This window comes from Malaclemys terrapin, chromosome 16 (genome assembly GCF_027887155.1).
Source record: "Malaclemys terrapin pileata isolate rMalTer1 chromosome 16, rMalTer1.hap1, whole genome shotgun sequence".
Classification (NCBI taxonomy): domain Eukaryota; kingdom Metazoa; phylum Chordata; order Testudines; family Emydidae; genus Malaclemys; species Malaclemys terrapin.
Window position 1 is genome coordinate 15,620,773 of NC_071520.1, and position 71,553 is coordinate 15,692,325.

A 71,553-nucleotide genomic window follows, 5' to 3' on the forward strand; every position below is an offset into this window, starting at 1 on the left:
TGGTTGGCTGTTACTAGCACTTCAGGCCCTTGGAGGGCCAAGTCTGTGTGGGTTCCAAAATAGCCACTTTGAAGAAGCCTCTGTAGACAAACTTGCTTCTTGGGGTGGGGTGTAGTAGGACAGCGGGGCCCCCAGCTGGGAGCTGCTAAGGCTGAATACACCCCATCACAACAGCGCACACACAGTCGCACTTGAAATCTGTCACCTGGATGCAAGGTGGTAGGTATTAAGAAGCAAAACACTAAAACTGGCTGAAATATATTGTCTTATGCATGCTCATTACAGCTCTTTTTAGAAAGCTTTTTTAATACATATATTTGTTTTGCAAACAGAGTGTACAGATACAGCATGTTTGTCACTAAATATTGTATCTGCTTCTGGCCCAACCGACTCCTTTCTCAGACTTTTTGTGCAGAGAGAGGGTGATTTTCACCATGGGAAAAAGGTAGCAGCAGGGTTCCAACACCTATGCAATTTCTTTTCTGCAGGTATGGATGAATTGATGGAAGTGTCTTTTTCACCATTAGCTGCCACAGGCAAACCTCTTTCTCGCTGTGGCAAATGCCATCGTTTTATGAAGTACATCCAGGTAAGGTAACCTAGAGATTGAGTTTGTACTTCAAAAGTTACTTGCTGAAGATCAATAGTTAAAAATATCTTTTGCCTTAATACATTTGGGTTCATCTGTATCTCGTCTCAGATGCCTCTCTGTAAAACATAATAGAGCTTCTCCAAAGGCCCAAAGGGGGTTTTCCCCATGGAGCAGACCAGGTGGCAATAATAGTTGGGTTACTGGAGGTTTTGAACCTTACAAAGTGGATCAGAGCTGTCGCTTATTTGGAGATTCTTCTTCTATTTCCAGGCCAAGCCAAGCCGTCTGCACTGTTCTCACTGTGATGAAACATACAGCCTTCCCCAGAATGGTACCATCAAACTCTACAAAGAGCTGCGTTGCCCCCTGGATGAGTTTGAGCTGGTGCTGTGGTCTTCCGGATCCAGAGGAAAGAGCTACCCACTGTGTCCATACTGTTACAACCATCCACCCTTCAGGGACATGAAGAAAGGTAGAGCTTCCATTGAGAGAGAGAATGATCAACCACATTGTAACCATTTTAAAAGCAATTGTTTGTTTGGTCTTTTGTGATGCATTTTTAGTAGATTCCCAGTCAGTGGTACAAATGTTAAAATGCTGTTCTGTTCAGTTAAATAACTTCGAAACCAAATCACAAGTGTCTATATCTGTTGCCTCCCAAAGGTTCCATATCAAATATGCCGAGTTTAGAGCTGAAAAAGTGCTTTTTCTAACCAAGTTTCTAAAAACAAGCTGGGGCCTGCTCTCTGCCCCTTGATCGTCACTAACAAAGGTTTTGCAATTGGATTTTAGTTCAGTTAATGATGCATGAGGAATAGTAGAAACCAGTTTGTTCTTTCACATCTTTATTGGCTCTTCTGTGCTAAAAGGAATTCTTTAAAATTGTTCAGTATCAGAGGGGTAGCCGTGTTAGTCTGAATCTGTAAAAAGCAACAGAGATTGCCTTGCATCTGAAGAAGTGAGGTTCTTACCCACGAAAGCTTATGCTCCCAATACTTCTGTTGTTAGTCTTAAAGGTGCCACAGGACCCTCTGTTGCTTTTTAAAATTGTTCGTCAGCCAAGTAATTGGCTATGACTTAAAGATACACAGGAACAGATCTCTTGAGTAGGAAGGTGCTATTTTTTTTCAGTCACATTTCTGGCTGTTCCTGCACTTAAGAATCTAACAGGATTTCCTTGATAGATCCCTGTCTACAGGGATTGATTTTAATGTCTGAACTAATCTTTTTGATACTTGCTGTGAATTTCCTTTAGACTGAGAAAAGATACTTGCTAGAGCTGGTAAAGCAATGAGTTAAAGGCAGGGAAAATAGGGGATTAACAAATTTTTAAATTCTTTTTGTTCGCTAACTTTTTAAAATGTGTTCATTATTAGCTCAACTCTAATTTTTAAAAAAGTTATTTGTGACCATTTTACTTCGATAAATTCCACCAAGTTTGTCTGTGTTGGCAAAATAATTGCCACAGTTCCCCAAAATGAATAATTTGCAAAATATCATGATATTTATCAGTCTCAGATTTGGCCAGTTATGTTGAAAATAGAGCCTTTTTCTAAACACCCGTAATGTGGAGTGGGATTTTTTTTAAATATGAAAACCCCTTTACTGTTGTTTGCAGTAATGTATTATTTCTCAGTTTATAAAGCGGGCACTCTGAGCACTGGATGGACAACTGCAGCTGCTTTTATAAATTAAAATAAATTAGAAAGCAGCCTCTCTGCACATGCAGGGAATCCTTCATAACACTCAATATATTCAATGCATCTTATTGAGCATTCCGATGAGAATAACTTGCAGACTAATATGCAGTAAGTTTCATAGATCTCATTGTGGCAGACATGGAGCTGCTGTGTAATAATTTTATGAATTCTGTGCGTGACCTGATCAGTGAGATAATCACTGTGTAGCTATATTGGGTTATTGGGTCGTCCCATGGGAATGTATTGGCCTAGCTTAATAGGAGGCTATTGTAAAAGCAGGCAAGAAGGAAACAGAATGGCTCTAGATAAAAGATCCTGAGAGAGAGGAAGGGAGGAGTTGTCAATGAGCTGTCCCTGGAGAACACAGGCTGACAAGTTCTGCAGGATTGTTTGAAACAACTGGGGCCTTCCCTGGCTTCAAGGGAATGGTAAATTTAAGGGAAAGACAGGAATGTGTGTAGATTTGGTCAGTGTCTTAAGATCTTTTTCTCTGCAATGCTTTGGTTCTAAATAAACAATACTTTTCTTTGAGAGGGCTCTCTGGTCACTAGATACCACTACTTGTAGCTCCTGGAGGAAAGGGAACTGCAGGTACTGAACCTAAGTCAGTCTTGCAGAGGCAATCATGGTTGGTACCAAGGGACTGCAGCCCAGGGACAGGTCTGAGAGTGCTGGAATCGTGTGATTTTTACCACAGGCAAAGTGGTGGCTCACAGCCTGATACCTGAAAGAGGAGTGCACTCAAGGAGAGACCGGGGTGTGTGTGTCAGAGGTGCGTTTAGCCTGGGAAATGTGAGACTAACTTCTAGCTAAAATGCCAGTTTTTTATCATTATGATTCTTGTTCATATTAAGGTAGCCCTTAGAGGCCTTAGTTGTGGATTCGGGCTCTATCGTGGTATGGTAACAAAATACACACACAATAAAAGGTGGTTCCCTGCTCCAAACAGCTTACAGTCTCCATATGAGACAACAAGTGGACATAATAAATCTATTTTCAGTGGGACATATAGTGTATTTTCATTATAAATTTCTCCATTACTCTTCATTGTACAGTGACATTGAGAACTCTTCAGAGCAATCACAGTGGCAGTGCAGGGCAAGAGTTTTGCATGTCCTACTTCAGCTCTACCTTAGCTATGATTCACTGATACTGTAAGCTCCACTGTTGACTTCCATGGAGTAGTTCCACAGCAAACATCAGAATAGTAATGGGTTGATCGGAATGGGGTCTTACCTACTTAAGTCTTCGACCCAATTTTATATCATTGGGTGATTTTTTTATTTTAACATTTGGGTGGGGGTGGTGTCTGTTACTCCAGAACCACTGAATTCTCCTTGTTTCCACATCTAGACTTCTGGGCTGAGAAGACTGAGTTAAGCCTGAGACTTCATCTTTAACCCACTGTATTGTGCATAGGGCTCTCAGGGTATATAGAATACATTTAGCTCTGTTTAAATCCTACATCACATTTCCTGCAAAATGCAAAAATAGAACACAAAGTTTCTGATTATGTGGTTTTACTCTTTTCCCTAGGGATGGGCTGTAACGAGTGTACCCACCCAACATGCCAGCACTCGCTTAGCATGCTTGGAATCGGGCAGTGTGTGGAATGCGAGAACGGGGTTCTGGTACTAGACCCAACGTCAGGTCCCAAGTGGAAGATGGCCTGCAACAAATGCAATGTGATTGTGCACTTCTTTGAGAATGCCCACAAAGTGCGAGTGTCGCCAGAGACCTGCGAGTCATGTGATGCGGCCCTTGTGGATGTGGATTTTAATAAAGCTAAGTCTCCCCTCCCTGGTGATGAGACACAGCATTCAGGCTGTGTCTTCTGTGACCCTGTGTTCCAGGACCTGGTGGAGCTTAAGCACGCTGCCACGAGGCACCCTATGCATCGTGGAGGACAGGGGAAAAGGCAGGGTCGAGGAAGAGGAAAGGGCAGGAGACCGAACCCAAAGAGACCCAAGGACAAAATGGCAGCTCTGGCTGCATACTTTGTATAATGCTCACACAACACCTATTAAAAATTAAACTTTGTATAAAATTTTGTTTTCTTCTCAGTGCATTTTAAAAATATCACTGATCATTTAAAATTTGTCTTTTTTAGAAAAGTAAAACAGTTTCGATCTTTGTACAAACTTAATTGTTATTCACACAAATGCAAATACTAAAAAATCCCCCTGGGTGACTAGTCCTGACCAACTACATGCTTCTGAATCCTTTTAAAATTTGAACTGGAGTTCATTTATCTGGGCACAGTGCATGGAGGGGACAGAGGAAAATTCAGGAAACTTACCTATAAGAATGACTTGTACGTGGCAGAAAAAGAGACGTAAACTCTCCCTTTGTATCATTCTCTAGTAGCTTTTGTCAGAGCTATAAGAGCTGATTAAGATCATTGTCCCATTGTTGTAACCTTAAAATGAGGCTTTGAAAATGAGGCTCATTTGTGTCTTTTTAGGATGGGTCTTCGAAAATGAGGAATGATGATGGGCTGTTAAATTGTCAACTCAGGACCTGCAATAGGAAGAAAGCAGCACTGGTCACTTCAAAGCTGTAATTACTTACTGTATGAGGAAAATGTTGCCCACGGATTTGTAAGGAGTATGAAGATGACATTATGACAGTGAATATTATAGAATCATAGAAACGTAGGGTTGAAAGAGACTTGGAGTCATTTCATCCATCTCCCCCATGCTGAGGCAGGTTTAAATACACACCGTCCCTGACAGGTGTTTGTCTAACCTGTTCTTAAAAACCTTGAAAGATGGATATTCCACAGCCTCCCTAGGTAACCTGTTCCAGTACTTAAAGTGTGGTGCCCAAAACTGGACACAGTATGCCTGCTGAGGCCTCACCATGTAAAGTGAAACAGTTACCTCCATGTCTTACATATGACACTCCTGTTAATACCTCTCGGGGCCAAATTCTGACCCCCTGTTCTGGTCCTTTTTATGCTGCTCTTGTAGCATAAAAGGGAGAAGCAGGCCCCAAGGAGCATTCCCGTAGGGAAGAAGTGTGTAGGGTGGGCATATGCAGCCCTGTGCTGTCCTCTCTCATGATCCCTGGTATAGGGGCAAGCCAGAAGAAGACGTGTGTATGCGGGGAGGAATGGTAAGAGTATTCTGGGCTCCAGCAATTCTGGACTGCAGAGCAACTCAGGCAGCCAGATAAAGCTGCTGTAAATTAGAGCAGTCCCTAGGAGCTGCACTTCCTTCCTGAGAGGCATAGTACAGAACCTGACCCTCGTCATACATAATGTGCCATCACCGTTTCCTGGATTTTTGTTTACTGTTGAGCTGATGATGAATAGGGTTTGTGCCATCTGTACCCCAAAGGCTTGTTTTACCACTGGCAAAAGCAGGGTGCCATCAAAATTTTATATGGAGCACAGATGCAGAAGCGACGGGTGTCAGATAAATCTCTGTATGAATAAATGTTGGGTTTTTACCATAGCTCAAAATAGGCATTTGCTCTTGTGTGTTCTAAAACTGAGAACTGCATTCCAGCATGAAATATACACCCAGCAACTGGTCGCATGATTCGCTGGCAATAGAAAAATGACAAGCCGCGGCCAATGGCACTGGAGAGCCCTGCTGTTTTTATTGGTCTGTTTTATGCATTTTCTGAACCACTGAACCCAAATAAGGGCAAGTCTCTACTAGAATCGCTACAGCGGCGCAGTTGTACCAATGTAGCTGCACCACTGTAGCGCTGCTAGTGCAAATGCTATGCCACCGGGAGAGAGCTCTTCCATCGGCATAATTACTCCACCTCCCCAAGCAGCAGTAGCTATGTCAGCGGGAGAGCTTGTCCCACCAACGTAGCATTATCCACACCGGTGCTTAGGTTGCTGTAACCTACGTCGCTCAGGAGGTCTGGGGGGGAGGAGGGGTTCACACGCCTGAGCAACTTACGTTATATTGAAGTTAAGCGCTAGTGTGTACGAGGCCTAAGGCATGACGTCTAAAACCTGCTTCTTGCATAAAGTGTTCTTTTTCTTCTATAAACACTGAATCTTAGTGGAATAAGAGTTTTAGAGCATTAACATGAGATGGCTTCTTTTCAGGCCTTAAAGTTCAGTTTGCAACAGTTTTTTTCCCCAGCCCCATAACAATTAAACATTTATGTTCGTGTCCATGGGGGAGCTCTTGTTGACTCCATTCTATTCTAATCCTCTCTGCTCTTCTGTGCTTCCTCCTTGAGCAGCATTCTAATGGGGCAGAATGAAAATGCCTATCTGCTTTAATAGATTCCACTGTCCATGTGCTAGACTGGCAATTGGTGGTGACTTTCCTGTGATATATGCTGTGATCGCCCCCAAAGTGTGGAATTCATATCCTCTTGGCAATCTGCCATTCCTTCTTGCTTTTGAACAATACCTGAGAACATTTTTCCCTTCCGAAATTGCTTTTATTATAACTTCTGGCCACAGATAGACAACCTTTCCCCTTCTATCTATGCAGGGCCTCTATTTCTCCTGGGGCCTGATCTTGCAAGGTGCTGTGCACGTTCCAGTAGCAGAGTACCATCACTGCCACTGACATCACAGGAGTGGGCCTCTAGTTTGTAATTTTGAGGATGGCTTTATTCAATTTTGCTTTTAAAATATATTAATAGATTGTTCAGACTCCCAAGTGCCTGTGTCTTTACAAATGCCCTTTCTTTTGAACGTATTGACAGGGGTTGGTCCCTGATTGCTGCAGGATGGAAATGGCCCAGCAGAGGGCAGCAAAGAATAAGTAAAATGGCATGTTTGCTGTGTTGTTGTAGCCCTGTTGTTCCCGGGATATGAGAGAGACAAGGTGGGTGAAGTAATACCTTTTATTGGACCAACTTCTGCTGGTGGAAGGTACAAACTTTCAAACTACACAGAGCTCTTCTTCAGGTCTGGGGAAGGAAACCGAGTGTCTGGTGGCATGGTTATCTTCGCTGTCCTCTTCTGAGTGTGGTGAAGATTTGCACATCAAGCTGTCACTGGCAATTGTTTCCCACAGAAGAGAAGGCGAGAAGAGTGAGGTGACTGGGAATTTTGAGTTTCTATTTAAAACAGACTGGATGAAAGGCACATTCTGGGTTTTATTTTAAAAAGCACAAAAGGGGGAGAGAATTTTCAAATGGACGAGGCCCCTGGAGATGCATCTCTAACATTCAGGTGAGCTTTGTATATCTCATGCTTATGGATCTTATTGTGAAAAGTCAGATCTGTCAAGTTACAAAGGAGCTATAGCAGTAGCTCACAAACTTTTTTACTGGTGACCCCTTTCACGTAGCAAATCTCTGATTGTGACACCCCCCCCATGAATTAAAAACACTTTTTTATATATTTAACACTATTATAAATGTTGGAGGCAAAGCGGGGTTTGGGGTGGAGGTTGACCGCTTGCAACCCCCCATGTAATAACCTTGCGATCCCCTGATGGTGGTCCCGACCCCCAGTTTGAGAACCCGTGAGCTATAGCTTATAAAATTGATCTCTTCTACCTTTGCATTACTTCCCTAGGGTAAACTCATTGTGAGGATAACTTGCATATATTATTTAAAACCTTTCCTTTAAAATGTGTGTGTTGTGACTTTTCAATCTGTTTTGGAAAAGGAGAGGGTGGGGTGGAAAAAGTGGCTGTGTGCAGGCTTCAGTTGGCTCCTGTACGACATGTAAGACAACAAAAATAAATGATGTGACTTATAGTTTTCAGCTGCAATTTTTGTCCCTGCCCGAGGAGGCACTAATGTACCCTACGGTCACAGCTGGAGTAACAATTAGGCTTCTTGGGAGCATAGGTGCTATATAAGGTGGACAGGCAGTGAAAGAAAGAGGCTTAAGAGTAGTGAGTGTATCAGAATCTGGACTTCAAGGAAACTGGGGATAGATGATTTTATCTGAAGGGAGAAGGGGTGTGATCTCTGGATGGGAAGACCGATACAATGAAGAGGACAAAGATGGAACGGGTGGTAGACAGGGTAATGTTAAGGCAAGCAGCAAGAGAACTAATTTATTACAAGTTTGGGCTCACTCGTGTAAATTGTTTATATCTGGGTAATTTTTGCTCTCAAAAGAAAGTACTGTATAATGTTACTGGTGGAGGGTACTTCTAGTGTGCCCCATCCCCTACAAAGATTTAATTTGTTTGAAGTTGCCCACCTGATAGCTTCTCAGGTTTAGAATTTACTTCCTAGATTGCTATCTTTCCAAAATGCTTTCAGGGTTTCAGGACTCATAAATGAAATGAAAAGTGAATAAACTATACCATGATTGAAACACATACTATATGTAGGAACAGAACTTGTTCTCACAACCTTTCGCCCTCATATCTTTTCCAGAATAACTAGAGATGGAGCTAAACTAGGACCTATAATCTAAAATCTGTGCCTTCCCCTGCATTTTGGGAGGATTGAGAATGAAATCACCAGATTCAAACCTTAAAATTTTGGGATTAGATCCAGACCTATGGAGAAGCCTGTTTTCAAATCCAGTTCAGCTGAAGCTCAAGATGACAGAACCCACTTTCACTTTCTTGGGCCCAAAGTGTGAGAAGAACATGACTCTACAAGTACAAGGCTCTGCCCATGTGGAGCAGTTTGCAGGATTGGGGTCTTAGTTACTAATGGCCTTTTCTCTTTTCAGTATGTATTTAAAAGCTGAGGGGGCAAGATTAGAATGAACTTGGCCCTGCTGGCTAAAAAACATAACTTGGGAGCAGAGAAGCCTTTAACACATGGCTAACTCAGGGCTTGATGCTGCATTGTGTTGAGAAGAGTCCTGAACTCCCATTACCAGGAGCTTGGAGAGCTCAGCCCTTTGAAGAACTGAGCCCTGAACCATGTAATTTAAAGCCTGTGGTAAAGGTTATAATGATACGTGGTTCTTATGTAGCCCTTTATATTTTCAAAGAACTTTACAAACTCCCTTATGAACTACCCACATGTAACAATGCACAGGGTTTTAACACAAAGACCCCTCCCCATTTTGTTTCCAGAGATAGCTCTTGTGTTCCAAAATATGTGAATGTGTATTATCAGCTTTTTTTGATGGGATGGGGAAGAAACAGGAACTTAAACGGTCTTGAATAGACATGTTTGGGAAGAATGGGGGTGGGGGGACTAGACTCAGGGATTCAATACATTGCAGCTACACGCAGCAATACTGAAGTCATTGAGTTCTAGTTACTGCTGAACTTGCTTAAACTATAGTCAGCTAGAAATGCTACCCTAGCAGAGTTCCGTAATGGAGTCAACAGCCAGCACAATGAGCAGATAAACTGGTAACAATGGCCAACTCTTTTTCTAAAGCTGGTCTAATTGGACACAATCCTCAATTTTTATTTTACACCAGCTGGGGATTTGGCCCCATCTGCAGTTTAGCAGCTGCCATGTTTCAACCTAGAAGTGGCTGCATTTTAGTGGTGGATGAAGTGATTGCTATGTATATAATTATAAAGTTCCTTCTGGATGAGGGTTGATATATCAACAGAACAGTGAATTTGGTGGTCACTTTAGTAGGGTTTCTCAGAAGGGATTCTACGACTAACTGGCTTTGAAACAATTGTTGTTAATGAGGCTGTGGGGAGACTTTCCCCATTGCAGAAAAATCATAACGGGGATGAGAGGACAAATTGTGAATTCTGGTAGGTTAACATAGCCATGGGGAGCCAATATATTTCCCTTACTTGTTCTCTCACTTTTCCAGTTGGGACTTTGCAAAAGCCAATTAGTATAAACCAATGGAGCACAGACTATATTTCCCATAGGATAGGATAGCCTTGCTTTGCTTTAGCTTCCTATGGTTCTGCTTTGGCTGAATTTTAAATGAAAATTATCTTTCTCCTGTTTTGTTGGAGGCTCCCCAAGATGGCCAGCTTCACACTTTGAGAATTGCTGGTGTAAGGAAACTCACCTTTCAATGGCTAGGAATTCCTGGTTCTTGGGTACTGCACTCTATCCTGGCTTTCCAGCAGCCGGCTTCTTGTTCCTTCATCCTCCAAAATAGTAATTCTGTGTATAAATGGGTTACGTCACTCCATCATTTTGGACTACATCTTGAAGCTACTATAGTATTTGATTTATATAGTGGATTAATTGATGATTGCACAGTTAGGAAGTGATAAGCATAGAATCTTTTTTTTTAATCCCTCTAGTGCAAAGATAGTATTTCCAACAGTTCTTGGACTGAAATAATTGAATGAATTTGTCCTTCATGTCTATCGGAGCAAAATACTGGCCCTGTTGGATTTTAGTGATGTTTATTTTGGATTGGGAGGGGCTTGTGCTCTGGATACTGCACAATTTTCAAGGTGACTATGGCTAAGAGGTAGACAAGTATGGTGTTCTGACATTTGAGCTAATCTAGCAAAAAGTGAAGCAGAAATGTCTGTGTTTAACCCACAGCTCTACAAGATGGAGGCCAAGAATCCCTCTGTTAAATAGCACCCTAGTACAGAGCAGTTTATATGAAAGGCACTAAGCCATGGCGAGTGGCATCTAAAAGTGGAGTAGTTAAATGACAATCCAGGTTTCTCCTGCTGTAAATCAATAATTAGAATGCTCTGGACGGTTGGAACATTTGGCTTATTACAGCTTGTGATTCAGTGACTCAATATTCATGGCTCCCTGTTCGGTCAAACACAACACAGCATCATTTGGTACATTATTTTGCTGTGTGGTGTGCTGGCTGTGCTATGCTCCTCTTAGAGCTATTCAATGCTCTTGCTCAAGTTTTGCTTCTGCTTTTGTGTGCGCCTGTTGCTTGAGGTTGTTGGGGGAGGGGGGAGATTGCGGAAGGCAGTTTCGCAAAAAGGTGCTTGGCCCAACAAGAAAGTAAAACTGTTACCAGCAGCAGCTCAAAGTGTACACTGGAAGTTGCTATTGTCGATGGAGTCTGAAGATGGCTAAGGTGTACATAGATGACATGTTGCCTTTCCTGGGGTCAAGGAGGAGAGGCTAGAATATAACTAGGATTAAGGATTTTAAATTATGAAGAGGGAGATTTAGGCAATTAGATTTCATATCAGGGTAGACTTTCTGACAGAGCTGTTAGATTGTGTAATAGTCTCCAGAGGGAAGTGCTAAAAGGCCCATCTGTTGGGGCATTGAAAATTGAGACTAACTAGAAGACCAAAGAAATAAATTCAGTCCCGCACTTGATAAAATAATAGATCTTTTCCATCTCTAGACTATATGGGTCAAATCAGAAGAATGGCATTGTAGCCTAGATGCATCTGGTACAACTCTTCTGGGTGGGTGCTTGTGATGGTTCTCAGCGTACCCAGGACCAAGTCACCTTATTACCTTTATCTCTAGTGTGAACTTATTAGCCACTCAAGGGCACTCCTCTGGGCTATGCCAGCCCTGTCTTTGCCTTGCAGGTTAACAATAGAGGCACCCAAGTCCCTTTGAAGCATTTCCCTGTGATCCAGCTCCTGGTGTTTGCTAGTCACAAAAATCCGAGGGTCCTCTGCCTCCAAAGGAGCTGTGTACCCTAGTTTACCAGTTTTCCATAAACCACCGCTCCTGTATAACACACAGCACTTGTGAGCACTTACAATAATACAAAAGTAGGTTATTTTAAAAGAATAAAGATTCAATTAGAAACAGAGTGATGAAAACAAATGGTTACAATACAAAATGAAATAATAAAATGCAAACTAGGGCCTACAGTTACAAATAGTCATCTTTCCTATTTAATAAAGTAGGTTTTCCCCCAAAGTTCAGTATGCCGCAGAGCTGTCTGGCTTCATGGGAACCAGGATCCAACCTTTCATGGAAACATCCCCACTCTAACAGATATCTCCTCAATTAATGAATCCAGAGTGCCTCTACCCATTCTGGGTTATACTAGAACAGTCTTTTGTCTTTATTCATAGACAGGGCCATTCTATGTCTGTTACAATGTTCTCTTTTTACCTCGAGCTGGTTTTGATTGTTGCTGTTGTCTTTGATAGTTTTCCATTAACTGTCTTATGATGGGGCAATGGTAGACAATTGAGCCTTGCATTGCACCGCTGGCTAACCAAGGAGGGGTGGCAACTCCCTCCTGCATGAATAGGCTATCACGGAGCAATGTTAAAATATTATATAGTACACAGGTTAAGAGAAGAGTACCCAGATGTACAGACATAGTGCTTAGATTATCCACAAATACAAAGTTTGTTTTTAAAGTCATAAGATACATATAGTGCATAATCAGTAATAACCCAAATTTAGGTGTATAAATTTAAGAATACAGTTTAGATATTAGAATACAAGTATTCAGGTACATCACTCATGAAAAGTTATACAGAGAGTTGGTTGTGGAAAGCAACTACAGCAGTGAGTGAAGATTTGTCCCTCAGTAACTGAGAATTTAGGGTAGGTTGTCCATTTAGAAAATACAATCCATGAGGAAAATATTTTAGTTACTTTCACAACTGCGCTTCTCATTGGCACTCCAGCTCATCCCTCCTGGTATTGCCGATGTCCGGTGATGTGTTCTATATAGATGTCCCTCAACCACCTGATTGCAGCCGACACCATGAGTTGCCACATCAGCCGAGTGTAGCACTGACTGATTCCACATTCTCTCAATACTTGCTCATTACTGGGGTCCCATGCGCCCAGGGCTCCGACGATCAGCGTGTGTCTGAACCTGGTAACTGTTAGCTCTCAAGGTTTCAGCCAGAGGAATGTATTTCTCCACCTTTTTAACTCTGGTGTCGTGGAAGGTCGGGGTCCTGTTCTCGAAGGGCAATGTGACGTCCACCATCATGATCTTCTTCTGGTCCTCATTGGTGATGACGATGTCTGCTCACAGTTGGCTGTCGGTTCTGAGGATGGCGGAGTTCATGGCCACCTTCTATTACTCTCTGGTGATGCCTTTTAACCTTAAAACCATAAGGGTATAAACTTCAATGTAATTACATTATTCCTTAAATACTACCTGTACGCCCATCACGCCATGATTATGAACACTGATAAGTTGCAAGCTTTCAAAAGAGACTTTATATGTTTCCCTTTATGGATCAATACTTTAAGCAATCTATCTGATGTAGTGAGTTTGTCAGGTCTGAGATGAGAGCTGTTTGCAGAGAACAGGGGCACCTTTGCAAAGGGGCCTTTGTGTCAGTGTTCTTTTGTAAGTTTTGTTTTGTTTTTTTCCAGAGGGGCGTAAAGGTATTATCAGTCTATCTTCTTTAGTCCTCTTTTAAGATCCCAACTTTGGACCTCAAAGGGATATTTCTGTCTAGTTTAGAGAGAGATTATGACATCCCATGGTACGATCCAGAGCAGTTTGGGGCTGCATCACCACCTGCCTCGCAGCCTGGGTGCCTCACAAAACTTTGCTGCTGTAACTCCCAACGTGGGCCCCTCACAAACAGCCAACCAGCATACAGGTGACACCCTGTGTCGGGTGTGAATATAGGGGTGCATTCGGTCACATAGATACTTCTCCATTTCTCTATCAGAGGTGCCAGTAGATGAGGATGAAATTCAAAGTAATGGTTGATGACAAGTCAACAGTATTAAAGTAATTAATTAATTACTAAAGCTGGTTGAGAAACAGGAGGGAAAATCAAACTGTGACACATGGCCAGAAAGGATTAAACATCCTGCAAAATAAATAACCCTCAAAAGACATGTGGAGGGATAATGTTTGTGGTTTTGTGTATTTACATATTTATGAGTAGGGTTGACAATGTAATCAACAGCCCCTGTCTATGCTGTATCCTGGTAGTTCAGAGATCAAAAGAACATCCTAGCATTTAAATTAATTGTAAACATGGGATATCTCGGTATTCACCTCTCTTTGAAATATAATGTGAATGGTGGAAGTACAAGCAAATTGCCTTATGTTAATTCTATAGCTAAGTACTGGTGATGGACCTCCTTCAAAGTCATCCTAATGACCTTTTGTTCCCAGAGAAACTCCCAACTTGTCAAAGAGGACATGAAATTGTATAAAAGATCCTTGGGTGCTGATTCTGTCATCTCAGATCTGCTTGAGGCTTCATACAGGGGAAGCTTAGGCAAAAGGACTGAGATCCCAGTCCTAGCCTGGAACACCCTGCAATGACATTGGACTATGAACTATTTCTGAAAGAACTCTTTGCAACTACAAAGCTCACCATCTCTGCTATGAATCTGAACCTCAATGAATTGAACTCGTCTGTATGTATATTGATCTTTTAACCATACTCTTTTTTGTTTTTTAATAAATTTTTAGTTTAGTTAATAAGAATTGGCTGTAGCGAGTATTTGGGTAAGATCTGAAACCTTCATTAACCTGGGAGGTAATGTGTCTGACCCTTTGGGATTGGTAGAACCTTTTATTTTATATGATAAGATTTTCAGGCATCTTCATTGTATTTGACTTAGGTACGTGGATGGAGGCCTGAGACTGGATCATTTTAAGGTAACTGTGTTGTTCGGACTTCTGAGTAACTGTTTTATGCTTTCTTGGTAAATCTAAGTATTGGAATATCCACCAGCTTTTTGGGGATTGTCTGCCCCATTCTTTGCAGTTCACCCTAACTGAGTGACCAAGCTGGCCCCCACTGGGATCCCAGTCGCACAAACCTTTTAAAAATAGTTTTGCAAAAATAATTTCAAACTTTGAAAACTTTTTGATTACCTCAGTAGCGGATTTAAAAAAAAAATTCTGACAGATTAATAAATGTTTCCTCTTTTTGTTCAAATTCTGAATTTAAGTTGTTTGAAATTATTAATATAGACTAGATCTGCTGCTGCCCCTTCTGTTGGACTATTTAATAGGATTTTGGAATAGGTTTAAAGTGTGCTACTTCCCAGTCACATTGCCCTCATTAACATAGTAGGGGAGAGGATACAACTAAACCTGGAGACAAATGGCAGAAACATGGAACTACAGAGGATCAAGTGGTTCATTAATGGAATACATAGGACTGAGTTGCTTAAGCTCCAGTCTTGCGAAGACTTATGCACATGCTTACATTTATGTGGTGACTAGTTCCATTGAGGTTAATGGAACTCATATGCTTAAAGTTAAACAGATGTTAAGGCTGTGCAGCAGGGGTACCTTATTGCCTTGAAGATGTGGCAGATATCCATTTTGAAAAGAATCACCTGGGGAGGAAGGAACCTCCTATAGCTGAGAACGTGAGTGTTCTTAAAGACCAGGTTTATCATTTCAGGGGGAATCAAAGCCAACGTTGGGATATGAACATCAGGACTTGAAATGACTAAGTGTAGGTGAAAAATACCCATGCCGCTTCTAACCCACAAAACTATACACCCCCCCTGAGCCATACATATTTAGTTTACAGTGGCATGTCTTAACTTCCACTCCTAACCATTAGTAATTTCTGTCCCTGTAACCTGATGGATGTACCTGCCTGTTACAGTGTGTTAAGGGTGAGGGCAAATGTCTCCCTGCACCAGGTCCTGTGCTCTAGAGTGGGAGCATCTGCCTCGCAGGGCCAACCAAAACTCTGTTGTGCTGCAGTATCCTTAGGCTTAGGGGGAGATTCTTACTTGAGTCATGAGGTCATCAGGGAATCTTGTCCCCTTGGCTCCTCAACTGAGCATATGCACCAAATGTCTGAAGCTGCCCTGGGTGCCTACTGAGCAGGATTGCTATGGTAACACCTCAGTAGCAGAGCTAAGGAACCAGAATTTGTACTTCCCATCTCCAGAGGGGATTTCAAAAGGAGCAGGGCAGCCTCGGGAGCCCCCGTTGAGGCTCTGGGCATGGGCAGGTGCGGGCAGGAGCCCAAGGGTGCAGTTGGCTGGCCTGCTTTCCAATGAAACGTTTGCCCCAATCATATGCTGTGTGCTGGAGGATCAGCGTTTTCCCGTGGAAAAGTGACAGGCGGCTGACCCCAGCAGCAGCGCACGCTGAGACTGTCAATGAGGTGGTGTGAAGCATTTAAAAAATCCTTTGCACTATTTTGTTTCTTTGATGGAAAAATTGAAAGGGGGGGGGGGGGGTTCTCCAGGTCAGCTCCTACTGGCGCTCCCGGGGCCTTGGCCAGTGCTTAATTTGTAATGAAAGAGGTGCTGGGCCTCAACCACTCTTTTACATTCATTACTGGTGCAGCAAGCCCAGAGGAGGGGGCGGGACTGTGAACAGCCCAGAGGGGCTGGGGTCCATCCCTGGCAAGCCAGGCTGGCACAAACTAAGCACTGGCCTTAGCTGATCTGCAGCGGGCAGCTCCCTCTGTGTAAACACCCCCCGCAGTGAAGCCAGAGCTCCCCTCCCCCTTCGCGCCTCCTCAGCCCTTGCTGCCCCTCCAGCGGCTCCCGCCCTGCTCCAGACACCACTGACCCCCCGGCCGGATGGCTCCTGGCCCCGCCCCTCGGGCTCGGCCCCGCCCCCTGCATCTGGTCCCTCCTCTGCCCGCTCGCTCCCTGTTGCCCTTAAAGCCGCCGTCTCGGGTGGTTGGCGGCCTCGCTCCGCACACCCCTCCCCCCCCCGGCGGCGCGTGGCGCGCCCCGCTCTAGGCAAGGCGCCCGCCGGGCCGTACCAACGTGGCTGCCGCGCCCGCCGGGCCGTACCAACGCGGCCATGGCCATGCCCGCGGAGGCGGCCCGGGGTGTCCTGGGCTCCCTCCTGCGGGACTTCCCGTCCCCGCTGGGCCCGGAGGATCCCCTGCCCTGGAGCGCGCAGGGCAGCGCCGCCCTCAGCAGGGCCGAGGCGCCGGGGGAGCTGGCCGAGCTGGCCAGGCGCTTCCTGGGCGGCAGGTGAGAGCGGCGGCGGGAGGCTGTACGCGCCGGGCGGGACTGCGCGGGAGAGTGACGCTGCGCTGGGGCTGTGCCTGTCAGCCGGGGTGGGGGCTGTCCTGTCAGCTGGAGCTTGGGGGGGGGAGACAGTAGAGCTGGTGGGGGGCTGGCAGGGGGCTGTCCTGTCAGCTGGAGCTTGGGGGGGGGAGACAGTAGAGCTGGTGGGGGGGGGCTGGCAGGGGGCTGTCCTGTCAGCTGGGCCTGGGAGGGGGGAGATAGTAGAGCTGGGGGGGGGGGCTGGCAGGGGGCTGTCCTGTCAGCTGGAGCTGGGGGGGGAGAGACAGTAGAGCTGGGGGGGGGGCTGGCAGGGGGCTGTCCTGTTAGTTGGAGCTTGGGGGGGGGGAGACAGTAGAGCTGGGGGGGGGGGGCTGGCAGGGGGCTGTCCTGTCAGCTGGAGCTTGGGGGGGGGAGACAGTAGAGCTGGTGGGGGGCTGGCAGGGGGCTGTCCTGTCAGCTGGAGCTTGGGGGGGGGAGACAGTAGAGCTGGTGGGGGGGGGCTGGCAGGGGGCTGTCCTGTCAGCTGGGCCTGGGAGGGGGGAGATAGTAGAGCTGGGGGGGGGGCTGGCAGGGGGCTGTCCTGTCAGCTGGAGCTGGGGGGGGAGAGACAGTAGAGCTGGGGGGGGGGCTGGCAGGGGGCTGTCCTGTTAGTTGGAGCTTGGGGGGGGGGAGACAGTAGAGCTGGTGGGGGGCTGGCAGGGGGCTGTCCTGTCAGCTGGGCCTGGGAGGGGGGAGATAGTAGAGCTGGAGGGGGGGCTGGCAGGGGGCTGTCCTGTCAGCTGGGCCTGGGAGGGGGGAGATAGTAGAGCTGGGGGGGGGGGCTGGCAGGGGGCTGTCCTGTCAGCTGGGCCTGGGGGGTACAGTAGAACTGGAGAGGGCTGGGAAGGCTGTGCCTGTTAGCTGCGGCTTGGAGGGCAGTAAAGCTGGGGGAAATGGGGGTTGTGCCTGTCGGCTGGGGGGCACTGGAGGGGGCTGTGCCCATTAGCTGGGGGAGGGGGACACACAGTAGAGCTGGAGAGGCTGTGCCTGCCAACCAGGAGGCAGCTGGGGAGACTGTGCCTGTGCCCCTCAGGTGGGGACGAGAGCGGGCAGTGCCCACTCTGCGGGAGGGGGAAGAAAGGAGAGTATTGTGCCCACTGGGGATGGGGGCTGTTAGTGGGGTGGGGGGTTTAAATAATGTGGGTGTATGATTGGGTGGGTTGGTGCGGGGGAGTGAGGGGCTATACCATGTCTCTTTTCTTATGCCCATGCGTTGGGGCACATGCGCTGTTACCGAGTAACTGGCTCTCTGCCCTATGCAGTGCTGAAAGCTGAGCTATCTGTATTGTGCTGACCCTTCCAACTTTACATGGTAGAGTTGGGAGACCCCTGTGTCTAGGGTTCCTATGCAGGCTTGACAACACTCCTTAAAGTCATCTGGGGCATGAACCAGAATGAGTCACCCATGATAAGCAGTGAAACTGGTACAAGGTGGCAAAGATGTGCAGATGTACATTGGTGTAACTGCAGAGAGTGAAGCTCCATGCATGCAAACAGGAGTAATGGCGAGTCTAGGATAGGAAAACATTGCTATCGCTTGTTTAGTTGCAATGGTGTTCACCACACTAGGAGCTTTAGGTGGACTGGCATATGTGATTAGACTTGCTCTGAGCCAGGTTACATGACGTAATACACCAACATCCTTTTTGCACTAGGATTCCTAGTGTTGCTAATGTCCGTGGAACTTAACAGCTGTGCGGTATGGTAGGAAATCTTCAGAAAACATCCCTAACCTTGACAGGGCCCTTGGTATTGTTGTTGTGCTATCTACTGCTTGAATTGGACTAAGTTTAAAGAGATGTTGTCTTGAAATCTAACTAGTATTAAAAACACAAAACAAACGTAAACACAAGGTTTTTTTAATACACATGCTCCTCCAACCCCTGCAAACTTTTGTGATTTTACAGTCTCATTTTCTTTTAAAAATGTTTCTTTCTTTCTTTTTGCTTTGTGACAGATGCACATAAATGGGGGAAACTAAAGGTCACAATCCTCCAACTGGATTTATGTGCGTGAGCCCGGGATTTCAGAGTGGGTCTTGGTGGGTGCTGTGTTCCACCTGTGTGTAGATCCAGTTGCAGGATCAAGGCCTAAATGATTAACTCAGCATGGAACACAGCTCACTATGCACAAAGGACTGTCAAATGCACAAAATAAACAAAAAACACAATTTTTCAGACTTACCCAAGCTGACTTCAATTGAAGTATGATACTTCTAACTAGAATAGATACAAATATTTAAACAAAGTTGACATTGTCATTTTCAGCTTCAAGACTGCAATTCTTAACAACTTGCCATTATAAACTTATGCTGCTTTAATGATCCTACATCACAGTTTCAAGGGAAATATTTTTTTCTCTTTGATCCTAATTGGTGGAGGCTCCTTCTGATAGACTCATAGATTTTTAAGGCTTGACGGGCCTATCATGATCATCCAGTCTGACCACCTGCACATTGCAGGACACAGAACCTCCCCCACTCACTCATGTAGTAGGCTCCATAACCTCTGGCTTTGTTGTTGCTTTATAATTTAATCAGTAAATGATGATTCTCTACCCAGCCAGAACAACCATATTATCTTATTATGTAACCCTTTGACGTCTGATTCTCTTCCCTCCCATTGTCTGTCTGCCTGTTTGTTATATTTTGTCTCTGGTAAGCACTTCAGAGTAGGGACCATATCTTATATGTTCTGCAAAGCACCTACCACGGTCTGTGCTTTATAAAAGGTAAAAATTGCAGGGGACTTGCGGAAGAATATTGTGGATTTATGTAGATTTTCACAGGTCTTCTAAATGAAAAGATGGCTTTGTGCAGTCAAAGCAGCTAGGGATTAATGAAGTGAAGAATGAGAGGAAAATTAAGATTGCTTCCATTTAGGTACACACACACCCCTAACATGTGTAAACTGTGTATCCAACTTTCTGGTGTGGTGTGTGTGTGTCGACATTGCGTAGGGTTTTCAAAAGCATCCAGGTAATTTAGAAGTACCAGTCCCATTGACTTTCTTAGCAACTTGTGCTCCCAAGTCACCTAGGTGACTTTGAAATTCACATCTATTTGTTCAATGACATACCCAAGGCCATAAAAGGAATCTGATTTGGGACTAGAACTCAAGAGTTCCTGGCCCCATTGCAGTGCTCTGACCTCTCATAGGGTTGGAAGGGACCTCAGGAGGTCATCTAGTCCAACCCCCTGCTCAAAGTAGGGCCAATCCCCAACTGGTCCCCTTAAGGATTGGGCTCACAACCCTGGGTTTAGCAGGTCAATGCTCAAACCACTGAGCTATCCCTCACCCTTGTCTCTTTGACAAATGCAATGATTTTATTTTCAGCACTTGAGTGCCTAAAAAGCATAGCTTTGAAAGGATGTAAGTTTTCTCTGCAAAAGTCAAACATTTTAACATAATCCTTTAACTATTTAAATAAAAATGCAATTACAATATATTCCTCTAATATCAGTGGCCTAAAAACTGTGATTGTCAGGCTATTATGGCTGATGTATTAGATTAATACTCTAGACCTTTCCAACACTAGAAATGCAAATTAAGTTTCTGATTAAGGTCAGAAATGAAAAGTAGTGTAGTGATTTCAAGACAGTCCCCATTTATGAACTTGTAACAGTTGTCTTTGATCAGAGCACTGTTTAATGGAAGTGTTGTATTTTAAGTTGGATCTGAAATAAAAGGTGTGCTCTGTGATTTCTAAAGTGTTAGGAGATTAGAATGGTTCTGGATGTGCACTTTATGGATCCCACCAATGCACGGTGGTGCATGTCTTGAACAAACACCCAGCCAACTAATCACCAAGTGAACCAAGATGATGTTCCTAAAAGGAACTCTATGGAGGAAAAAGAAGATCTCTGTGTTTTTGTCACCTGAAAAAAAACTAACTTTTAGGAACTGGCGCTTCTGCTAGTTTATAGCTGCAAATTCAGGACTGTTCTTATGTGAATCAGTGAAAGTGGAGAGTCCATGCTGCTTTTGCAGTGCTTTCATCCTATCTGTCACTCATGCTGTTTACACAGCAAGGAGCTTACCCTGTCAGTAGCAGAATTCTTCACATACCTGCCCTCCAGCCAGTTGTGATTACACGGCCTGTGTCTGAGAGTTCCTTGAGTCCCAAAACCTCATTCTAATCTCTCTCCCCCCTCCCCCCCAAACCAGGGTTATTTTTTCTTGGTCTACTGCTAGAAAAATTCAGAGGGAGAGACAAGGCAGCTGTGTAACAAAGCAGAGTAGACAAAAATGGCATAGGGACCCACAACACACTTCTTTCTTGTGGAACACTCTGAAAAATCAGAAATAACTCTTTAATGAAGGACACAGTCATTTCATATTATCCCCTACCTTTCCGTAGAAGGCAAAAAAGTGAAGCATGGAGTCTCATGCAGCATTGCTTAGGCACAGTACAGATAAATCTAAAATGCTAGATATTGAGGTCCAACTACAAATAAAAGTTTTGCCATTCGGTTTGTGCTCTTGGAGCTGATGCAACTCTGGAACCAGAGGTAAAAAACATAACTTATTCCCAAAAGGGCTGCCATGTGGTGGAGGTGGTCGTCCAAATATTTGCATACAAGGGCAGAGAAATGATTTTTGGAAACGACAGAAGTTTGTGAACACAGGGCTCTACCAGAGGACGACTCTAGTATTCTGGCAGCATGCAGCCTCATTTTTCATAATCTAATCAAAGACCATAACTAAACTCTCTAGACTGATGGTTTCATACAGTCTCTCTCACTCCTCCTCCCCACCATATTGAGGCTTTGCACAATAAATCATAATATAGTTTTAAAGGATAAAGAATCACAATTAGATTTTCAAACTAAAAACCAGACGAACAAATGGAGAAGACCAGGAAATGGCATGGGAGGAGAAAGAAAGGAAAGGGCTCTAAAAGCCATAATTTAAGAGAGAAAAAGCTATTCGATGCATTAGGGCTTTTGTTTAAAAGTGGTGAAGGCTGTCCATAGTCAAGGATGGGAGCAAGTTACAAAACTTAAGATCATCACAGCATAGATCCAGTCACCTGTAAGATGATTGTCAGTACAGACACTTATCAGGAATAGGCTCTAATATAGCCAGACCTACCACTGTTAGACTTCAAGAAAACAGCAGGGTCAGTTTAAAGCTTGGTGGTCGTTCTTTTCTTCTAGTTTGAGCTAGAATTGTACAAGAAGGCTTTGTGTAGTTTGAAATTTTGGCACTACAATGTCCAACTTCTGTGGTGAAGAAGGGTCTTCTAGGTGATCAGATTGCAGTTTGGAATGAAACTCTGCCTGTGATTATTTTAATAAGCTCTGCTTTGTCAGTTACTTCATTTCCATCGTAGCCAGCATTGGTGTGCAGGTCAACTCTCGATGAGTCTGAGGGCTTGTCTACGCGGCACTGGCAAAACACACCAGAAGGGTGTGATCTGTAAAGTGCTCTAAAGTTCTGCACTCTAACTGCCTTGTGTAAACTCTGCTAGTGCATTCTAAAATATCTAGATTGTATTAACATAGGAGTACATTAATATAAACTAGGTATCCTTAGAGTGCACCAGCTGGATCTGCACACAAGAGTAGAGCACTTTACAGATCACACCCTTCTGGTGTGCTTTGCTGCACCACATAGACAAGCCCAGAATTCATGGACTGACAGCATCTTTGTTTCTTGAGATTGCGTCCAGTGTTGCTGTTTGGCAGTCTAATGCAAGGAAAAACACTTGTTGCCTCTGGAGGGAGCCATGTTCTGACATCCACCAGTAGGAGAAGGGTTGCTGTGGCAGGGCTTTTGAGAGGAATGAGCAGGGCTGCCTGGGGGGGGCCAAGTGGGGCAATTTGCCCTGGGCCCCACAGGGGCCCCCCATGAGAATATAGTATTCTATAGTATTGCAACTTTTTTTTTATGGAAGGGGCCCCTGAAATTGCTTTGCCCCAGGCCCCCTGAATCCTCTGGGGAACCCTGGGAGTGAGTGGAAAGCTAAATGGGATTTTGCAAAGGTCTCTAAGGACCACCAGTTTTGCAATTTATGGCGAAGAAGCAGCTAGCTAGCTCAAGCCCAATCTAACTCTTGCTCTCAATACCCTCTGTTTTCTTTATAGATGGCACTATGAATAATAGTTTTTTCTAGCTCTGTAATTATGCACAGCACTTTACAGTCACGGTCAAATACTTTCCTTGTCTGAGAGATTGTGCAGTCTGAGGCATTGATCCTGTAAAGACTTGCACATGGGCTTAACTTTATACACTGTGAGTAGTGTAATTTAAGTCAACAGGATTGTTTGCATTCTGCCAAGTTAAACACATTCCTAAGCATTTGCAGAATGAGGGCTTGTGAGAGCTTAAATAATGCTCTTATATTTTTTGTAGAATTTTTTATTTGAAATATATTTCCAGGTAAAAGTCACCTGCCATGAAGACTTACAGAAAATGAGTCAATGCGTAAGGTATCCAGAAATGCTTTCCAGTAGCTTTAAAAGTTTGAATTAATCTGAAATGTTATTAATTTACCCATACTAGAAAATAAAATGAAATGTGTCCCCTCCTAATGTAGAAATGTTCCAGATTCCCTTTTCAAAGGAGCTGAAATTTATTAGAATATGGTGGCTACTTGGTTACATACAATATAAAACACAAGCAGGTTTCCTGTTTGAAGAGACTCTACTACAATAATTGTTGTGGGACTCCTCCTAACTTCCTGTTTTGACTCTCTCCCCTACCGCCAATGCCTTTCTGGCTGTTTTTTTGTTTGTTTTTGTTTTAATCTTATGTTTGCCAGTACACATTCACCATCCTGTTGATGGTTTTCAATAAATGTCAAATATTTCCGTTCTCAATAAGTGTTTGTCCTCTCTCTCTTTCCTTCAGTTAATGTTAAATTTCTTTTCCAGGCATTCTGGTTTCAGAAAAACACTTTTTAAAAGGAAAATCTAAATTATTTTAATTTTGCCTCGAGATTAATTGGGACACCGGTTCCACTATATCGCAGTAACGCTCTGATCCAGCATTCCCATTTTTCAAAGGGCGCGTTGTGCTCTTTATCTATTATTTCACCTTTTTCCCCATTGCATCCTGATTTATTTTCCCTGACAGGGAGCCAAGTATTACTCAGAGATATGCAGATTATGTTCTATGGGAAGTATCTGAGAGGAAAAAGGGTGCAATAGTGCTGCCATACATCTGGTACAGAGTACAGTTGCATTGGGAGAGAAAATAACTGGAAGTGCCTGGAATTATCTCAGAACTGGAAATAAGTCTTAGAGTGGGGGAGGAAGGAAAATTGTGCTTCTGACAAGTGAAATCTTCAGTCCTTGTGCAATGTGAGCACATTTTTCAAAAGCACCTAAGTTACACTGAGACTTAGGATAAAAAATCACTTTAGGTGCTTTTGAAAATGTTATCCTATGTGTATAAATTGAAAGTCAATAAATAGTTTTCATTAGGCTTTTAAATACAAGATGGATCCTAGTCACTCTTGTGGTTTAGTCTTGATTAGCTTGTGATGTATACAGATTCCTGGAATGTATTCCAGTTACATTATTTTTTAAATTAATTATATTTTAAATCTATAATAAAATCTGTTGTTTTAGGCCGGGCTGATAGAGCTGCCTATTAAAGTTGCCTGACACTTCCTGTTATAAGCAACTGAAAACAGGGTCTTATAACTTTGCCAAATCTTAACCATTCAGGTTGAAATTTTCCATGCTGGGTGTCTACCTCAGGATGGATGTTTTGGAAAACTTCAGCCAAAATGGTAGAACAGTTTCCAAAAATGAGGCTAGGGAAAAATGTTTTGTCTATGTTAATTCCAGGGACCTTTACTTTGAAAAGCTCTAGCAGCCCCATACTTGGTAGGAGGGACTTGAAATTTGGCAGGAGAGTGGCTTTTGTGTTTGGGCTTCTTGCTGTCCCCATGAAAATCTGCCCACATTTGGCCAGGTTAAAGCCTTTGAAAAATTGTACATGCTCTTTAGAGGTGACTTAGATTTTAGCAGTTAAATTCCCTAAAGAGCCAATCACAGGGAGTATACTCCAATGCAGGGCAGAGCAGGACTTTTCCTGCAGTTGCAGCTCTGGGCTGCTGAGAGCCATGTTGTGCCCCAGAACTGAGAGCAAAGATATGCATCCAAAGAAGTGGGCTGTAGTCCACGAAAGCTTATGCTCTAATAAATTTGTTAGTCTCTAAGGTGCCACAAGTGCTCCTGTTCTTTTTGCGGATACAGACTAACACGGCTGCTACTCTGAAACCAGCAAAGATACTGTCTCTTTCTTGGTTTCTCAGGGCCAAACCCCACCTCCCAATGCTGGGCCCAGGCAATGTGGAGGAGGAATCTGCCTGATCTGAATGCAAAGAGGAGAAGAGTCAGATCTATGCAGGGGGAGCAGATTGGGACAAGGAGCTTGAAGGGGAAGGGGGCTGTGAGCTGTGGGTGGAGGAGGGGAGGAATAACTGTAGCTGGCTGGGAAAGAAAATGGACTTGGAACCAGGGAGAGAAATAGGATCACAGTAGCACTGGGAGCCAGTAGGAAAGGGAAGGCTGAGATGCACTGACTGGGCAAGGAGACTGGAGCTGAGAAGCATTTGGACAAGGGGAAGGAGGTGATGTGGGGAGAGGTGATAGATCTGATGAGGAGCCAATGTGCAAAGAGGGAAGATTGTGATTAGGAGCTGGAAGGTTGAGAGGGGAACTTGGGATGCCTGGGCAAGGAGAGTGGGACAGGAATTCTGGAGGAATGAGGCTAGGACTTGCTATGGTAAAAATAGTATGTTAAAAGAACATTATTCAGGTTGTAAGGCAAGCACTCAACAATTAGGAAATGTGAGAATTAGGTTGTCAGTGTTTGCTTTTGTGTAATTATGTATATAAAGAGAAAATGATCTGTCTTGTCCCTATCCTTCCCCTGAATCCTCCTTAACAGCTTCTATTCATCTCTCCGTTTTTTGGGTGATGCTGGTAACTTTATTTTGACATGACCTCTGCTTTCAATAGTACTGTGATCCAGTAGTTTCAATAGGGAATGGATTCACGTGACTTGGATTTTTATATATATATATATATATAATACAGTAGTGCAAAGTATGTAGAGACATTAAAAATATCTTAATGGAATGTAGTGGGCATACCAACATTGTTTTCACAGCAAGCCTTTAGAATAAGAGTGACTCATCCAGGAGTTACAGATTGTTGGTGATATCTCATGTGAAGCATGACTTTACAAATCATTCTTTCTGTATTTGGTGGGAACAGCTGTACTCTGTAGTAGCATGATTGAAGGAAATCATGGGATTAACAGAAATGGCTGCCTCTTTCAGAAACCCCATTGTTCACACTAATCCATGGTCTTGTTGGAATCAGAAGCATCTTTTTAGAGTCCTGCACACAAGATGAAAATGACATAAATGTTAATGTGCTGTCATTTATTAACATAGCTTGCTAAACTAACCAGTACATTTGTAGGTCTACACTACAGGGCTAAGTTGACCTAAGTTACACAACTCCAGCTACGTGAATAACGTACCTGGAGTCGATGTACCTTAGGTCGAATTATTGTAGTGTCTACACCGTGCTGGGCTGACGGGAGAAACTCTCCCATCAACTTACCTTATGCTTCTCGATCCGGTGGAGGACCGGTGACGATGGGAGAGTGATTAGCGGTCAATTTAGCGGGTCTTCCCTAGACCCAAGTGTCGATGCCCCGGTAAGTGGAGACAAGCCCTAATAGTTGTTTGTGGCCAATGAAGCAGAATTTTGCCTTAAAATTTAATTTTAAATGAAGCTTCTTAAACATTTTAAAAACCTTATTTACTTTACATACAATAGTTTAGTTATATATTATAGACTTATTGAAAGAGACCTTCTAAAAATGTTAAAATGCATGACTGGCACGCGAAACCTTACATTGGAGTGAATAAATGACGATTCGGCACAACACTTCTGAAAGGTTGCCAACCCCTGTTTTAGCCAGTCCTTCAGCCACCCACTGGCTAGGTTGTCAGTGGCACTGGAGACCCGATCGGCATAGCGCACCATAGCCCAGAATCCCTGAGTGATCTGCCAGCCTCAGCCACCCAAATAGCTGGGATTACAGGAATACGCCACTGTGCCCAATATGGTAGATAGTGCTGCTAGTAAAACCCTATAAAATATAGCTCAGAACATCTAGGTTCGTTTCAGGTTTAAAAAGGACACTGCAAAGCTATTTTTCCACATCTCACTTGGCAGTGTCCTGCTCTGCTTCCTGAAAATGCTAAGGAATCTTCAGTGAATTTCCTTTTGGGGGCTGAGTGGTAATTGGCAAGAATGGAAGGATGTGATGTGATGGTTTGTAATTCTTTCCTTCACTCGGAGGGCAGAATCTACCAGGAATGTTGCACACTTCCTGTGATTAGAGGTCTCAGTGAGACTTGTGCATTACAGCATTTCCTATGCTTTAAAGTTCTGTCTAGGGTCCAGCCCATACTGAGCCAAGGCTTTTGAAGGTAGAACCCTGCCTAGCCTGGAACCCAAGTATTGAACACTATTCTAATGTCAGCTAGAAACCTGGTTGAGCTTTTCAATTCCATTCACAAGGCACCATCGGTAAGTCTGGAAAAGATCCTTAACTGTGGCTCTTAGTGGCCATTCAAATGATTTCTCTTCCTGTTTCACCCATTTTCTTTCCTGCTGTTTTCCTCATAATATTTTCTGTTTCCATTTCTGGAGATAGAACTTATATTGACACTTAATCATGGTACAAACACTTGCACCATTTCTAGGCTAAGATAAAAGGTGTGATGCTAGACTATCTTAGGTAACATGTTCTAACTAATAGCTTGTCTACATTAGATGTTTCAAACACATCTGGCTGAATGAAAGCTCAGATGGGAGTATAGGCTTTAACTTGACCAGCCTAGCACAGGTTAATGTATATGCTACTTTGTCTACACTAGACTTTTCGAACATGTTAGCACCTTTACATCATAGGCCGTGTCTACACTACTGCCTAAGTCAATGTAAGTTATGTCACTCAGAGGTGTGAGTCTCCCCTCCCCCCCACAACGTAACTTACATCAACTTAGCATGGTGTAGACACTGCTTTATGTCCTCAGGAGACACTCTCCTGGTCACGTAGCTTTCACCTCTTGTTTACATGCAGTAATTATGTTGACGGGAGAGCGTTCTCCTGTCGATGTAATGCGTCTTCACAGACATGCTAAATCAATGCAGCGGTGCCAATTTAGTGCTGTAGTGAAGACAAGCCCTTAGTCTAGACAAGGCTTAAAGCCTGACTTCCTCATGCTATACCTTGTTCTGCAATGCAGAGACTAGCTGTGTAGCTGACAGTTGCTGAAGCCAGGGCCGGTGCTACCATTAAGGCAAACGAGGTGGTTGCCTAGGGCGCCAAGATTTGGGGGCGCCAAAAAGCGGTGCCCCCAATTTTTTTTTTTACAGCGTTCCTGGGCTGGGCTGGGCTGGGCTGCCGGCGGCACGCTGACACGTGCGGCTCAGACTCCCTCTCCCAGCACAGCGGCCGTTCCATGCAATTATTGTAATTGCCGGCAGGGGTGGCGTGCTCGGGGAGGGGGCGTAGCAGAGGTGAGCTGGGGTGGGGAGCCCTGCGCCAGCTTCCCCTCCCCACCCTGAGGCACCCCCTTGCCCCTGCGGTAGCTCTCCGCCCCCCCTGTTTGGTGCCGCAAGCCTGGGAGAGGAGGAGAATTGGAGTGGGGGTGGCGTGCTCGGGGAGGAGGCAGAGCAGAGATGAGCTGAGGTGGGGAGCTGCGGCACAGCTCCCTGGGGGGCGGGGGAGCTGCTGTGGGGGGGGAGCGCCTCAGGGCAGTGGGGGGAGCTGCTGCAGGGCTGGGGGGGGAGCGCAAGGTGGAAGTTTCGCGCCCTAGGCGAAACTTCCTTGCACCGGCCCTGGCTGAAACGTTCTTGCGCTCATGTTGTATTTAATTCTTCTTCCTTTATCCTCCCCCCCGCAAAGATGCAGCAGCTCAAAAAGGGGGAAATAGAACGTTTTCAGCTTAATACTTGCCTACTGCTGTTGCATTTCTACGTAGGTTGACTGCGTTTCTCATTTGCAAGATGGTCTTAAATCTTCGAGTTGTCCATTTCGTCAGCGCAGTCATGCTAGCATATTCCTAGTGATTTGCTTTTGTCTGTTTGGATTGGATAGGAAAACAAAGACCTTTTCAGGCTTAACCGTGCACTAAAAGAAATGGCAAAGTAGCTTCTGGTTTTCCAGTGCTTTGAAATGAAAGGAGGACTGCAAATACGCTTCTGGGTGGTTTTGGGGTACTGAAGTCACTCTCAAACTAAAATAGGACACCCCTGCTACAGAACATTGCATAAAACAAGCTTCTATATTAGCAGCCAACTGACCTGCATGAAGATTTCTGTTTGCTGTAGCAGGAGGCACATGTGGCCATGAATACTTGACAAAGTCTGTCTTTCTTTCAGCAAGGATTTTTTAAATACAGCAAAGCTGTTTTCTCTGGCATGTTGGGTGAATGGGGGGTTCTGGTAGTGAAAAATGCCAGTTAAATAAAAGGAAGGAAGTTTGGGTGCAGGAGGGGGCTCGGGGTGCCGGATCAAGGGAGTGCTCACCTCTGGCAGTTCCCCGCAGGAGGCAACCTGTCCCCGTAGCTCCTAGGCAGAGGTGTGGCAGGCAGCCCTGCACCCTGCCCCCACCCTGAGCGCTGGCTCTGCATCTCCCACTGGCTAGGAACCCCACAGTCAATGGGAACTGCAGGGGTGGCGCCTGCGGGCAGAGGCAGTGCGCAGAGCTGCTTGCTGCGCCTCCACCTAGGAGCAGCCAGGACAGGTCGCGGCTTGTGGGGAGCCGCCCGAGGTGAGCACCCCCGGATATGGGACCTCGCACCCCAGGTCTCCTGCGCCTCAACTCCTTTCTGGCCCTGCGCCAACCAGACTGTAAACCAGATCAAGATCAGAAATGCTGGTTTATAGACATTTCCGGTTGGTGAAGTGCTGGATAAAATAGCTTTTACTGTACATTTGAGCTCTTAACATCACTAGGAACTATAAATGTTCTTTTAAGATTTGAAAACGGGGGGTTGAATCTTTATAGAGTATTTATTACGTTAAAGCCAGCCAATTTATGCAGGCCTTTCCAAACTCTTTCCAGGAAACCCCGCTCCCACCCAAACTTGTCCTTGACCTGATCCAGATGGCTTACTGCTTTACTTCTTTGGATGCAGTGTTAATATCCTGTGGATATTCAGAGACTCTCAGAGCCATGTTTGAAGTCCTGTGTTCATGAACTTCTTCGTTCCCAGTATTCTTGTTTTTATTTCCCTGCCTCTCCTCCCAGAGATCGTCAGCTGTGAATTCTTGATGCCTGCTACACAGATATATTACATATGAAAGGATAATTTTGCAGTCACACAACTTTAAAGTTGGAACAGGCTTGCCTTGAATCTGCAAATTCATTATTTAAAGCCTTATCATGAGTCTCTTGTGTGTATCATACAAAACTCTCACTGTGCATGTACTATATCTGTTCAAAGCCTAGTCCACAGTGGACACAATGGACACTTTTTTCAGTTCCTCTCTGCCCTGGTTTTGTGGATCCTCAGCTCAGGAGAACCTGGGGACTGTAATGCTAGAGGCAAAACATTCCAACCTCTCTCTGACCTTATGCTGTGCTAAGATGTTACACTTTCTCTTGGCACAAAAATTCAGTCACCTTTCCCTTCACCCATCCAAAGTGTATTGGAGCTCTGGATGCTATGTGTTTGGTGGTGTGCACATACCATATACTGGGATTCTGATATGCTTTGTAATAACACAATGGATAATTATCCACTTTTCAAGGAAGAAATTCACAAAAACCCACCAAAAGAAATGAGTATTGGGGGTGGGAAGGTGAATAACCCCTATCATATCTGTTTAAAAATAAATAAATAAATAAATAAGACATGGCACACAGTGAGAGACGCAAAGTGCCTGAGCTCAGTCCTAACAAGGCTCTGTAAGTAACAGTTCCCATCACAAAATGCAAGAGCACAAGATTTAGTCTGTGATTGAAAGAGTAAAGATGAGGCAGAATTCAAAATCACACTTCTTGCACCTGTGTTCTCAAGGGAACTGCTGTCTTTGAGTCTAAACTGAGTTTAGAGACTTATAAAGGTCTTTATTATTACCAGTATTTGTAGTATACAAAGTGTGACACTTATTTTCAGTGGTCTCTGGAGACTGTTAAAGTTACATCCCTGACCAGGAGTCACAATTATTAGTAGCTGCTGGAGCTTTCTAACTTTTTGAGCCGAGGTTGCTGACTTCAGGAAGGCCACGGTTCAGTTTAAATTTAATCCAATATATTTCTTTTTTTTCTTTTCTTCACATCAGGGATGCACCGCCTCTTCTTGCATCATCTTTGATCCACGCTGCAATTGATGAGGTGCTACAGACTGATCTTTCTGTTTTTAAGAAGCAGAGTGTGGAAGGGGAGGAAGAAGGAGACCAGGGGAAGTTCACCTGTAAGTATAATATCCCTCTGTGGATTTGCACAGGGTGTCTGCTGGAACACTTGTAGTTTGAAATACTTCCTGGAATACCTGGTGGGATATTTTGGCAAGCCAATAGGAGCAGAGCTTTCATCACGCTGCAGAATGTGGGATGAAGGATGGCTTTGTGGTCGAGGGGCAAGCATGGAGTGTGGAGACCTGGACCAAGACTTTCAAAACTGATTAGTGATTTGGGGTGCCCAGCAAAGGGCTGTGATTTTCAGAAAATGCCAAGCTACCTACTTCTTGAAAATCAGAGTTGAGTCACATTGGAAGGAGTAACTGCGCTCTAGCTCTGTTGCTAAATGAAGAGACTTCTGTGAAGAGTTGATTCAGTCTTTCTTGAGTTGTTAACCTTTTGTAATTTTGAAGTGCATTTGTTTCTTTACATGAGTAACCTTTTCAATGATTAGCTAGTGGTAGTCCATTAATGTGCCTTTTCAACCCACACTGGAATCAGTGGGGTCTCTACTATGCAGCTACATTAAACATTGTAAGTGCAACCCATTTAAATCTTTGAGCATCTCTGCCCACACTCAGGATCGAGGTGACAGTACCTATGGTCACGCTTGAGCCTGCAAGTGTCAAAATTCCAGGCCTTTACATTTCGTGAAACAACTACCTGAAGGGGGGTTCCAAAGAGGATGGAGTTAGGCTGTCCTCAGTGGTGGCAGATGACAGAACAAGGAGCAATGGTCTCAAGTTGTACTGGGGGAGGTTTAGGTTGGATATTAGGAAAAACTGTTTCACTGGGAGGGTGGTGAAGCACTGGAATGGATTACCTAGGGAGGTGGTGGAATCTCCATCCTTAGAGGTTTTTAAGGCCCGGTTTGACAAAGCCCTGGCTGGGATGATTTAGTTGGGGTTGGTCCTGCTTTGAGAGGGGGTTGGACTAGATGACCTCCTCAGGTCTCTTCCAACCCTAATCTTCTATGATTCTGTAAGATCATCAGTACTGTAAGGACCACGTGATGATTGGTGGAGAACTGTTCTTGGACCTTCTACCTGGTGCCTCCATTTCCTCACAACCAGTTGACATTGGGGTAGGGAACAGACAGTTGCACACTGTTTGAGCACTGTGTAACAACCAGTTCTTCTTCGAGTGCTTGCTCATATCCATTCCATTAGGTGTGTGCGCGCCGCGTGCACGATCGTCGGAAGATTTTCTACCCTAGCAACACCGGCGGGTCGGCTGTGGAGCCCCCTAGAGTGGCGCCTTCATGGCGCTGAATATATACCCCAGCCGACCCGGCGCCCCCTCAGTTCCTTCTTACCGCCCCTGACGGTCGTTGGAACTGTGGAGCGCTGCTTAGCTGTTCTCCACTCTCCCTAGCTTAGTTTGTTGTATCACAGTGTTTATAGTTAAATAGTTAAATAGTTTAAAAGTTGTTTTAGTTGTTCTAAGTAGTTCAGGGGATTAAGGGGGTCGTCTCCCCCTTTCTCCCCCGGCCGCGGGGCCGGGCTCATGCCCAACGCTCCCGGCTTCAAGCAGTGCGCCTCCTGCGCTAAGCCTATGCCCACGAGCGACCCGCACGACTCCTGTCTGAAGTGCCTGGGAGAGTCCCATCAAATAGATAAGTGCAAGATCTGTAAGGCCTTCAGACCAAGGACCAAGAAGGAGCGGGACTTTTGGCTCCGGCAACTCCTGATGGAGGCGGCACTTAGTCCGGACGCTCCATCTACAAGTCAGGCCCCGGCACCTAGCACCTCGGTGCGCAGTGCCCCGGCGGCACCGGCTATGACGACCACGCGAGTGGCGTCAGACAAGCCTCCCCGGCACCGGACCTCGTCGGCACCGCAAGCAGTGCCTCGGCGCCGGTCATTATCCCCGGGGCATAAAAAAGCCCATAAGACGGGGACATCCGTGCCGAAGACGCCGGCTCCCCCAGTGCCGGGGGTAGAGCCGCGTCCGCCGGTGGAGCACCGGAAACAGGTGCCTCCAGCACCGTCGACTCCGGCGCCGAGGCCGTTGAGTCCGGTGCAGATAGCGTCTCCACCGAGACCGGCGGTGATACAGTGCCTCCCGTCGACTCCAGAGACCTTCGCGGCGGCGAGAGACTTAATAGCTCTCACGGAGCCGGCACCGCCTCAACCACCGGCACCGACTGCACCGTTGACTCGCCCGGTCCAGTCGAGGGGGAAACCTGCCTTGATGCGCCCTCCATCGCAAGGGCTGGAACCTCGGCACCGATCCAGGTCCCGAAGCAGGTCCCCACGCCGCTCGCAGTCCCGGCACCGAATATCGCCTCGGCACCGGTCGTACTCGCGGCCAAGATCTTCTTCGCGGCACCGCTCTACGTCTCGGCACCGATATGATCGTCGGCACCGATCAACGTTGAGACGTAGTTCTCGGCACCGCTACGGTCGACGCTCGACGTCGAGAGGCCGCTCCCGGCACCGGGCATACTCCAGGTCCTCGTCGAGGTCCAGATCCGGCTCCCGGCACCGACGAGGTCATCGGCACCGATCGCGGTCCCGGCACCGTTCGCCGGCACCGCGCAGAGATAGATCATCTCCGGACCGGTACCGTGCGGCACCACAGCACACGGGGATCGTTTCATCTCTCTCGGCACCGCCATGGCCGTCAAGATCGGTGTCTCGCTCCTCGGAGGACCTGTCGAGATCGGCATACCCCCCTCAAGGGCAAGCCGAGGAACGGAACTTGGGCCATTGGCAGGAGTTGGCAGAGGACCACTCCCATGGACCATCTCACTGGTCATTTTGGACCCCGTGGGCGTACCACCAGGAGCAAGGGGCTCCAATACCATCGACCTCTCGCTCGGGTCACTCGGTTAGAAGGGCCCCAGAATCCACCATCTCTCGACCTCCGCCAGGGGGCATGGAGGCTTCCGTGTCCACGCCACCTGACACCATAGACCCGAGTACAGGTGATGCTCCGGCCCAAGAGCAGGGGGATCAGGACCCCCCCTTGGATCCAGTACCACCGGAGGCGTCTTCCTCCTCCTCTCCGGATGAGGCAGTGGCGGGCACTTCATGTACGGGTCCCCCTCCGATAGATCTTCGGGCTCACCAGGATCTCCTGCGTAGGATGGCCCGTAATATGGACCTGCAGGCGGAGGAGATAGTGGAAGTACAGGACCCTATCGTGAACATCCTCGGAGCGGATGCCCCATCGAGGGTGGCGCTACCCCTGATCCGCACGATACAAACCAATGCGGATACGATATGGCAAACTCCTGCCTCTATCCCACCCACAGCGAGAGGGGTGGAAAGGAAGTACTTTGTCCCGTCTAAGGACTACGGGTACTTGTATACCCACCCCCAACCGTGTTCACTGGTGGTGGCATCAGTGAACGCACGAGAGCGCCACGGCCAGCAGGCTGCAGCGCCTAAATCAAAAGAGGCTAAGCGGCTCGATTTGTTTGGCCGTAAGGTTTACTCAGCCGGAGGGCTGCAACTTAGAGCGGCAAACCAACAGGCGCTATTGAGCCGTTACAATTTTAACTCCTGGAACTCTATGGGGAAGTTTAAGGAGTTGATTCCCCAAGAGTCCAGGGAAGAGTTTGGAGCCATGGTAGAGGAGGGTAAGAAGGTGGCTCGGACCTCCTTGCAGGCCTCCTTGGACATAGCAGACTCAGCTGCGAGGACCCTGGCTTCGGGTATCGCTATGCGGAGGATCTCCTGGCTTCAGGTTTCGGGTTTGCCTCCGGAGCTGCAGCAAACCCTACAGGATCTGCCCTTTGAGGGACATGGATTGTTCTCGGACAAGACGGACTCTCGTCTGCAGAGCCTCAAGGACTCGAGAACAATCATGCGCTCCCTGGGGATGCATGTTGTGGGCCCTCAGCGCAGACCATTTAGGCCGCAGCCTCAGCACTTCTACCCCCCCCCGCCTCGTCAGAGACAGGACTCGACCCGGAGGCGAGGGCGAGGTGGTAGAAGAAGGTGGGCCGGCCCTCAACCCGGCCAGAACCAGGGGCCACCTAGACCACCTTCAGGCCCCAGGCAGAACTTTTGAAGGTGCGGTCGAGGACGGCGCCCCAGTCATCCCCCAGGATCCAGCCCCCTCCTTTCGGGATCGTCTCTCCCACTTCCACCGTGCTTGGTCCCTTATAACTTCGGACCGTTGGGTCCTCCGCACAGTGGAGAGGGGATACACTATCCAGTTTTCTTCTATTCCCCCCTCCCACCCCCCTTCCCCGTCCCTCTTCAGGGACCCTTCTCTCGAGCAACTTCTTATACAGGAGGTTTCCACGCTCCTTGCTATGGGGGCCATAGAGGAGGTTCCAGTAGAGTTAAGGGGCAGGGGATTTTATTCCCGTTACTTCCTGATCCCCAAGTCCAAAGGAGGCCTGCGGCCCATCTTGGACTTGCACGGACTCAACAAATTCGTAGTAAAGTTGAAGTTCCGCATGGTCTCTTTGGGGGCCATTATCCCCTCCCTCGATCCTGGAGACTGGTTCGCCGCCCTCGACATGAAAGACGCATACTTTCACATCTCAATTTACCCACCTCACAGACGCTTCCTGCGATTCGTGGTAAACATGGTGCACTACCAATTTGCAGTCCTTCCCTTCGGCCTATCCTCGGCCCCAAGAGTGTTCACGAAATGTATGGCTGTCATGGCAGCGTACCTTCGTCGGCAAGGGATACAGGTGTTCCCGTACCTAGACGACTGGCTGGTACGCGGTCGCACCAAAGAGCAAGTTCAAGCTCACGTCCACAGAATAGTGCACACATTCAACGAGTTGGGCATCCTACTCAACAAGGACAAATCTACTCTAGAACCTACCCAGAGAATAGATTTCATCGGCGCAGTTCTAGACTCCAGACGTGCACAAGCCATCCTGCCAGACAACCGCTTTGGCACCATCACGAGCCTCATTCAAGGGCTCCAGGCCTTCCCAACTACCACGGTGAGGTCGTGCCTTACCTTGCTGGGTCACATGGCTTCCTGCACGTACGTAACCAGGCATGCCAGACTTCGGCTTCGCCCACTCCAGACCTGGGTGTCATCAATATACCGTCCACATCGGGACAGCCTGAACATGGTGGTCACGGTCCCGAACTCGGTCCTGACCTCCCTCACCTGGTGGCTAGATCACAATGTGGTCTGCGAGGGGATGCCTTTTCACACCCCACAACCCTCTCTGCACCTGGTCACAGACGCTTCATCTCTGGGTTGGGGCGCCCATCTCAACGGACACCATACCCAGGGCCTGTGGACTGCACCCCAGTTAGCCCTGCACATCAATGTTCGGGAGCTGATGGCGGTGCGCCTGGCGTGCCAGGCATTTCTCAATCAACTACGTGGCCGTTGTGTGTTAGTTCTCATCGACAACACCACGGCCATGTTTTACATCAACAAGCAAGGAGGAGCACGTTCGTCAGTTCTATGCCAAGAGGCCATTCGCCTGTGGGACTTCTGCATCGCCCACTCAATCCATCTCACGGCATCGTTCCTCCCTGGAGTCCAGAACACTCTAGCGGACCGACTCAGCAGGTCCTTCCAGACACACGAGTGGTCTATCCGTCCGGACATCATACATTCCATCTTCCGGAGGTGGGGGTTTCCCCAGATAGACCTGTTTGCATCCCGAGACAACAGGAAGTGCCACGTGTTCTGCTCCCTACAAGGTCGAGCTCCGGGCTCCCTCTCGGATGCGTTTCTCCTTCCCTGGAAAGACCACCTGTTTTATGCCTTCCCTCCGTTTCCTCTGGTCCACAAGGTACTGCTCAAATTGCGCAGAGACCAGGCACAGGTAATTCTGATCGCTCCAGCGTGGCCGAGACAACATTGGTACACCACACTGTTGGAACTCTCGGTTCAGACTCCGATCCCGCTTCCGTTATGTCCGGATCTCATCTCTCAGGACCACGGCCGGTTGCGTCACCCCGACCTGCAATCACTCCACCTCACGGCGTGTCTGCTCCATGGTTCACCCAGGCAGAGCAGCAATGCTCGCTCTCTGTCCAACAGATTCTGCTGAGCAGTAGGAAGCCCTCAACACGCACCACGTACCTGGCCAAGTGGAAGCGGTTCTCCTGTTGGTGCGAACAACGAGCCACGTCCCCGTTGCAGGCACCCATTCCCCTCATTTTGGAATATCTCCTCTCCCTAAAACAGCAGGGGTTGGCGATATCTTCAATTAGAGTTCACCTGGCCGCTATATCGGCCTTTCACCCAGGGGAACTCGCGTCCTCGGTATTCTCTAACCCGATGGTCGTTAGATTCCTCAAGGGCTTAGACCGGATGTACCCACAACAACGTCAGCCCGTCCTGACGTGGGACCTCAACCTGGTTCTCTCCAAGCTCACAGGTCCTCCATTCGAGCCACTGGCCACCTATTCACTTCTGTACCTATCCTGGAAGACAGCCTTCCTCGTAGCCATTACCTCAGCAAGGCGTGTTTCTGAACTCAGGGCGCTTACATCTGAGCCCCCTTACACAGTTTTTCACAAGGATAAAGTGCAGCTTCGTCCACATCCTGCCTTTCTCCCTAAGGTGGTTTCTCCTTTTCATATCAACCAGGATATATTTCTCCCGGTCTTTCATCCTAAACCACATGCCACTCGCCAGGATCAACGTTTGCATTCCCTGGACGTACGTAGGGCCCTGGCCTTCTATATTGACCGCACAAAGCACTTTAGAAAGACGACGCAACTCTTCGTTGCAGTGGCCGACCGAATGAAAGGCTCACCGGTCTCCTCACAACGCCTATCCTCCTGGATTACGTCTTGCATCCGGACTTGCTATGACCTGGCAGGTGTCTCAGCACCGCACCTCACCGCTCACTCCACGAGGGCCCAAGCTTCCTCGACTGCTTTCCTGGCACATGTTCCGATCCAGGACATTTGTAGAGCGGCGGTTTGGTCATCAGTCCACACATTTGCAGCTCACTATGCACTAGTGCAGCAGTCCAGAGACGATGCTGCTTTCGGATCAGCGGTTTTGCACACAGCAATGTCTCACTCCGACCCCACCACCTAAGTTGGGCTTGGGAGTCACCTAATGGAATGGATATGAGCAAGCACTCGAAGAAGAAAAGACGGTTACTCACCGTTGTAACTGTTGTTCTTCGAGATGTGTTGCTCATATCCATTCCAAACCCGCCCCCCATCCCCACTGTCGGAGTAGCCGGCAAGAAGGAACTGAGGGGGCGCCGGGTCGGCTGGGGTATATATTCAGCGCCATGAAGGCGCCACTCTAGGGGGCTCCACAGCCGACCCGCCGGTGTTGCTAGGGTAGAAAATCTTCCGACGATCGTGCACGCGGCGCGCACACACCTAATGGAATGGATATGAGCAACACATCTCGAAGAACAACAGTTACAACGGTGAGTAACCGTCTTTTCCATCACATTTATTCACTAGCATTTTTAACTTTAAGCCTTACCAAACCTCCTTTTACCATTTGATTTGGAGCTAGAGTGAGGGTCGGATGCTGCAGGAATCCGAAGCTAGAAATGGAAATAATCTCTTGGGTAATCTAGTCCATCCCAGACAATGAACGTTATTTCCTGTTACACACATTCTCCAATCTGTTTTTAAAAGCCCTACAGGATGGGGCTTCCACTTCTTACCTTGCAAGACTAATCCACTGGCCATTAGATTTCATTATCCAGAAATCTTTTCCAATATTCAGCTTAAATTTTCTTTCTTAACTTCATCCCGTAATTCTTGGCTGTATCCTTTACAACTCCCTAAATATTTTCTCTCCCTCCTTGATGTGTACAGACTTCATGTGTTTGTAGACAGTTATCACTCCCCCTCTTTATATGCAAAGAGCTGGTTTCAATCAAATTGGCCAAGACCTAAATAGCTAGTGCTAACTCTCCTCCTCCAGAGTATAGAAAAATTATGTGGTGGTAGACTTTAATAGAGAATGTGGGAAGGGAAGTGCAGGAAATATAAACAAAATTGTTTTTAAACACAGTCTTCTCAAGACATTTAGCAGGTTTTTAGTCCCACAGATTCAGGAAACATTTTTCATTCATAGGCCAACCCAGTTTGCTTTCTCAGAATTGAGCTGATAGTAAATTGGCTCCATCTCCTGGGATACTTGAAAACTGCAGGCCCTTACGGAAAGCTGAGCTACTTAGGGCTGGTCTACACTGGGGGGGGAGTCGATCTAAGATACGCAACTTCAGCTACGCGAATAGCATAGCTGAAGTCGAAGTATCTAAGATCGAATTACCTGGGGTCCACATGGCACGGGATCGACGGCCACAGCTCCCCCGTTGAATGTGCTACCGCCGCTCACTCTGGTGGCGTTCCGGAGTGGATGGTGAGCGCGTTCGGGGATCGATATATCGCGTCTTAACGAGACGCGATATATCAATCCCAGATAAATCGATTGCTACCTGCCGATACAGCGTGTAGTGAAGATGTACCCTTAGAACTGTGATCATCTCTCAATAGCTGCAAGCATTTCTTTATGAAATTGGCTTGTTCATTCCCGCAATATCCTAGAAGACATTGTGGATGCCTCATAAGCCTTTCATAAATTTTCAGTCTCATAGGCCTAGCTTCTGCCATTCTTACTCACTTGAGTAATACCTTTCTCTGAGAGCAGTCCCATTGATTTAAATAGAACTACTTAGAATACTCGATGTGAGTAAGGATGGCAAAATAGCCCATGATGGACAAAGCACTAATAATCATAAGTATTCACTCACTGCATATAGACTGCTGCTGTTTTCTGATTCATTGGATTTAATCCTTTTGTATTCTGACTGTGCCAACAGAAGGTTGCCTAGAGGGGGACACAGTGGTGCTAACTGCCCATGCTTCCTGTTTTTTGGGGGGAGGAGGGCACAGTTGACTGCTACAGCTCCCAAAGTAGATAAAACCAGTTAGTAAGAGTTGGGACCAGCACAATTCCCAGGCAGCCTCTGCCAGCGGGGTTCCTATAGAGCCTGGCTGGAATTTAAAGCTGCCTTCACCAGTTAGAGTCCTCAGGGCAGTATGGTCATGATACTGCTGATTACCACCCTCCAGGATAATCTACTTTCCAAAGCAACTGCCACACAGGGTTAAGGAGATGCAATTTGTGCCCTAGGTACTCAAGGTGAAAGTGTGGCTCAATATTTGTATCCCCTTGATTGGATTCTAGATGTGGGTTTCTTTCTTTTGGGGATAGGGTGTGTGGAGGTTAGAGTTCTGTAGCCAATGTGATTTCACCAGTGTAGTGCATGTCACTGGGTGAGAACCAGAGATCTATGTCATTGTGGCCCTATGTAGTCTAGAAAAGCAAGCTTAAATGTTTTAAACAAGGGTCATTCTTATGGCACTAAAAGAAATTCCAAAAACAGAAAGGCAAACCAACAAACCTACCTTTTTGAAGATGACCTTGCAAAAATTTTGGTAGTCTGAGCAGTGTGGTGTAAGGTAGGAAATGGAGGCACAAGTCCACTCAATTTTGCCTTTATTTATAAATAAATCACTTTCTGAAAATTTATAGTTTCTGATCATATATTTGGCAGATAATAAGTAGATAAGATGGAACAGCTGGGGGCCCAAGTTACTGAGTTCCAGGGTTCTGGGTTGCTCTTAGACACTTCATGATGATCTTCTCAGTGTCTGGTCCAGCATTCTCCTACTTGGTCCCTGGTTTGCTTGTTTTTTGTTTGTTTAATATCTTTCCACATGACCTATTCATTATCTTTCTTCCAGTCAACATTGAGTATTGAGTGTTGTGTAACCTGTGCAATACACATGTGCAAGCTTCAATTAACATAACTTTTGCTGTCTACGCTATTTTTGTCATGTCTCCTTGTCACCGTACTACTGTTTTTCCTCAACATAGGGATTTTTTTTTAGCATTACATTTTATCTTCAACACAATACATTCCATGAACAAATCACCTTTGTGCTGTCAGCTATGAGTATTATTTAAGTAAGCCTACATAAGAGAGAAATTGGCAAGACAACTCATGTCAAGCAAAAGCTAAGCTATAGACTTAATATAAGTATTACCCTGGCCTGTCTAAGCTTGTTCACTACACATAATTTAGTGTTAATAGTTTGATTAATGAAATGTAACCCTTATTTTTACCATTCAGCAATTCGTCAAGTTTCAATATCATAATTCAATAAATGTATATCATCCTACATTATTTATTAACATAACCTTTACTTTTTATTTAAGTAGAAAAGTTATGAAAAACATATCGTTAATGTCATCATATTATCTTTTCCAAACACTGGTTTCCAAGTAACCTTTTACTCAAAATTTTAGCTTGTAAATCATTTAAAAAAACCTGTCCGCTAACCATGGCATGGAGTTCACAAACCACTTAAAACTTACATAAAGAATAAAAACAAGAATGGAAAAATATAAAGCAAAACCAGAACAAAAATCACAGAAAAAAGAGAAATGAGACAAGATACAAAGGGACAGAAAAAACAGGAGTTGTGGAAAGAATATGGACAGAAAGCAAAAAGGACGCAAGAAACTATGCTAGAGTATGAGGGGATGGGGGGGAAATATAGCACTCGAAACCGTCCAGCTAAGCACATACCTGAACTATGTATATGTGTGTTTTTATTATGGTTTCCCCAGGGCCGGCTCCAGGGTTTTGGCCGCCCCAAGCAGCCACCAAAAAAAAAAAAAAAAAGCCGCGATCACGATCTGCGGTGGCAATTCGACGGAAGGTCCTTCGCTCCTAGTGGGAGTAAGGGACTTGCTGCCGAATAGCTGGACCTGCCGCCCCTGTCCGGAGTGGCCGCCCCAAGCATCAGCTTGCCAAACTGGTGCCTGGAGCCGGCCCTGGGTTTCCCTTGCCCTACTTTTCAGTTGCTTATTAAACCCACTTGTCTTGCCTTAACTGTAGAGCAGGAGCCATCTTTCACTCTGTTTATACAGTGCCTAGCACAAAGGGGCCTCGCTCCGCACTGATTCCCATAAGTACTATTATAATACAAATATTAAATAACTTTGTTGATTTGCTAGGATATACTTTAATCTTTTAAAAAGATAAATTTTTGCCTTGAGATGAGACTTGCCATGATAGACTAGAATACCATTGATCTTTCATGAAAATAGACTTCAAACTAATTTTAAAAACTTGGGTTAGTGACACAATATCACCATACTGTTTAAATGCCTGGTTAAGGAAACGTGCCTCACAGGCATTATGGTGTGTAATGGCATGCATATTTAGATTATATTAACCAGCATCTGTAGACCATCTAAATTGATCTTCTCAATTTAAAAATAGCTGCATATGTGGTGAGTGCATGTCTCAGAATTAAATATCTTGCCTATTTAAAATTTCTAAAAAATAAGTAAATCAAAAGTGATTATATCACAGACCAACCACTTGCCAAAATTTGGTGCATTAAATCAAAGCTCTTTTCATTCTCAGGGTGCAAGAAAGTATCTGAAACTGGACATCCAGTACCATGGATAAGAGAACGTGCTTGAGAAACTGGAGTTAATGCTGAGACATTCTTAGTGCTAGCAAGAGTTGCTATAATATAGAAATTGAGAAGGTAGTTTACCCAGTAAAGAATTTCAGTGCTGTAAAGTAGGAAGATCTGTGATAGTTAATTGCTTTGGCTGTATAGATGCTCTGCTCACCCTTTAAGCAAGTTGATTTAGCATTGGGTGATAGTTTTTACTTAGACAGCAAACTTAAAATTTCAGCCTACTTGAGAGACCCTGCATTGCTAAGCTAGAAATTATCACAAATATCACAGTTTATTGCTCACCAGACTGAATGCTGGGATTAATGAAATTTGAGATGAGTCCAGGAAAGGATTTGAGTGTCTGGCTAGTACTTTTTATGTTGCTCTCTACGGGTGTTGTGATTCTGCTCTGTAATGGCAAAGCAGTAATGTGGCAGAGATGGTCTTCTGTCCCTCATGCTTTTAACATCTGATAGTTCACTCTCTGTGTGAAAATGATTAAACTGTTGTCTTCTTCAAACACTTTTGCAGTCTGATTAAGCTGGGCTACTACCCAGTTGATCCCTCAAGTGATACGTTCTGTGTGTATCCATTGTTTTAGGTGACTGTAATTCAACTGCACATAACCCGGGTCTAACCCAGACTAATATTTGTGACTTGTGTCAAGACAACAGCAGCCCTGTGCACAGTCTTAGAGTTTTCTGATCTGCATCTAATTTTCTTTATAAACGGATACACTTCCACCATTATGCACAATACATTGCACTCTCAATTCCCAGTACTGAATCTTTTATGTCCAATCTACTAAACTGACTTTGATCCTCGTTGTGACCTTAAGCGGTCTATTGCCCTGGAGAACTGTCTGCCATTTGATAGCACGATGAACTTCAGAGGTAATAACTATTTAATGAACTGGGTGACTGAAAGATCCTCTTGTCCATAATACTGTACTGTTGGGTCAGAACTTTTTGCCTGTGATTCTAAGAGGGGTTTGACTCAGAAGCATATGGACCAAGCATCATAATATATACTTGTTGCTTCTTTTTTCATAGTGTCCCAATGGAGTGACTTTCGGAGGAAGTGTTCTGTGTATCCATAGGCACTCTTGTACCAGTGGATTAAAGGGAGGGATAGAACTATGGCTCCAAGTCAGAGGCTAGTACAGGCAGAATATGTTGAGAGAATGCATGTAGACCTAGGGAAGGAAACTTGTAGGAAAAGACAAGTGAGGGGTAAGTAGGAGAGAGGATATTGGGTTTGAATATCATCATTTGTTTTCCTCCTCCTTTTCCCAAACATACAACTAAGTCACCTACTGTCTCTCTGCCATCAGTGCTGGATGGAGGCTCTTTGCAGCGCTGCTTCTTTAATAAGCTGCGAGACATCTGCTGTGAATGGCAGAAGCAACTGCCATCCCTGAAGTCACTGAAGCGCTTCCTGATTATTTCCAGCCATGCCATCCGCAACGTCCGCCGGAAAATGGAGGACAGACATGTTTCTCTCCCAGAATTCAATCAGCTCTTCGGCTTGTCGGTAAGTCTCTGGGGCCAGGAGAGGTCAGTTCTAGCATTCAAATACCCCTTGAAACACACTTGTGTCCTAGTATCACAAAGTGATCACTTTTGGGAGGTACTACGAAGGATTTACTGACAGCAGTCCTTTTATCAGGTCTGTACTGGAGCAGAGACCTACTGGATCTGTGTATTTGGGCTAGCTATATAGCAGTTTTTTGTGACATTGATATGCTCCCACCACAAGGGGGGGAGAGGGAAAATAATTCACTTTGGAAGTGGGGGCTGTTGCTATATTTTGTGAGAGAATTGATGACGTAAAGATGAAAAATAGCATTTTGGTTGAGTATTCAGGGATGCTTACTAAAGATATAATGGAACCACACAACCTTCCAATCTGCCTTCTCAATTCCTATTCCTTTTCAAGAAACTGGTCAGTGATCAACAAGGAGCAAAGAAAAATAACACATACCCCCATGAGATGCATATTCTATCTATTTTACACATTGGTAAACTGATGCAAATTACCCAAGGTTACACACAGTTAGTGGGAAAGCTCAGAGTAAAATACAGGCATCCTAATTCCTACTCTCCAAGTCAGTTTGCTAGATCATGCCACCTTACTTTCTTTTCCCGGGGAAGATCATGGTGTTTGTGGCTCTCAGTGTATTTGCGTAGCATTGTGTTTATGTACACGCTTGTGCTCTCTCATACCTATGTGCACACATTCTTTCACTGAAATGCTTGCATAAAATCTGGCAATTAACTTTTATTTATGAACTCTTTGTATCTCCCTCCTGCCAAAAGGATGACGTTGATCGAGCATACTTTGCTGTATTTGATGGCCATGGTGGAGTGGATGCCGCCAATTATGCAGCAACTCATTTGCACGTAAATGTTGCATTACACAAGGAGATTCTTAAGAACCCAACTGAGGCCTTGAAAGGCTCTTTCCAGCAAACTGATGAAATGTTCCTTTTCAAAGCTGAAAGAGAGGTGAGTGCGTAGAGTAGGTTGCCCACCCTCCAGGACTGTCCTGGAGTCTCCAGAAATTAAAGCTTGTCATGTGATGAAACCTCCAGGAATACATCCAATCAAAATTGGCAACCCTAATGTAGAGCCAGATTCCATTGTAGTTAAGCAGTTGGAGAATTGCTTGGGTGACAGTAAAAAGGAATGGTGTTATGCAGAGAATTTTGATCTCATACAGTTAGACTTTGAATTCATTCTGATTTGTTTGCCAAGTATCCTAAGTGGAAAGTATTTCATTGGTCAAATTAAAATCTCCCTTCTCATAAGAACCAGTGCCTGCAAATTCAGGGAGATGGAAACTTTGAAGTGAGGAGTTAGTGCTATTTCAGGATCCTTAACCTCAGGGAATATACAGGCAACAAAGAGTTGCTTCCCCGTGGGGGGGGAGGGAAAGACTAGCCCCAATTGTATCTGCATAATTTAATACAGAGGCAAATAAAATCTTTGTATTTATTTTCTTAAGGCTGGTTCCACTAGCACCATCACTGACCTTTCTCTTCCTCCTTTCCCCATCTTCGGGAGAGTGAAGTCGGTGCATGGCAAGATAACTGGAGGATGAGAGATTTTAAAAATGAGTTAAACGAGGTTCTTGAGTTCGAAGTATTGTAAAGGAACTAAAAGTGGTAAAGGTCAAATGAAGGACACTCTTCCATCTTTATAGCAGCAGCATTGAAACTTGACCATTCAAAGTGCAACAAGGATGGCTTTTTATAATGGACTGTAATACAGCAGTGAAGAAATGCTCACCCTGAGAATATTTTTCACTGCCGCTGGGAAGGCAGAGATAGGGTGGCTACATCTGTTTGTTTGGGGAAGAAAAGGCACGTTCAGTACTGAAAAGGTTCTTGCTGCTGAAGTTAAAATCAAACTGATGCCTCTGCTTTTCAGAAAAACCCAAATAACCAAATGGTTCTGGGCCCTTTGAAGCTAACGCTGGAGTTAGCGAAGACAAGGGGAAGAGCATAACTATAGCAGTGTCAGACACTTGAATGCTAGAATAGAGTTTCTTCTAAACCTGTGTTTTCTCTTATGTCTGCACCTTTTATTCAGTGGATTGCCATTCACAAAGGTCTAAATTGCTGCATAGTTAACGACCTTTAATTAACCCTAATTAAGGTTAAGATTTTGTCATGGTTATTTTTAGTAAAAGTCACAGACCGGTCACGGGCAATAAACAAAAATTCATGGAAGCCGTGACCGGTCTGTGACTTTTGCTGCTGCGGCTCCATGGTTTCCCCTGCCACCGTGGAGGCTGGGAGCTGTGGGGCCAGTTTCCCCTCTGCCCATGGCATCTGAGAACTGCAGAGTGACCATATTTCCCAAAGAGAAAACGGGATACCCCCAGCCTCTCTCCTGAGGCGTCCCGCTCCCCACTCGAGGCTGTCACCCATCACTGGAACCCTGATGAGAGCCCCCTCAGAGGTCTGCCACCTGTCGCTGGAACCTTGCAGGGGGCTGCCTGTTGCTGGAACCCTGCCATGGCCCTGCTGGCTGCCAGCTCCAGAGTCCCGCAGCCCCTGGGGCTGAAGCAGAGAATGTCACGGAGGTCTCTGGAAGTCATGGATTCATGAAGTCATGACCTCCATGACATAAACGTAGCCTTAACCCTAATTTACAATGTTATGATGTTAAACTGCAGTTTAACTTGCACTGCTCTGTTTCCCTTTGTAGAGGCTGCGGAGTGGTACAACAGGTGTATCTGCCTTAATTGTAGGGAACAGGTTACACATAGCCTGGGTTGGAGACTCCCAGGTAATGTTGGTGCAGCAGGGAAAAGCTGTGACCCTGATGGAACCTCACAAACCTGAAAGAGAAGTAAGCCTGTTTTCTTTGGCTCTCTCCTCTGATGGCTGTAATTAATTTACTTTTGGCTCACTGAATCTCTTTAAATGAAGACCTGGCCAACTACCAGCTGACACTGAACTGCTCTCTTTGTAGACAGTTTATAAAAAAGGTCTCTAGGTAGCTTTGGAACTATTTGGAATCTCTAGATTCCCTGGAGTGTGGCACGTATGCAAGTCTATAACTAGAATGACAAACTGAGCTGATGGTATTGGTGGCTGATCTCATCCTTGCAATGGATGAGGATACGGTCTGTTAGCAGTTGTTAAATGGTCATGAGTTACAGCTTTTAAATGTAAAGTCTCTAGCAGGACTAGATGGATCCACTTCTCAGTGATTTCATCCCTTTTAAGTTGGACAGTTATGGAGCATAGTAATGATGTGTCAGTCTTGCCTTTCTCCTGTCTAGTTGTGTGTTCTCAATGCATGTTTTTCCAAAGGAAAAAAGGATTGTGCTGAAGAACAGACTTGATCTGTACTCTCAGTTGCGAATGCCCTTAAAAAAAATAAAAAGAACCTTCTGAAAACTGTAGTACTATGGAATTTTGCATACATAGCAACCATGAAAAATCTACAACTGCGAGCCTTTTATTTAACAAAAGTAACTGATTTTTTTTAAAGTCACCATTGAGTTAGTAAATAAATGTTTTAATTTCAGACCTGGCTTACATAATAGCATCGTTCAAAAAGCAGTAATAGTCTAGTATCATAACTGGCTTAATTAATCTTACATTTCTTTTTATTACAGTAGGTCAAATATAACTAAACTGATTTATGTACAAACTGAAAAGGCAGTCGCAAGTTTTTAGGGATGGCATTGCATGAACCTTCTTCTTTATAGTATGAACAATATAAAAGTTTTTGTAGGGCTTGAGGAATATGGATTATATTAATGAAAATGAAATTTGCCTCTAAATGCACTTTTTATTTGTACATCTAAAAACCTTAGCTTTACAATTATCCTTTTCTTCCTACTTCCATTCACAATCTTAAATATTTGCACAGTGATGGGGATATTGCTAGTTTGTTCCTATAGAAATGACCTAGACAGGGATTCTTCCCTTTTGTTTCACGAACAAGCAATGGTGCAGTCATAGGGAAGATATCTTGTCGTGTCTTGTTCATGTATACTCAACTGAACATTGCAATAAGACTGGTTTTTTTTTTTTTTTTTTTTAATCACATTTTTCTCTGAACACTATTGATTCCCATTTATTTAAAAATATAAAGCTGTTTGCATCCTACTATAAGTATACAAGTTGAAGGGATTTAAGATTTTTCTCTGCAACACTGGCTAGCAGTGAATTTAGTGAGATCTGGGATATGCTCTTAGTATAAAGAGTTGATGTGCTTCTTTCTTCTAGGATGAGAGAATGCGTATAGAAGCTCTAGGTGGCTGTGTGACCTACATGGACTGCTGGAGGGTCAATGGAACCCTTGCTGTTTCCAGGGCTATTGGTAAGTAAGGCCATCTAAGTTAGTCAGAATTGAATTATCCTTAAACACATAATCTAAAAAATCCTGGTGCTGAATTAAGTAGACAACCATTCATTAATAAAGAGATTATAGTGTTTGCCCAGCTTGGGCCAAAGAGTAAATTGCTTCTATTATTGTAATTGCTTGAATAATGGAGTATTAAATTGCTTGGTCAGCACAACCCTTATCAGTTTTTGAAGGAAAAAATAAAACTAGTTCAATTCCTTCTTTGAAACATCTATAATAACATATCATGTTGCAAATGAAAGCCCAACAAGCTCGCAGAGTATATTGTACATGACACTAGAGCAAATATTGGCTTCTGATCTGATAGATGTCTGAATATCTCCATATAAGGTGGGTGAGTTAATATCTTATTGGATCAACTTCTGTTAAATAAAGAGACAAGCTTTTGACCTTAGAGGTTTTTTTATTTATCCATTTTAGTATCTACAAGTTGTTCTCTTCACTGTGTTTCAGAAGTCAAATTGTAGTGTCATCCTTCAAACTGCAAATAGCTAACATAAACATTAGCAGTGGACCATTAGCATTTAAATGCTAATATTCCCAAATGCCGTGCAAAGAACTTTCTTGGACGCTTGCCACTTAAAGTGAAATGAGAAAAGACCCTAGGCAGCAGCAGTGAATGAAGAATTGTAATGGCTGAACTGAAGCAAGTTATCATACATTTATACAGTATCTTTTTTTAATTGAGAAGTGGTAAGCTTGTCTCACTTGTGTTGAAATGAATGTGTACAGGTGGAACTGTTGATTTAAGTATTTGGGCACTGTGCTGCATGAAAGGGGATGTTCTTATTCCTGTTTATCGCTAATGAAAATAAACTTCCTCCCTGGCGTTCCAAGGGTTTCACAAGATACACACTTCTCTCAAAAAAAACAAAAACAAAAAAAAACCAACCCCCAAAGTATCCCAGCATTTTCTGAGGGAGGAAAATTTGAGGTTTTCCTTGGTGAGCTCCTCATATCATTCTGTTCTAGAGGAGCGGTATAATGAGCCATGGTACCATCCCCAAAACACAGTAAATGTCCTTAAATCCATATGAATCCCAGGGGATCGTCAGGAGTTGAAGTCCTTCTCCATTGGCTCTGTAGCCCCCAACCATCTCTTTCCTTCATGGGGCATTGAAAGAGCTGTGCATGGATCTCGGAGATATGATCTGGCCCTAAAAGAAACCATTGCAATGCTGGGAATCATAGAAACAATTGGCTGGTGAGGAGAAAATGGCTCATATTGAAGTCATCAGATTTGTATCTTTTCTTGTTAGGTGATATATATCAGAAGCCCTATATCTCTGGAAATGCAGATGGTAATTCATTTGAGCTGACAGGTTCTGAAGATTACTTGCTCCTGGCCTGCGATGGATTCTTTGATGCCATTAGACCATATGACGTAGTGGATCTGGTCCTAGATCACTTAAAGCAAAACAAAGGAGATGGTCTCAAGGCAGCAGAGAGACTGGTGTCTGCAGCAAAGGAAAATGGATCTAGTGATAACATCACTGTCTTGGTGGTCTTCTTAAGGGATCCCCAAGACATCTTGGCAGACTGCTTGAGAGACCCTAAAAGCCTCAGTGTTGATGAGGGTGCAGAGGATTCACCCTTTAACTTTTTCAGCTCTGAGATGAACAATCAGAGCGACAGCCACACAACGACAAAATCTTAACTCACATATGTTCCACAAAAGAAATTTTCTTTCCATTGAAGAAGCCTCTAGTAGGATGGGTAAAATGTCAGGAATAAGGTGACCAAAAGTCCATAAAGAAAAATGTCAGAGCTCATCTTACTATATCCATTGTCCCCTCTTCCCCTGAAACAGCTGAGCAGGCTGGAAGACTTGTGCAGCTACTTCTTCCCTGGAAATAGTTTTAAAGTGTTTGCCAGGTTGCCAGTTCATGTCCCTCATGTCCTGGAGGTGGTAAGGAACATATAAGCTAATGGAGGAGAATACTTATTTGTATTATGCTTATTTGGGTTCTGCTTTAATTTAAAATAGTGCTTAAAACAGAAAGCTAACATGCACATAGTTAATTGTAATGTTACCTATTTTGGGGTGGGGTGGGGAAAGCCATCATCAAAGAGAAGCTTTTTACTGCACACTATCTCTATGAACAGGTTCAGTATTCTAGAGGATTAGGTGTCCAGGAGTGGGATCTTGTGTTCTTCCTTATATATCCTCAGAGACCTCTCAACTTCATCATTTGGTACCAAAGACAACATTGTGAAAGAGGGTGATGTAATATAAACCTCATCCTTTTAAAGAGCAATTTAACTTTTTGCATTTATGGGGAAAATAAAATGAAACACTTAAGGAGGGAAACTAGGAATATCCCAAACAGAAGAAGCAATTTGTAGTTAGTTACTTTCTGGCATGGTCTGGTAATCAATTTAATTGACTGATATGGAAAGACTAACTATAGAGTAAGGGTGAATTATTTCTGTGACACAAACACCCTTTATTAGCTCTTTGGTAACCTGAAAAGAGAGGACACTTGCTGACTGTGTTTGAAAGGGGTCCATAGAAATTGTGTGTGTATATGCTCTGCCAATTCAATAGGCCCTGTACTTGCCACATCCTTTTTTATGGTTCGCTATAAACAAAGTGAAGTATTTTATTTTTTTCTTTTTTATAAAGTTTTTGAGTATTTACTGAATGTTATGATTGTGGGAACTTTTTTTGCAGTGTTACTGTATTTTGTTGTGGGGTTTTTTTTATTTAAATAATTAGGATTTTTAAAATGTACACTTTTGTTGTCTGGCTTTAAAAACTGGCCACCTTCAAGTGCCTTAAATGTTTCAGAAAAGGATGGGAAAGGTTAGTTTTCTATCAAATTCAGGTGACAGTGTTCTAGTTATGTTTTTAAATTTTGATTTAATTAATATAAATATTTTAATGCACTTACAGCTCTTTCATTTTTTTGTGAATGACTGAGCAGGAACTATGTTCCGAGAACATCTTGTTTTTCTGTGTTGCCAAACTTTGTGTTGATTGTGAGACTCCTGATATTTAGTGTTTTCTTAAAGGCCCCAGCTAGCTGGCCTCAGGTTATTTACCTGAGAATCTTTGATTTCGTTTAAAAAAAATTTCTAACCCTCAGTTTTGTAGAGGAAAACAAACCCTGTGTGCTCCAGTACCATTGTGCAGATGTTCAATAAAAAGAACCCCAAGTGTTTAATTTAAAAAAAAAAAAAATGTTGGGTCTGACTCCTGGTTGCTTGATGTTTGGCAATACTGCATTTATGATATATATTTGATACAGTAAGTTTCTGAGGAGGTGAGTTGAGATTATGCTAGAGAACCACGTGACCGGTATATAACATGCCTGGGTGCAAGCATGCAGAATGTGTGCATATATAATTGCATTGCTTAGCAGGTAGTAGACTCATGACAGTCACGATCAGTGCTGCTGGAGCCGCTAGTCTGATTCTGTCACTGTTCCCATCACCGTGACGCTTTCTGTATTAGCAGGATCTGAGAGCTGTATTGCAAATTTATTTTATAACTTTTGTATCTGAACAGGAAAAGCAGCCCATCAGGTGGTGGGATTGTAACATCACTTTTGACTTTGGCACACTGTTGTCATATAGCAGTCCTGTTGGTTAAAATACCCTGAATATTTTAAATCGGAAATGTTTTAAGGGGAGTAAATGTCTATGGAAAATTGAGATTTGTCTTAGCTTAATCAGATAGCAGCCTTAAAATAATGAGGTGGGGCGAGGAGGCAGAGCAGCACTGATTGTGCTCATGCTATGATAAGCTGTCAGCTAACACAAGATAATTCAATTATCCAAGTGATTTATTTGTCAGGTTACCCCAAAAGATGGTACAATTCAACATGGTAACTCCCTTTGTAGGGGGTGGGGGAATATTCCACCACCTAGTAACTCTGACAATGGCTCTGTTATTGTATTATGGAAAAGCAGTAACCTCTCCATAGTTAAGGTTGAAACCATTTTTCTGTTATAAAGAGAAATTTTGCTAACCTTCTAAACTGCTTGGGAGAAGCTTTCTCTTACTGCAAGTGAGCTAGGTAAGGTGGTAGGTCAGAGGGAATTTTTTGTGCCAAATCTGGCTGTTCAATTTTGGAGACTTCCCTGATTATAAGAATAATTCAGTGAATCTTTGTCATATCCTACCTCTAGAATGATGCAACCCAGAAACTTCGGCTTAGGTTTGTTTTCAGGGGTTTTGGTGACCAGTAGTGCATTTTGGCATCTTGAAGAGACAGGTCCCCATATGGAGAAATAGAACATTCTGTCTGTGTCTTATGGACCTCTCAGGTTCACTGTTACTTTTCTCAAAACCAGGATAGCTTATAGAGGTGGTGTAAGATTTGGAAGATTCATAAAGTTGCTGTTTTGTTTCAGAACTCTGCCAGCATTTCAAAGATATGGAGGGAAGCAGGCAGACTTTAAAAGCCAAGCCCTTTGTCCTACCTTTCTGTTATAAACTTCTGCCCGGTAACGCTGCCAAAATTAAACAAATCCACCTGAAACTTCTGACTGAGCTCCTTGCCAGGTGAGAATATCTTAACCAACTATCAAGTGACTAAGACATGATATTTTTCAGATATGGGAGCTAAAATTAGTACTATCCCTATTGTGCTATTAATTTTCATATTTAAACTCCCTTTAAAAATGAAACTAATTGCAGAATTTCTAGTCTGCCTCAACAAATGGCTGCAGAATCCCAGAATCTTTCTGTGGAACTTAAGTTCAGCTTCCGGGACTAAACATGCTCTTGAAATAGAAATGGGTCTATCATCCATGAGTGTACTAGAAAACTAGTATAATTGTCTGTCTGATCAAGAGAAGTACTGGACATGACACACTTTAGATACTGGTAGCAGAGTTCAAATGGGCACCATCAACTTAAAAATCACATTTGTCTGAAATTTATTTTTTTACCTTCATGTGTTAAGGTTACTATAACCTGAGCAAGACGGGGGCAGGGAAGAGAATATAGTCTTTATTTTGTCAGTCTGTTTCTGCATTTAACAGCAATTTATATACTGTTTCCTCTGTGTAGTCAGTCAGATTTCCCTGATTCTGGGGGTCTTTTACATAGCAATAGTAAAGGCGGGGAAAGTGATGTGAAACCACAAAAATTGGCTGAGGGACTCAGGGCAGATGTAGTACCTGAAACTACTTTTCATCTGACTAGATTTCAAGTTGGATTGTGTCCCTTTTAAGAAGTAGTTTAGAGTAACCAAGCACTAAAATACAGTAGTCTTTAAAAACAATGCAACACACACTTAAAAGCCTCATCTTCTGTTAGATGAAAACCTGCTTTTTTTCATGATACTTAGATATGGTACAAGTCTCCCTTGTGCTTGAACAACTCAGTTCTAATCCTTTTTACTTTTATTCTTTAGTCCTCGAAAGAAATGTAAAATAAATTAATAAATCAAATGTTCTGGGTCTAACCTAAACAAAAGGACCAGAAATTCATAACTCATGGTTGTAAACAAGGAGAGTTGTTCAAGGGAAAAGGACTCCTGTCACAGCCTGTTAATGTCTGTTTGACATGTAGATTTTTGTAGAACCTTTGAGAGCTAGAGAGAGAGATAGAGGCAGAGCAATTTTTAGAACAGTGGGGGAAGGGGAATTAAGTAAAATCTACCCTCTAACAGTGACAGAGGAATGAAAGAGAGCATGCAAGACAGGAACACATTTAAGTGTTATTAGTGCCTATTTTAAAAAGGAAGTGGGCTGGAAAATAGAGCTACAAATGTCAGTTTCTTATGGAGAAATATCAAGTTCTGGAAGAAATTAAAAACACTTTTAAAATGGCAGAACGAGAGTGATGACCTTGTCTTATAATAGTGAGGTGTGGGGTCAGGAATGGGATCAGAGTAAAAGCATCCTGGGTGATTTCTGTGACCTTGCTCAGTATTGTTGTGTCCTTAGAGGTTCATGCTGATAAGTGGAATTCTTCTAAACATATTGCATGCAAGGGAACTAGGCTGAGATATACAGTTCTGAGTACACAGGTTATTGGCTATCACACAGTTGCTGCTGTAAGTAAATGCCATGAAGTGTTAATGAATTGATACTGCTGGTTGGATCTGATAGGATGAGTAATTGGCATGGAGTTGTTTCAGCAGAGTTGGCAGTTGAATAGTGTTAATCACAGTGATGACTTTAATAGCATTTAATAGACACTTATCTGAATTCAGATCAGATGATATATTGCTTTTAAAAAAAAAAAAAAAAAAGCATTCCCAGTGCTATTAGCATTATATGGTAGAAAGACACTAAAATTGCCAGAAGAAAGTTGTGGGTTTTGTTTTTTGTCTTTCTTCCCCTGTTTGAGAAGTGCTTGCTTTCTGGGTTTTGGTTATAGGTCTGCTGCACTTTCCATTAGAAACCTGTGCTTTCACTTGATATTTTAATAAAAGAACAGTTTTGAGCTGAAACTTAGCAGCCACCTCCCACAAATCCTAAAAGGAACTTTCCAAAACAGAGATGCTATTAAAGACTACCAAGGCAATACAGGTGTTTTTTAAATATGTATTAGACAATAGGTCTTGGCTCCTAAGGTGTCACTAGAGATTGCTTAAATCACATACAAGTCTATGAAGGGTATATATTGAAGGATTGTTTCAGTTGAAGCTTCTTAAGATTAAAAAAGCTATGTTAAAAGGAAATTCAAGGTCTGACTTGACAGACAAAAGCTAGGAAAATTGGAGTCAAGGTTGCTACTCCATTCTTAGCACTTAAATGCCACCGTGATGGGTGTTCTACAAACGCTGAAAGATTAATGGATCACTGTGCACAGTGTGAGGTTATGTATTGCCACATGTGTTGTATTTGAGTAAAAGCAAATGCTTCTGGGGATGTGTGGGGGAAATGTCAGCCTTAACTGAATTTTTCTGATCCTTGTTAGTCTAACACTTGAAGACTGCAGATGGTTTTTATATATCTAGATCGCTGTTAGTTAAATTTGGATTAAAACTTCTGTTCATACTTACAGGTGCCTTTAGGCACTAGTGCAATATCCTAGTCACAGTGTGCTAGGCAATATACTAACACAGAATAACAGCCTCTTTGCAGTTGTTCATAAGTTTGGACTCGTTTCTTTTGGGTTGAAATTTCCCAGGCTTCATCTCTGCCCAAAAATTAGTGTTTGGAAAACTAATGCAAAATCATTTAAACTGTACTGAATATTTAATGGTTTTCCCCATGAATCTATTATGTGTATATCTTTTCGATTGGGTTGTGAACAGGAAGGGCGGTTGTGACCTCCCACCGCTTTCTTTCTGGTTAAGTGGAGGAGGTGATCCCAAAAATTCCTGTTGTAACAGTGTCCTGGTCTGGAGAAGGGTGAAAACTACTGCTCTGAAGCAGCCATTTGGTTGGCAGAATGCTACCATTGGAAGGTCTGTGCTACAAACCAGAACCCCATTTCTACCAAAAGGGTTATAACTTGTAGCATGGACAAGACTAGGTTAGTCCCATCCACACTATAAGCTTGAATTTTGGTTCAGTGCAGCATTTTAAAGTCACTGTTTTCATGAGACCCTCTGAAAAGAAGAAACCCATGCAAGCACCCTAAGTTGTTCTGCAGTTCTAGTTTTGTGTGGGTTTTCCAAGCTGTGCACATTCCTGCCGAGATTGTTTACTTTCCTGTGCACCAGCAACAAAAGACAGCTGTGTTGGCAGCATAGGAAATTTTGCAAAATGCAACGTTTGTCAAAAAAAAGGAGGACATAATCAATAGAGAGAAAAAATGTTTTCAAGCTTCTTGGAATACAAACAATGGAATACAAAAAATCCAAGCTAGAAAAAAGTTGGCAGCGCACTGTCTGAACATATCTTAGTTAAGGAAACAACTGTTTTAAGCTAACGCATTTTGTCTGCTTTATTTTATTGACGGGTTCATGTCTTGTTGCTGATATTTCTGTATGCTAAAAAGTACATAAGACAAATATTTAACTTGCTGAGGACTGGGGATCTGTTTCTGCATTTGTCCTAGTTAAAACATGATTTACCAGAGCTTTCTGCTTTCTCAAGTCATGAGCCATATTGCACCAAATCTCAACAACACTTTAATATCACTAGTAGTGGCTTTTTTGTGATGATAACTCATGCATTTGGCCAGCCTAGTGACACTGCTCTATATTGTCATACTGAAGACCCTAGTATCTCCTCCCCTGGTGGATTGATCTCCAAGGCCTAGCAAGATATGGGAGGTAATGCACTCAGCTCCTAGAGTTTTGTGTCATTCAGCAGTGACCTAGTTAAGGTGTGACTTTTTTGCCAGTTGTGAAGGGAGTATTGTCCATTCCTTGGTCAAAAGGATGGTGTCCTTTAGGACTCCAAGGATAAGGGAGACATAGCTAGAAAACAAGAAGGATCTTAAGGGCTTCTGAGGGGGATCCCCCAATGCAATCCATTTGTGTAGTTGCCTCTGCATATCGTCCTTTTCTAGCTGTCTAATGTGACTCTAGTTATTGCTAAGCTATTTATTAATGATGCTGTTTGCTCTAGCGTTTGAGCAATATAGTATATAAAATATGTCCTCCTTCTTTGCTAAAGATTCTCTGTGATGGGAGGAAATGTTATACTAGTATAAACAATGCATCTATTTTTACCTTTAGTTCTAGAGATCTAAGTCTGCCTCTTATCCCCTCCTCATTTTTCCTTTTCCTCCTACTTCTCCCTTGCAGCTCCTCATCTAGAAAGGAAGAATTTTCTTCCTTTGGAACCAGCATCAAAGTTTTTGTGTGACTCAGACAATAAACTCCACCTGAATTGTTGGCTCGGTGCAGATGCCCTGTATAATTTTGTCCAGTCTGATTCAAATTCCTCTGGAAAAATACAGATCTGTGGTCTGATGCTGCAAATAAGCCTATGGCATTGGGAACATAGGAAATGCCATACAGAGTATACAGAACTAGATGACCCACTGGTTTGATGTTGCTGACGTTGGCCAGTACCAGATGCTTCAGAGGACGACTTTAATCTCCTATTGTGCCATAACCTGCCAATAGAGGATGCTTCATCTTAAATCCAGACAGTTAGAGCTGCTTGTGCCTGTAGTATGGGGGTTTATATTACTTAACTTCTATCCTTGTCTGGGACATGCCTTGCTATCACCCTGCCTGGAGAGGAATCACACTTGTTTCCAACCATTTTACACTGGTTTGAAAGGAGAATTATTTGCCTCCTCAGTTCTTCCTTTGTTCCCCACCCCAAGTGAACAAAAAAGAAAGACAATCTGATACCTATACTTTGTACTTTGAGTGACTGATCAAACTTCTCATCCAAGACATTTCTCCAGTGTTAGGTATATAATATAATGTAAGCACAGTATCAGACATCTCGCAGTAATATTAGACTTTTGTAACCATTTGTATTGATTGAAAATGCACACAATTATGATCAGTATTAAAATAGTTTTTGAGTACACAACTATTGCTTTATTCTAGCAACCTCCTCTCAGCATGTTGGCTAATGAACCTTGGATGAAAACAAGAAGGGCCGATTATTCGAAATAAGGGATCTGTTGTGTCATTTAAACATAGTCCTCGCTTATTTATCTTGACTGTTACTGTGCACTTGCAATTCTGAGCAGAGAGGCTGCGATACAGCAGGTTTTGTAAGCTGTGGCTTAAGCAGTTATCCAGTATTTTAAGACTTTCTTTCCTATTTAGGCTGACTGGTTACTTGTGCATGAGCTGTAAACCTGTTATTAAACATGCTATGTATATTGTATATTCACTGATGTGCTTGTGTGTGTTGAGTTAGGATGCTACATTGCCTTATATATTTAAGTGTATTGCATGAAGTTTAATTGTTTTTATATTGTCACTTTTGTATTCACATAGTGCCTCAAGTATCTATTTGCTTATTGTAAGCAATGTACATTGTTTCAAAACAGTGATTGAGTAGCAAAGGGAGTAGGGGCAAGAGATTCCGTTACTGTAGGACGTGTTTTGAAGTGTTAATAAATTGCAAGGATCCAAAGACTTTGTTATTCGTTTCTTCATTTTAATCACAGAAGTGCCTTAAAAACACATGGGCCATATGACTAACTTCCAAGATCATGTTTTTCCATTTTAGGCTGGCAAATACAGCTTAGTCTTGTCAGAATTTTTCAGTAGGCTTTCTACTGGAAAAGATTGCTGGAGTTCTAGAAGGAAAGAACCCTTGCAGTATCTAGGAGGAAAGAACTTTTTCAGCACAGAACAACAGGTTTGAAGGTGAAAGTGTGGGGGGAACAAAAACTCCCTTTAATGGGGGGCATAGGATAGGAGCAGGAGTGAGGGGGAAATACGGAGATGAGGTGGAGGGGTGCACAGTTGACTCCAGGCTGGGAAAAGGCATCCCAATAGTTGCTGCTGCTGTTCCTAAGGCAGTGGCAGCTGGTGCCCTGTGGGCCTCAACCTCCCCTCAGTTTCTTGTGCCTGTGCATGGATGCACCCTGTCCTGTCCCCCACACCACTTTAGCTGGCACATGTGTTCCTGCCTCTTCCCTGGGGATATCTCTGCTGGGACTTGCGGTGGCTGGTCTGGACTGGGTCAGGGAGTCCTACATGCTCTGTGGCAGCCAGCCTGATCTTGTGTCCTTTGGCTCCTTCCCCCCCATTCCTATGCATACAGGTATGGAAATATACCCAGGTCCCACTCTTCTGCCCCCAAAATACCTTGCATAGGTGAAACATGCATCTGCCCCCAGTATTTCCATTGCAGGAATGATAGCTCCCTCAGTTCCATCACCTGTGAATGAAAGGGGACTATTGTGAAGACCACCATAAAGTTGCCTTCAAAAATATAACAAGCAGCCCTTTGACTTGAGAATAGTGGTTTTGAAAATCTCTCTTACAATGAACATGGCTAATGGAAAAAAAAATCCAATAATTTAATATGGAGCGCTTTTAAAATGTTTCGTTACTGAGGATACCCTAAAACCAAAGTGTCAAACTTTGTCTTCAGGTATATGCCATTCTATTCTAATTCATTGGCTCATTATGTGTTTCCTTTGCTTCTCTATATCCTGGAGTTAGCAACACAAACTACACCCAGGATTGAGTTGGCCCAGTGGCTAATGTTCTGCAGTGCCAGGGAAATGGGTAACTATTTGAAAACAGCTGACACTTTGTACAGCTTGGCGCATTCTAAAAGCAAAGTAATTGCTCTTCAGAAGTATCATTGAGCTAGAAGTAAGACAGCCCTGGCGGGCGATGGCTTAGCAGTATCTAGAGGGATGGGGATACATTTGCATTAACCCTTAGGAAACTGGTGAATACCCAGACCTAGATTGGAGAATCTCTGCCTTAGGATATTAGGCAGTTTGTGATCCACCAAGCCTTTGCCTGACTGTTCCTGCTTTTACAGGATCCAAGTAAATCCATAATCTAGAGCACTGGCAGTTCATTGACAGCTGTAGAAGGGATTGCTATTAGTAAAGAATCCATGTACAAGTTGCATTCACTTTATATGTCCTGCACATCCCCATTGCTCCCTGGCAATGGGTGTCCAAAGGACCTATCTCCTCCCTAAGGACTTGAGTCCATTGCCACTGCGATCAGATACGGACTTCAAGGAGAGCTGGATTATATCTTGGTACTGAAGTTCCATCCTGTCATTGTATTGGTCCTCCTCACTGGTACCTGGCTTCACCTGTCCCAGAGTTTGTTGCTTTGCAGCTAGGCAGAGTGAATCACCAGCGTTTGTTCTCAAGTCATCTACTAGGGGGCCCGTGACCATCCCTTTCCACAGCTCTTCCTGGCCAAGTGTCTTCACCCAACCTCTTCCCTGTGGTACAAGGCAATGACAAAGCTAATCAGCTACACCTATGTACTGCTGGGGAACTCAAGCAAGAAGCAATGTTCAAAATAAAGTATAAGAGAATACGGTGGGTTTTGATCTAATATACATTAAGTAGGTGTAGCTGGATGTGGGTACCCATGGGGACTAGCTCCAGCAAACCAAACAAAAGTTGACCAGGGCAATGGGCTAGTGGATAGTATTACACCTTGTCATGTGTAAGATGTTCATCAATCTTAATGTTTTCCTGCTTAGGGACATTATACCGCAGCCAAGAGCCTGCCTCCCAGCCCAGTAGACGGACTTGAACTAGCAGGGCTCAAGTTAGTGCACTAAAAATAGTGTGGATGTTGCCGCTTGAGCTGCAGTTCATGCTCTCAAGCCCACCTGACCAGCTCAAGTTGTTCCATCCACACTAGTTTTCGCGCACTAGCTCAAGCCCCACTAGCCAAAGTCTGTCTGTCCAGGCCAGGAGGCACTCTCCCAGCTGCAGTGTAGACATTCCCTTGAAGAAGTGATTTTCAATCTTTCTTCATTTGCAGACCACTACAAAATTTCAAATGGAGCCGTGGACCCCTTTGGAAGTCTTAGATAAAAGTCGGCGGACCTCTGGGGGTCCGCGGACCTCCGGGGGTCCACAGACCACCGGTTGAAAACCACTGTTCTAATAAGTCAGCGTGCTGAGCAGATGGGAGAGAGTTTAATTATCCATTAGAATGGGCAGAATGTTTAAAATGGGGCAGCAGCTATTTAAACATCAAATGAGAAAGAGCACTCATAAAGGTTCTAAATATGCCTGGGAAAACATCAACTTGCTCATGTTATACAAGCATTTATGGTACATTTTTCCCCTTGAGGAGAATCTTTCATTCTGAATAAGCCAGAAAGCAATTATTCTAACTCCACTGTTTGTAATGGAGCAGATTAGCTACAATATTTGAGTATGAAGTTTTGAGATTCTATTTTCCTGATCCTAAAATAGATTCTACTGTCATGTAAAAGGATGTACTTTCCAAATCACGCTCTGGGCAGCATAGCAAATACCTCCAGGAAACTGTTACATAAGGTAACCTACACTCCTGTCACTTTCTGGCATTCAATATGATTTTTCTCTCTTGCTTTTTCCAAAAATTTATTATCTATCTATCTATATGAAAAAGCTCTGAGTTTCTACTTCCCACTTAATGGAGTCAGATTTTTAATATCTGCCCTCTTGTTCTCTAGCAATCTTTTTAGTGGAGTAACAACAACAAATGCTGGCTCATAGTAAAATGCACTTTACAAGCATCAATGACTTAGGCTTCTGAATGCTGGCTATGAATGGCAAAACTCCCTTTGACTTCAACAGAGCCAGGATTTTACTGGGGGGTGGGGAGGGACTAAAGCTATAAAATGATTTATTTGGTATTTTTTCAACATTGACTGGGCTGTTTAGGTGATGTTTATTCTTAATGCCTGGTTTTCTTGACTTAATTACTTCTGTGTTCCTAATTGCAGCTGAAGAACGATCATCATTAAAATCAAAAGGCTGAAGGCAATGGAATAAATCAATAGTTTCCAGGGGCCTTGCAGAAGTCAATGGCAGACATTCGTATCCTGAGGAACAAGGCCTCTGATATGCAGGAGAGACAGATGCTGCAGGCATCCGTGCATTCCTTTCCTTTAGGTTTATGTTTGTGTTTCCTGCCTGTAGAGGGCTCTCTGTTACCTTTTGGCAAAAGAGTTCTGAAAAAGGTTTTTGGTGGTGCCCGCTGGCATTAACAAACAAGCAGCCAATGTTGCATTCCTGCTTTTTTTGCCTTGTCTCTGGAAGCTTGAAATGTGAAATGTTTTCATAGTACATTAATACCTGTCATTAATGCCTGCGTGGTTTATTGTGCTAAGTATACTTGTGAGTGCAATAAGCCTGCCACTGACACGATTTAAAAAAAAAAAAAAGCATAGAAAGGCACAATCTAGTAGTTTGGACCCTACCTTTAAATTAGGTTCTGTAGAGCCTTAAAACCCCAGGGCCATCAGTCCTGTTTCCATCAGTGGCCAATACCAGTTGCTTCAGAAAAGTGGACAAAAAAACCTGCATTTGGAAGGGAGGGGATAACCTGTCCCAGGGAAAGTTTCTTCCTAATTCCCATTAATTAAAGGTTGGTTTAAGCCCTGAAGCACAAGGGTTATATCCCTCTGAAAATTCTTTTGTTGGTGTTTTGTGCTTTTCCTGTAAACATGCGTGTCCAGCGTTGATAGTAATATCGGATCTATATTTGGGTCCTGCAGAGATACTTGTGTGAGCAAGTGTTAGACTAGGCCCTTCTTTATTACAGAGGTGCTGGTTGCAGGTAAGGCTGAGCTTCATTTTGCAATGAAAGGGATTCAGTCTTTGTTTTGTATGAAAAATACAGCCTAGTGTCCCCCAAACTTTCCACACTTACTCTTTGCGTGCAGAATATATTTTCCGACCATTCATCATTAATTACTTTATGAATTGAAAAGTGGGTTCTTTAGGAAACTTAGCATCCTGTCAGCTTTTTGCTTTCCCCAGTTATCTTACCAATGGAATAACTGACACTTCAATATAATGAAAATTTAGTTGACAGCTTGAGCAGCACCTGCAAGTGAAGAAATTAGGTTGTAACTAAGCTAAATTAATGATTGTATCTAATTGTTTTGACTGTACAGGTTATAGCCAGGCTCAGGTAACTTATGTGGCGCCATTGTGACAAGGAAATTCAACCAATCACCAGCTTTTCTCTACAGGTATTTTGCAAGCAATTCTATTAGTTGCAATGACTCAGTGATCTAAGGGAGGCTGGACACTTGTCAAGAGTTTTCATAGGTAGATTAACAGGCCCAACTGTGTCTGCTGTTTAGAGGCTCACTGGCTGCATAGTAGCTCTGGCATCAGTGTTTGGAAAGATTCCCATGACACTGCAGCTTCAGCTTTACTGCCCATTGGAACAGCGCTACTGGCAGAACTGAGGCAGCAGTGTTGGGAAAGCCTGTAAAGTACAGACACTAGCATTTGGCTCTCCCTACCTTCCTGCATATAGTGCCAGTCTTACTAACACAGCCCTCTAAACCAATAAGTCAACTGCAAATTTCAAGGGCCAAATGCACACCAAAGCAGCCAGTGTATGGTAGCATTCTCTTTAGGTTTCTTGTTTAGTGTTCAGGTATGATACTTTTACAAATTAAGGAAATTCCAAGACACCAAACTGTTAAAATGGAATTAAGGTTGAGGCGTAGTGGTCCACAGACTCGTACAAATGCTTTCATCGTAACTCTTCCCTGTAATAACACTATATGTTTAAGGTACTTTGCGTGCCTTAATTCTGTATTTCTTTAATGTGTTTTTGATTTCTTGTAATGCTGGCTTTTGGGATAGTTACAGCATCCTTTTAATGGTTTTTATTGAAATGACTGATTACCGGTACGTATTCCCAACCTTAACGCTGCCTTAACATAGTTTTCTTTATTGTAGTTTTTGTTTTATCTGGCAATAATAGAAAGGAAAGTGGCTATTAGATCAGAGGGTGCTGCTGAAAAAGCAGCTAGCTTCTTAGGAGAGGGCAGCAGGGGGAGAGCGAAGGGATTCAAGCAGTGTTTAAGTAGTCTAGGAAAAGGTTTAAAAATAAATATTCAGAGTATTAGTGAAAAGTTGTTCAGAAGTTCCCCCTGGTATCTTCTCCCATGCTACCAAAAGCTACTCTTTATACTGCAGCTGCACTGCAGAAAATTGTTGTCTAACATCTTGTTTTTAATGAAATTTAAAATCAATGGGTTGTTCTCAGATAGCAGCAATAAGCCACGCCAGGAGGCTCATTAGTAGGCTAGTGGTGAGGGTCCTGCATGGCTGAGGGCCCCATGTCTCTCAGCAACTTGCTAGGAGCACTGAAGCTAGATCTGCCAAAGCACTCTAGTCCTCCCATAGGGAGACTACTCCACCAGCTAATAGGTTTCATGGTCAGGAAGCCTTTCTTGTTATTCCGCCTTAGTTTTGCCGTTTTTCATTTCATCCCACTACAAATAGCCGTAGCCCCTTGGAGCGCTCTGAACACGTATGTTTCATATTAGGGAGGGGATCAAACTGCTTTTTTTTTTTTACTCTTCGTTAAATACCTAGTAGTGACTCAGTTTTCAGTGAATATTGAACAAGATTATTTGATGTCCTCTACAGCTCCCAGAGCTGCTCTAGGGCAGTGAGATCTGGAGTGGGCTAGTTGTATCCATCCACCAATAGGTAAGACTGCTGGAGCTTGGAATCCATCAGTGATCCATGCAAGCGTCTGTGACATGCACAAATGCCAGCAGCTAATGAAATGAAGCAGAGATTTCATGGGCTCACAGGGGCTGTGCAGATACACAAAGTCTTAGTTGAGATGTCCTGGGAAGACAAGGGCTCGGGGTGAGTAAGAGACCACCCGGGATGCTCCCGGCACTGAAATGGCTCTAGAATGGGGCAGCATAAAAACAGCTTGTGATGGTAATGGCTGCTATGAACTGTTAAACTCCCAGCAGCAGCAGAGGCAGGTGCATGGGAAGTAGCCACAGTGTGTGTTTCGCAAGGACCTGTTTGATCTCATCTGTTCCTGGCTTAAGACTACTGAAGGGGGGGTTGGCCATTGGCCTTTGCTTTCAGATGTTTTGCCTGATCTAATCTCAGTCTTCGACAGATACAAATACTTTAATAAAGGCAGAAGTTTGGGGCAACTCAAAGATTCCTCCCATCTCTGCTTCAATTTGTAGGCTTGCAATCTCCTGACTCTCTCATTGTTCTGCCCTACTCATTCCTAGGACCTTCTGCCCTACTCATTGCTTTGCTATGCTTGCTATACATATTAAGTCAACTTCTTCATTTTGCTAATATTTGTAAATGTATTCAACCCACTTTAAATTGCCCTGAAGCTTCAATTGGCTGCATATTTCACTTCCTGTACCTGACCTGCTAGGTAGTGTTGCTATATGCTTCTAAAGCCACTGCAATGTTTTATCCAAGATGTACAGTGGCAGTAGTTAGAGAGGTTGTGTGGTCTAGTAGGTAAACCAGGGAACTGGGCATCAGGACCCCTGGTTCTACCTCCCTGGGTGATCCTGGCTAAAGCCCTTTGCCTTTCTGTGCCTTAATTTGCCTATCTATTTAGGTTTCAAATGCACTAATCCCTGTGGTATCCTAGAATCCAATCAGAAGAACAGTATTCTTCTACCTTTTGAAAGACACTGAATAAATGCCAAGTATTGCTTATTTCAGTGATAAGGTTTGTCAATCTGTAATGCACTCTAAGGCTTGTATATTAAGGGTTACATAAATCAATAAATAACATAACATGCGAATAATAGCTGCGGAGACACCATGGTAATGAGTGCATGTACAAACGTAGATAGCTAGATGCTATTTAACGACCAGTTCCTAATTGTACAGTATATGTTTGCTTTAGGTTTTTTTTTTTTTTTTTTTTTTTTCCAGTCTATATGAGCTGCTTGGAGCTCTATTATCAATGCAAATTATTTACTACTCATTTGTATGCAATATGCTCCTGCTTTAAAAGTGCTTTATAGATTTCAAGCTAAACTCATCCCTGCAACTCCACTAAAATCAATGTTAACGTTTATGCAAGAGCTGTTGGTTCCTTTTATTTTAATTAGTTTGATGGGTTGCTTTTCTTTAGGGGAATGTGCAGCATTTCCCAAACATTATTGATCCATGTTACCTGTGCCACCTTCTTAAACTGATGTTTGAAGAACCACGTGCAAATTTCTCCTTTATGTGCACATTTATTTTAGGTCACAATAGCTTAATTTACTACAAGTCTGTAAATACTTGATTTAATTGTGGAGTGTATCTGATGGAGATCTGCCTGGGGGAAATTAGATGTGAAGGGAGTTAGGCTGGGGAGTCAAAGTGGCGGGGTTAGAAGCCATGAGGTTTAGAGCTGGCTGGGAATTTTTCAGTGAAACTGTTCGCAGTTGGAAACTGCTGATTTGTAGAAACTTATGTTTTCCAGGAACCCACCAGTTTTTACAGAACTTTCATTGGGACAGTTTCTCAGTGTAGGATAGAATTTCTAGTCAAAATGAGAGAGCAGGACACCTCAGAACAGCCTGGGGGCAGGACGCTCACCTGGGATGCGCAGACCAGGTTTATAGTCCCTACTTGGTTTGATTCAGATGAGTGCCCTGACCACCCGGCCATTGGCTATTCTAGGATGGGTTGGTGGGGCTCTGTCTCTCTCTCTGGTTTTTCATGGCTATCTTTGAAAGGTCTCAGTTGTTTGTCCTGATGCAGAGTGGGATCATTTTTTAAATAATGAAAAGTTTCACAAAACAGGAGAACTCATTTTCCCACTCAGGTCTAACAAGGATTCTGGCTGAAGTGTGGGGAGGGCTTAGGAGAGGAAGGGCAGAAAGGGCTCTGATGGGGTATGTATAAAACCAGGGTGGGGGTAGAGAGCTGGGGGAGTTCTGTTTGGAAGTGTGGGACTTCACCTGGCATCAGGCTGTTTCAGCTCCAATTCACCTTTTTTTCAAAGCTTCATGTTCCCAGTTCCCTCTAAGCCAGGAAGCTGCAGCCCCTGACCGTGCTGGATTCTTTCCCTCGCGTCTCCTCCTGTCCTGGTCTCATTGTTCCTCCCTGGTTAAGGGATTTCACAGCCCTCCTGCACGGGGTTGTGAAGTGACCCAAACAGGCTTCCCCAGCCCACCAGTATTGAGGTTCCAGCCCTATTCCATGAGGCCTCCCTTGGTCCTGGGACTCACGTTTGCCCTCTGGATCCCAGAGCCCTCCAGCCGCCCTCCTCGATACTGGGCCATGATTCAGGAAGGCTTCCCCATCCCGCCCCTCTCCCTCCTGGTTCTCATTCTCATTCCAGGGAGTTTCTCTCTCCTCACTTGATGCTTCCTGCAATTCTGCTCTCCAGGCTGTTAGCCCTTTCCTTTTTAATCATCCTAGAAGGCATCTAACAGCTGTATTTTATCATGTTAAGGAGGTAGCTCCCTCCCTCTGCTAGTCTGCTGCTCCCTTGAATACCTTTTTCCTTCAGGAAGCCATGTCATGGAATGGGGTTGGCTAGCCACAGGCCCCACTACCCCTTAAAGGAGACAGAGAACCCTATGACAGCGCACCTCTATCAACAAGCTCACATACCACTGTTTTTGGCAACCTATGCTCTAGTGTTTATAAACCCTTCTGCTCCTATCCACCCAGATCCTGTCCATCTCCACCCTGCCCGACTCTGGTCCTTGTCTCTCTCCTTCCCCTCTTCTTTTCTTCTCCCCCACTGTACAACTCCTGCTCTCCTCCCCCCAGCTCCTATCCTCTTCCTTGGAACTGTCACCTTCCTGTCACCCTGGGAAAAAATATCGATTGATGAATGGGGAAAACTCACAGAAGAGTTCCGTGGCCTCCACCAAACTTTCTATTTCTATAGAATCCCTCCAAAGATGGAGCCTTATCTAGCTTGTTTTGTGTTCTTCGGCACTGGAGTGGAAGCAGCAGCAGTGGTAAATCGGCAAACGGGCCACGGAGCACTTCGAATGTGGCCGGCAGTCTAACCACCCCCATTATATTGCAATGTAAAAAGCAGATGCCAGACTTTCCAGCTCTGAATGTTGTGGCCCAATGCAGTCTGTGCCTGTGACGTACTGTTGAGGTGGTACATGTGCATGCATAATAGTAGTTGCTCTTTGAGAAATGTCTTTCCAAGTAGCTCTCTGCTTCAGCACTCTTGGGATGGCTCTTACTAAGGCCTGGTCTACCCATAAAACTTGGGTCGACCTAGCTACATCAGGCAGGGCTTTGGAAAAAATTTACACCCTGAGCACCATAGTTAGGTCGAACTATCCCCCAGTATAGATGTGGCTAGGTCAAGAGAAGGATTCTTCCATTGATTTAGCTACTACCTATTGGAGAGCTGGCCTACTTACACGGAGGAGAAAAACCCCTTCTGTCACTGTAGGAAGCATCTACTCTACAGCAGCCCAGCTGGAGCACCGTAGCTGCACTGCTGTAGCATAGACTTAATCTAACTCACTAACTGCCTGTGATCTACTTAAGATTTAAAATCAGAATGAGTAGAGCATAGGAAATTGGGGAGATAAAACCTCACACAACATCTGGGAAAGCTTCACTTTTAATCATCACAAATAGTGAGATCTGTTCAGATCATTTATACAGGGGCTGGGTCTGTTTTACATAACGTGGTGTCTAGCCTGTGGTATATAAAGTCGGATGCTGTCTTGCACAAAAACTGTGGTGATGGGCACCCTTACAAGAACTTAGATCTTTAGAGTAGATGTTTACACATGCACACAAACATATACACTACAGATGGAGAGATGATAGCTGTGTGATGAGTTGCAAAGCCACGTGATAAATAGTCAAAGATGCATAAGTCTATCTCACCTACTTTCTGTCCATGAGCCTCTCTCTCTATTTTAACATCCTCTTCAAGTAGCTCATTAGGTCCCCTTTTCAACAAGTGCAAGGGCCAGAGCAGGGTAAAGGGTCCTGAAAGCGTGTAACTGACTAGGGGGGAAACTTCCTGGTGCAGACGCAGCCATAAAGCTGTCTTCTATGGACCACATTGCAAGATCTGGCATAAGAGGTGTGTCCACAGGATGCACCATTAGGGAGATCCCGGGCAGGTCTGTGGGCTGATAGGGCAGCCCCAGGAGGTTGCCCTAACTTAGACAGGTCCCTGGGTTTGTCTTCTAAATTACACCAGGGGACTCCCCAGCCCCCAGAACAGCCCAGGAGCAGGATGGCACAAAGGTGACTTAAAGCCACCTTAGTTCCCCCTCCATTACCCCTTGGTATGTAAAAATGTCATCACTTTAAAGTCATTGTATGTCCATTGGGTTAGAAATAGGAGCTTTATTACATTGGGAAGGAGGATTCCTAGCTTCCCAGGGGGAACCAGCACTTGCTTCTAGCACTGCAAGGATTTGGGACATTGACGTGTTTACGGGAGGATCCTTGCCGCTCTGACACGGATGTGGATCAGCCTTGAAGCAGTGGGGGAAGAAATCACAGTAGGCTGGGGCATTCTGGTTGTCCTTTGTAACACAAGCTCATGCGAACCATGTTGAAGCTGAACAAAAACCCTATTAGAGCAGAAACCAAAGTTCTTTTAATTAAGATCTTACTTACACTAAGCCTTGGCCATCTGTTCCACCCCCTCAGTGCGAATGCCATGCTCATTGTTGATTACATAATTAAAAATGAAAATATATTTTGGTAGACCGCAGCATAGGCATCTGTGGTGATTTTTCTCCTAGTCCTGACCCATCCCGCCCCTAAAAAAAAAAAAAAAAAAAAAAATCAGAGGGAAACTGCTTCACACTGAGTTTTCTTGGGTTGTGTCTAAACTACTTTATTATATTCTATGTTGACATTGTTTTAAACCAGCCCACTACAAGTTTTTACTCTCGTCCAATTGCTGCCAGATTAGTTCATGTCTAAGATTTGTTTTTATTGTTGCAGTAACAAAAGGGAAAGGGAAGAAGGCATTTGAATCCCACTTTGTTAGAACTACAGCTCCATGTGAGAGAACTTGAAATCTCTCCACTCTTAAGCTAATCAGAAATCTGTTGGTAGCAGGAAGCTGCCCCCTAATCTCAAGGCTCTTTAAAGCCCCAAGAAGGGGTTAACTTGAATACAGAACAAGAAAGTTTAGTGAACAGAAGAGGAATGATATAATGACCGCTGAGATCAGCTGGGCTGCTCATGTTACAAACATGGGCCTAAGTCTTTCTGAGGCTGGGGGAGGAGGGGAGGGCAGCTTTCCTGTAACTGGGCTAGAGCAGTTATTCAGGTCTTTTACAACAAATGAAGTCACCAGCGTGAGTCACATTCCCTTTTGCTCCTCTCTGCCAAGTTCTAAGCACCAAGGGTGAGTGGGGGGAGCCGGGGGGGGGGGGGAAGACTCAAAAAGCAACAGAGCAGGAAAGTTGGACTGAGACAGCCCTCCATCTAGATATTCTTTGACGTTTTAGGACTGATGGTGGGTAGAGATAAAAGGTCTATAAATATCCTGTCTGTGAATTTCACAACAATATCACCTGTCAACCCCTCAGCTGAACAAATAAGTTAAATTCTTCAATTAATACACTGCATCATTACAGATTACATTCTTGTGCCATATGGAATGAAGCACCGATCACTGCAAAAGACATTAACCTTTTCTGTTCAATTGAAAGATGCTCTAGCCTTGGGAAGGTAAATGACATATGCAGCAGCTGCTGCTGAATCATTCTAGTTCCAAGACAGGACTGAGCAAAACACCAAGATGGTTATCTGACGCTAACCCGATCAGACAGCGGTACCTTTCAACACTTTCTGAAGCTCTGTCAGTGTTCAGCTCTATTTAATAAATTACCAAGGAGTTTTTTCTCCTTTGCTCCAGGGCTCATAATGAAGTTCTGAGATTCTCAGTATTGTCAATTACCTGGCATCTTTCTTTCTTTCTTTCTTTCTTTATTACAAATAGGAACATCAGTTTACAGAGTGTTTTTTAGAATGTTTGAAGCTTGGAGGTAAAAGTGTCACAGGAATGTTTTTTTGGTTTTGTTTTTGCATCAGACTTTTTAGCACACATCCTACCTGCTCTGCTCTGTCTCGTTAGTTCTCTTCTGTGCAAATCAGCCAAAACCAGAGTAACTTATTACTTTGTTTTTCTTAAAAAAAAAAAAAAAAAAAAAAATCTGATTCAGATCAATAGGACACAGTGTGATTTTTTGTAAAGAAAAAAATGCTAGACAAACATGAATGTTTCTACAATTCCTATATAAGGATATGGTATGTTGGGGGGGGGGTTGTAGATTTTATAGATTTGATAGATTAAGGCCAGAAGGAGTTACCAAAGTGATCATCTAGTCTGACCTCCTGCATAACACAGGCCATAGAACCCCCCCCCCTCCTCAAATAATTCCTGTTGTAGCTAGACCATATCTTTTAGGAAAAAATCCAATAATGATTTAAAAA

At 44.0% G+C, this 71,553-nt stretch overlaps 2 protein-coding genes across 5 annotated transcripts in view; both read left to right on the forward strand.

Annotated features, from left to right (window-relative positions):
* TOP3B (DNA topoisomerase III beta) overlaps positions 1-4,363 on the forward strand; it is a 23,359-nt gene extending 18,996 nt beyond the window's left edge. The window contains exons 16-18 of the mRNA XM_054006691.1: positions 489-589; positions 863-1,064; positions 3,829-4,363. Of these exons, the coding sequence (XP_053862666.1) occupies positions 489-589; positions 863-1,064; positions 3,829-4,298 (773 nt within the window). The 3' untranslated portion in view covers positions 4,299-4,363. The remainder of the gene's footprint in view (positions 1-488; positions 590-862; positions 1,065-3,828) is intronic.
* A 12,329-nt stretch (positions 4,364-16,692) lies between these two features.
* Positions 16,693-58,778, forward strand: PPM1F (protein phosphatase, Mg2+/Mn2+ dependent 1F). Of its 4 annotated transcripts, none has more exons than XM_054006205.1 (8): positions 16,693-16,986; positions 31,397-31,527; positions 44,261-44,460; positions 45,246-45,434; positions 47,142-47,285; positions 48,677-48,770; positions 53,175-53,325; positions 57,479-57,640. In XM_054006205.1, the coding sequence occupies exons 1-8, from the start codon at positions 16,811-16,813 to the stop codon at positions 57,537-57,539; spliced, it is 1,146 nt and encodes a 381-aa protein (XP_053862180.1). In that variant the 5' UTR covers positions 16,693-16,810; the 3' UTR covers positions 57,540-57,640. The 4 variants fall into 4 exon arrangements, with proteins under 4 accessions (XP_053862180.1, XP_053862176.1, XP_053862177.1 ...); XM_054006201.1 differs by lacking the exon at positions 53,175-53,325 and adding an exon at positions 50,075-50,550 and having other exon boundaries at positions 57,479-57,567; XM_054006202.1 differs by lacking the exon at positions 57,479-57,640 and adding an exon at positions 50,075-50,550 and having other exon boundaries at positions 53,175-53,261.
* Positions 58,779-71,553: the final 12,775 nt, after the last annotated feature.

What these genes read in the sequence shown, in the direction of transcription:
- PPM1F (XM_054006201.1), top strand. Translation starts at nt 16,811, where the DNA reads ATGGCCATGCCCGCGGAGGCGGCCCGGGGTGTCCTGGGCTCCCTCCTG. An exon ending in TTTTCAAAGCTGAAAGAGAG is followed by an intron (nt 45,435 to 47,141) that starts GTGAGTGCGTAG and finishes TTCCCTTTGTAG; the next exon opens with AGGCTGCGGAGTGGTACAAC. An exon ending in TGCTGTTTCCAGGGCTATTG is followed by an intron (nt 48,771 to 50,074) that starts GTAAGTAAGGCC and finishes TTTTCTTGTTAG; the next exon opens with GTGATATATATCAGAAGCCC.